The sequence below is a fragment of the Pongo pygmaeus genome, chromosome 8 (assembly GCF_028885625.2).
Source record: "Pongo pygmaeus isolate AG05252 chromosome 8, NHGRI_mPonPyg2-v2.0_pri, whole genome shotgun sequence".
NCBI lineage: Eukaryota > Metazoa > Chordata > Mammalia > Primates > Hominidae > Pongo > Pongo pygmaeus.
The window spans coordinates 62,512,103-62,584,191 of NC_072381.2; the positions used below are offsets into that span (position 1 = coordinate 62,512,103).

The 72,089-nt window shown below is 42.8% G+C and overlaps 1 protein-coding gene and 1 long non-coding RNA gene across 8 annotated transcripts; one reads left to right on the forward strand and one right to left on the reverse strand.

Moving 5' to 3' along the window:
- Window positions 1–18,962: 18,962 nt before the first annotated feature.
- Window positions 18,963–40,001, reverse strand: TMEM254 (transmembrane protein 254). 7 transcript variants are annotated; one of them, XM_063669897.1, is made up of 4 exons: window positions 39,649–40,001; window positions 36,485–36,588; window positions 36,225–36,284; window positions 18,963–20,637 (listed from the first exon to the last, which is right to left on the reverse strand). In XM_063669897.1, exons 1-4 carry the CDS (start codon window positions 39,943–39,945, stop codon window positions 20,220–20,222), a joined length of 879 nt encoding a protein of 292 aa, XP_063525967.1. In that variant the 5' UTR covers window positions 39,946–40,001; the 3' UTR covers window positions 18,963–20,219. The 7 variants fall into 7 exon arrangements, with proteins under 7 accessions (XP_063525967.1, XP_063525969.1, XP_063525968.1 ...); XM_063669899.1 differs by having other exon boundaries at window positions 19,583–20,637; window positions 36,212–36,284; XM_063669898.1 differs by lacking the exon at window positions 39,649–40,001 and adding an exon at window positions 39,251–39,499 and having other exon boundaries at window positions 19,583–20,637.
- Window positions 40,002–61,324: 21,323 nt separating this feature from the next.
- Window positions 61,325–71,719, forward strand: LOC129006328 (uncharacterized). The gene is made up of 3 exons (XR_008491972.2): window positions 61,325–61,972; window positions 64,359–64,549; window positions 68,785–71,719. It is a non-coding gene; the product is annotated as an uncharacterized LOC129006328 (long non-coding RNA).
- Window positions 71,720–72,089: the final 370 nt, after the last annotated feature.

Here is a 72,089-nt window from a genome sequence, read left to right on the forward strand (position 1 = left end):
TGTACTCCAGCCGGGGCAAGAGAGCTAGACACCATCTCAAAAAAAAAAAAAAATCATGTCAGCATGCTCTTTTGCATTCTACAGTAAACACGCCCTTTATTTTAGGACCAATCTCAAGGGGCCCATGAGGTCAGAACTAATTTCATAATACTGCTGAGGTGTATTTATTGTACTTCATTCATTGTTGCTATTTTTAAATGCATCATTAAATAAGCTTTCTTAAAAGTTATGTTTTATAGCAGCTGGGCATGGTGGCTCATGCCTGTAATCCCAGCACTTTGGGAGGCCGAAGTGAGTGGATTACCTGAGGTCAGGAGTTCAAGATCAGCCTGGCCAACATGGTGAAACCCCGTCTCTACTAAAAATACAAAAATTGGGTGGGTGTGGTGGAAGGTGCCTGTAGTTCCAGCTACTCAGGAGGCTGAGGCACGAGAATCACTTGAACGCGGGATGTCTCGGATTCACTGAGCCAAGATCATACCACTGCACTCCAGCCTGGGCGACAGAGCGAGATTCCATCTCAAAAAAAAAAAAAAAAAGTATGTTTTATAGGTATGTGCTGAGAGGAATGAAAAAATATTTTTTAGAAAGTTATGTTTAAATGTTTAACAGTAAATACTAATAGCTATAATCCACAAAGAAAGCTCTTTGGTGTCCTCAATATGTTGGAGGTGTGTAAAGAGGTTTCACCAAACAAACCGACCACAAAAAACTCCCAAACCCCCTGCCCCAAACCAAATCTGGGTACTTTAAGACAAAACTGCTGCTTTAAGACAAAACTACAGTTCTTTATTTTCCTTAAAAAACAGAAGGCCGGGTGCGGTGGCTCATGCCTGTAATCCCAACACTTTGGGAGGCTGAGGCGAGTGGATCACCTGAGGTCAGGAGTTCAAGACCATCCTGGTCAAAACGGCGAAACCCCATCTCTACTAAAAATACAAAAATTAGCCAGGCGTGGTTGCGGGCACTTGTAATCCCAGCTACTTGGGAGGCTGGGGCAGGAGGATCACTTGAACCTGGGAGGTGGAGGTTGCAATGAGCCGAGATCATGCCATTGTACTCCAGCCTGGGCAACCAAGAGTGAAACTCCGTCTCAAAAAATATATATAAATAAATAAGGCCGGGTGTGGTGGCTCACGCCTGTAATCCCAACTCTTAGGGAGGCAGAGGCAGGAGGATAGCTTGAGCCCAGGAGTTTGAGACCTGGCTGGGCAATATAGTGAAACCCTGATCTCCACAAAAAGGAAAAAAAAAAAGACAAAAAAAAAAAAAACCCAGAAGTGTAAAAAAAAAAAAGTATATACACTTAAATTATGCTTCATAATGCATGCTTTAGTCTTTCATTTTTCCTAGAAATTATTTATGTACCCAGCAGATATCCATCAATTAAATGAGTACAAGGTTTTGAGTTACCTAAAGATCTTTGAAATTATTCTAAAGTAGACATACCACGAAAGATAACTTTTTTTTTTTGAGATGGAGTTTGGCTGTGTCGCCCAGGCTGGAGTGCAGAGGTGCCATCTCCACTCACTGCAACCCCCGCCTCCCTGGTTCAAGCGATTCTCCTGTCTCGGCCTCCTGAGTAGGTGGGACTACAGGCCCACACCACCACGCCCAGCTAATTTTTGTACTTTTAGTAAAAACAGGGTCTCACCATATCGGTCATGCTGGTCTCAAACTGCTGACCTCAGGTGATCCACCTGCCTCAGCCTCCAACAGTGCTGGGATTACAGGTGTGAGTCACCTCACCCAGCCAAAAGACAATTTTTGAAATAAAATTCATTAGTGGAATAATTCAATTTTGTTAAACACAGATTGAAATTTACATATTTAAACATTATGTAAAAGCAACGCTAGCTTATTTTATCAGTAAATATGTATAAGTTTCGGAAAATCATATACAAGCAGAATAAAAATGTATGCTTGCATTATACAATAATATGGTGTACATTTCCAGAGTTATTTTATTCATACACTACATAAGAAGATACATATGTGTATGTTAGCATACTTATACACATTTGTCTCCGCTTACATCTTAGAGATCTTTCCTATCAGTATATGAGAGAACTTTCTCATTCTTTTTTTACAGGTGCTGAAAATTCTATTACATGATATGACAATTTTGTAATGAAAAATCTTGTCCATACATTTTTTGCATGAATCAGAATATATCTGTATTCCTGAATCAAAGAGTTTGTGCATTTGTGATTTTGACTGATAATGCCAAATTGCCTTACAGAAGTGACTTTAATATACACTGTCATCCTCAGTGTATAAAATGCCTTTTTCCTCACACAGCTCCAACAAGCATGTCATAAAACTCTTTTTTTTTTTTTTTTTTTGAGACGGAATTTCACTCTTGTCACCCAGGCTAGAGTGCAATGGCAAGATCTCGGCTCACTGCAACCTCTGCCTCCCAGGTTCAAGCGATTCTCCTGCCTCAGCCTCCTGAGTAGCTGGGATTACAGGGGCCCGCCACCATGCCCAGCTAATTTTTGTATTTTTAGTAGAGACGAGGTTTCACCATGCTAGCCAGGCTAGCCTTAAACTTCTGACCTCAGGTGATCCACCAGTCTCAGCCTCCCAAAGTGATGGGATTACAGGAGTGAGCCACCGCGACCGGCCCATAAAACTCTTTTTTTTTTTTGAGTTGGAGTTTCACTCTTGTTGCCCAGGCTGGAGTGCAATGGCGTGCTCTCGGCTCACCGCAACCTCCGCCTTCTGGGTTCAAACGACTCTCCTGCCTCAGCCTTATAAGTAGCTGAGGTTACAGGCATGCGCCACCCCACCTGGGTAATTTGGTAGTTTTAGTAGAGTCAGGGTGTCTCAATGTTGGTCAGGCTGGTCTCAAACTCCCGACCTCAGATGATCCGCCTGCTTCAGCCTCCCAAAGTACTGGGATTACAGGTGTGAGCCACCGCGCCCAGCCATAAAACTCTTAAACGTGTTCCTCAACATGATGGAAAATTGTTCTCTTAGTTCAGTCGTTTTTGCTTTTTGTTTGTTCGTTAGGTTTTGTTGTTGTTGTTGTTGTTGTTATTTTGAGATGGAGACTCACTGTCACCAAGCTGGAGTGCAGTGGCTGTGATCTCGGCTCACTGCAACCTCCACCTCCTGGGTTCAAGCGATTCTCCTGCCTCAGCTTCCCAAGTAGCTGGGACTGCAGGTGTGCACCACCACACCCAGCTAATTTTTGAATTTTTAGTAGAGTCGGGGTTTCACCATGTTGGCCAGGATGTTCTCGATCTCTTGACCTCATGATCTGCCCACCTCAGCCTCCCAAAGTGCTGGGATTACAGGTGTGAGCCATTGTGCCTGGCAATTTTTTTTTTTAATTACAAAAATAAGCCTAGGCTCAGTGGCTGGCCAGGCACAGTGGCTCATGCCTGTAATCCCAGCACTTTGGGAGGCCGAGGTGGGTGGATCACCTGAGTTCAGGAGTTCGGGACCAGCCTGACCAACATGGAGAAACCCTGTCTCTACTAAAAATACAAAATTAGCCAGGCGTTGTGGCAGACGCCTGTAATCCCAGCTACTTGGGAGGCTGAGGCAGGAGAATCGCTTGAACCTGCGAGGTGGAGGTTGCGGTGAGCTGAGATCACACCATTGCACTCCAGCTTGGGCAACAAGAGTGAAACTCCATCTCAAAAAGAAAAAGAAATAAAATAAAATAAAAATAAAATGTCCAGAACTGTTTGTATTTCCTTTTCTGTGACCTAGATGTTTATATCCTTTACTTCTTTTTATTCTTTTTGTGTTAGTGGGCTTCATTATATTGAATAGTCGAAGCTCTTTATGTATTAGGGAAGTTCACCTCTGCCCGTGCTATGAGTTGCACATATTTTTCCCAGTTTCATGATTGTTTTCTCAGTTTGCTTACAATAGTTTTAACACAGAACTTTTCATATTTCTATGTAGTAAGATTTTCCAGTACCTCCATTAGTGTCCCTTTATGACTTTTGTGGAGAACAGAGCTTTGGGCCCCAGCTGAGTGGCAAAGGGCACAGTTCCTCAGTGTGGAGTACCCACTGGAGGTGACCTTGATGCCCACGAGGGGTGGGCGGGAGGGATGAAGTTGATGACAATCTCCAACTACACTTGAGGATGAAGTGAGACATGAGAGTGACGGGATGAGAATGGAGTGGCCCAGAAAACCACTCATTTTTCCTTTCAGCAAACATTGTTTGTGAGGTTGCCACAGTCTTTGCCTGTGTTTTACAAATGTGATTGAGAACAGATGAAAGAGCTGCCCAACGTCACACTGGATTCTAAAGCCTGTTCCTAACTGTGTCATCCTCCAGAATGTGAATGTGCATCTTACTCTGGGGTTGATCCCCACACCAACATGTGATCTGAAAGTACATATTGCCCATAAAAAACAAAAGAGGACAGGTGCAGTGGGTCACGCATGTAATCCTGATGCTTTGAGAGGCTGAGGTGGGTGGATCACTTGAGGTCAGGAGTTCGAGACCAGCCTGGCCAAAATGGTGAAACTCTGTCTCTACCAAAAATACAATAATTGGCCGGGGTGATGGCTCATGCCTGTAATCCCAGCACTTTGGGAGGCCGAGGCGGGCAGATCACGAGGTCAGGAGATCCAGACCATTCTGGCTAACACAGCAAAACCTCGTCTCTACTAAAAATACAGAAAATTAGCCGGGCATGGTGGCGGGCACCTGTTTTCCCAGCTACTCGGGAGGCTGAGGCAAGAGAATGGCGTGAACCCGGGAGGCAGAGCTTGCAGTGAGCCGAGATTGCGCCACTGCACTCCAGCCTGGGCAACAGAGCGAGCCTCCGTCTCAAACAAAAAACAAAAAACAAAAAACAAAAAACAATTATTAGCCTGCCGTGGTGGCATGCACCTGTAGTCCCAGCTACTCTGGAGCCTGAGGTGGGAGAATTGCTTGAACCCGGGAGGCAGAGGTTGCAGTGAGTCAAGATGGCACCACTGCACTCCAACCTTGGCAACAGCATGAGACTGTCTCCAAAAAAAAAAAAAAAAGAGAGAGAGAAGCTTAGTGGGGAGTGGGGTGTGGGGTTGCTTGTTTCTGACTGAGGTATAAATTCATTTGTAATGCAGTGTTGAAATGATTGCTTCTCCTAAAAGCAGATCTTGAGAGAAAAAAAAAAAAGAAGAAGAAAGAAAGAATTGTTGAATTTTCAGTGCTGTTTGATCCTGAGTTCCCAGCAGGCCAGATAAGCAGAGGACTGCAGAGGGAATTCTGGCTGGGTGACAGCTGGGGCAAAGGTTAATATGTAATTAGGGGACTCAATGTTAGTGAGGAAACTTGCCTCAAAGGAGCACAAGTGTGGATACAGGACCAACAAGAGATATAAATATCTTGTTGTGCAGGAGTGAGGTTAGATTAGAATTTTTAGAATATAATAGGCAGAGAGTTTCATTTTGAATAATTGCCGCTGTTGCGAATCTCCAATTTGCTGTAGTTGATACATAGGCCTTGATTAGAAAATATGTATATTCATGCCAGGCATGGTGGCTCATGCCTGTAATCCCAGCACTTTGGGAGGCTGAGGTGGGCGGATCACCTGAAGTCAGGAGTTCGAGACCAGCCTGACCAACATGGAGAAACCCTGTCTCTACTAAAAATACAAAATTAGCCAGGCGTTGTGGCAGACGCCTGTAATCCCAGCTACTTGGGAGGCTGAGGCAGGAGAATCGCTTGAACTCGGGAGGTGGAGGTTGCAGTGAGCTGAGATCACGCCATTGCACTCCAGCCTGGGCAACAAGAGTGAAACTCTGTCTCAAAAACAAAACAAAACAAAGAAAATATGTATATTCAGAACAGAAAACCGAGGGACTGCCATATGCAAGCGATTGCAGTCATGTGATTTAGATAAAAACAAAACAGAACATCAAGCACTGGCCAGGAAGTGAGGACTCCAGGCAACTGTGCCACTTGTTTGTTCTGTGACCTTGGGTAGGTAGCTTGCTGTTTCTGGGTGTTAGTTTCGCCTTCCGTAAAATAAGGCTGCTGGTGAAGGGCTCAGAGCATTTGTAGCCCCAAGCAGCAGAAGGCAGCTTTCTGCTGCAGGCTGTGGGAAAGCGGCTTTGTTGGCAAGCCTGCTGTCTGCATTCCACACTCAATTCCCTGCCTCAGAGGGAGATGGGTAGGAGGCAGGCAGGTCACCTTGCACCCAGATCCCAGGCCAGTGGGAAGACACGCCCACCCCAGAGCCCGGAGTCTGCTGACAGAATTGGGTGGTGATTAGGACTTGGTGGGGGCCACAGCAATCTGATTTCCAATCTCCATCTCTCCCTAGCTGTGAGATCTCTGGTTAGTGCTGCCTCTGATCAGACGATATATCCTCTGTACAATGGGGATAGTATCCACCCCCCACCCCCCCTTGCAATTACTGAAAGGATCAAATAAATGAGACATGTGTAAATGCTTAGAACAGTGCTGGGCACATATTACATACTCAATGCTATTTTTTATTATTGACTTAATTATTCAAATCAAATATTAACCTCCTACCTAATGTACGAATTTTGTCTACAGTGTATCAGACAACTGACTATTCTCACTCTGCTTGAATGCTTCCAGAGACAGGGGACTCACTACTTCTCCCAGGGGACTCACTAATTCTCCCAGATAGTGCTTCTGGAATTTTATGGAATTTTAAAACTGAGAGGAATCTTATAAATCAAGTGTAACTGCCTCACAAGAAAACCCAAGTTTAAGAGGTGAAATGAGGCCAGGCATGGTGGATCATGCCTGTAGTACCAGCACGTTGGGAGGCCGAAGCGGGTGGGTCACCTGAGGTCAGGAGTTCGAGACCAGCCTGGGCAACATGGTGAAACCCCATGTCTACTAGAAATACAAAAGTTAGCCGGGCATGGTGGTGCATGCCTGTAATCCCACCTACCTGGAGGCTGAGGCATGAGAATCACTTGGACTTGGGAGGCAGAGGTTGCAGTGAGCTGAGATAGTGCCATGGCACTCCAGCCTGGGTGATAGAGAGGAGAGACTTTGTCTCAAAATAAAAAAGAGGTAAAATAATTTGTTCAAGGTTTCATGGCTAGTGAAGTGCCACATCTTCTGCCTTCTAATCTTGCTCTCTAAGTCCTTACTCCTTTCCATTTGAGAGTCTTGGCACTGCATCCACAAATCCCCAACCATGAAGAACAATTCCTGGCAAAGCTGTTTGTTTGCTGGGCCTGTTTGGATCCCAGACAATATTAAAGGTTTACTGATGGTTGGGCATGGTGGCTCACGCATGTAATCCCAGCACTTTGAGAGGCGTTCTAGACCAGCCTGGCCAACATGGTGAAATCCCGTCTGTATTAAAAATACAAAAATTAGCTGGGCATGGTGGTGGATGTTGGGGTGATCAGACCCAACACCAGACCCTGGAGGCTATGAAGTCTGGCGGAGTCAAAGAAATGAGAAGAGACAAGTTGAGAGAGAAAGTGGGACCAGGGGGCCAATGCTAGTATGGAGGCTGTGAAGGCCCCGAGCTCTGAGAGCCCATGCGATTCATTGGTGATCAAACAAAGAAACAGGTGGTGAGGATGTGGGGGTTAAAAGGAAGTGGTGTATCAAGCGAATGAACTACAGCTATAACGGTTTAGCATTTTCTTTGAAACATATGGCTACTTGAGATAATGGGAGTGCTAGAAGCAAGGAGCCAGCAAGTCTGGGCACATTCCAAAGGCCACCAGTGGTTTTACCCTGGACACTGGACATGTTCCAAGCCCTGCCTCAACTTCTCTCCCAACACTCAGTTTTTCTCCCAACATGCTCCTCTTTTCTTTTTTGTAAAATCACCATAGCTATTATTGCTTGTTCTTGATGGCAGCTTTCTCTCCAGTGGCAGCTTCCGCATCTGCAGACTAGAAGGAGACAGCACAAGCACATAATTATTAGAATAAAATCTGCAAGTGTAGAGCTTCCAATGGCTTTAGTCTGTTTAAGAGGATCAATTGCAGACAACCCATTGGCTGTCTTGTTCAAAATATCAGTTCCAGGGAGCAGGTTCAAGTGAGCCTGAGAGGCTTCAAAAACCTGCTCTTTTAGTTTTACCGTATAGAGCGTGAGATTTTCATCTCTGCCCTCCAGATGGCATTTAAGAGTAACATAACACAGCTTTGAATCCAAAAGATTCTGTTTTTAAATTAATTGAGCAAGGCAATTGCAGGCTGTGCAGCCCTTAATTGCCAGTTGGTGATCCAGCTTCATTTTTCTTAGTCCTTATTCAAAATGGAGTTGCTCTGGTTTGAATGCTTCTTACATATTTCCCCTTTCCCTTTCACAAGAGGACCCTTAATTCTAAGGGTTGCAGAAGGCTGAAGGCCCGTCTTCTGTAACTTTTTCATGCTAAATAGGGGCAATGATATTCCTGCCTACCTATTAGGGTCTCTTGTATTCAGGGTAGAGAGGAGTTCAGTCAGAAAGCATTGGTCCGTTAAGCATCTATTGTACCTCTGAATCCCAGCAAAAGGTAAAACCCTGGCGCTCCAGCAGTTTCTCAGCTTCCTGTGTGGTTTTCTTCATCTGTCCCCATGTTATGGGGGTTGTCAGCGTGACTCTGGTCAGTCCTCGTTCCATCTTTGCATTCAGATTCAACTGGCTTATGGCTCGTACCGGGGGAACCTGGTCCATGGTTGGGATCCATGGGTCCCTCCAGTCTCCCGTTCCATGGTCATACACATCTTGAGGGCACCCACACAGTTTGTTCATCTCCTGCAAAAACACAAGCATATCCTCACCCCCACGTTAGTAAATTTGCTGAAACAGAAGCAAAGGCCTTTTCTGTTTTTTTATTGCTGAAGCATTTGTAACCCAGCTTCTGCCTCTTTGGTTAATTACCGTGGGGTAAAACTTACCACTGATAATGAGAAGCAGGCTTTTTCTGATTTACAGAAGGCATAGAGAAAGCCAATCAAGGCTTATCCTTCTTGTGCAACAGTATAGCAAAAAAGCAATCCTTAAACTTCAATTTGCACTGTACAAGTGGATCCACTAGATGCTGTGGTTCATGATAGATCTTTAGATTTTTGGTGAGCACCCACACAGGCACCTGATTGTCACCTGGAGAGACATAAGCAAATCCTCTTCCCCATATAATTATCTTTCTTTTTTCCCAGCTCTTTATATGTGCATCCCTCCACCATATATCTTGTCTAGCCTTTTTATTTTCCTTTTGTCCTGTCAGGTGTTGTTCAGCTGAATTTTTGGAAATCATTTAACATTTTAAAATTATCTCTTTGAATTTGAACCTTTTGAGGCTTTTCCATTACTAGAGAGCATTTCCTTTTACACGTTCCTTTTTTGTGTGTCCAAATTGCCCTCAATTAAAGCAAGAGCCTGAGAAATGGGGCATACTCTTTCCTACTTTCAATCCAGACATAGTCTGAGCTAAACGCGTAGCCTTATGTAAGTTACCTCCAATGCCATTGCCAGCCTTAATATATTCAGCTAAATGAACCTTCCCTCTCAGGGGTCTAATAGCAGTTTGACACTCTGCATTAGCATTATCGTATGCAAGAAGCTGTACTGCAACATCCTCAGCTGTTTTATCAGTTATGGCTTTATACACAGCCTCTTGGAGCCAAGCAATAAAATCAATATATGGTTCTTTAGGTCCTTGTTGGACAGAACAGGGAGAAGGATATTTTTCCCCTGTAACGTTTATCCTTTCCCATGCCTGTAAGCACACAGAGCGCAGCTGAACAATGGCAACATCCTCCATTACTGCTTGATTCTCTAATCGACCCCAATTAGGGCAAACTCCCATTAACTGTTCAAAGGAAACAGGCACAGGTGGCTGCACTTGTGTGTTTTCCCTTGCCTGAGTTTGAGCTTCATCAGCCCACCAGGTTTTAAACTGTAAATACTGAGACGGAGTGAGAACAGATTTTGTATCCTAATCATGTGGTAATAACCTATTATCAAGAGCCACATTTTTCCACAAAATTTGCACAAAAGGAGAGTTTGGTCCGTATTGACTAATGGCTTGCTTAAATTCCTTTAATAACTTAAAAGGAAAAGTGGCCCAATTAGCTATATTCTGTCCTCCTTGCTGAGTTATAGTAACTGTAAATTGCCATGCTTCAAGGTCTCCCTCAGCTCTAGCTTTTTGAATAGAATTTTATATAGCACCACCAGTTGCTCCAGGTTTTAATGTTGCAACTACAGGAACAGTAAGTTTTTCAGCTAATTCATTTTCTCTCCCATTAAGGGGAGAGAGAGGAGGTGGCCATTCACTTAATTCAGCAGATGGAGCTGACGGGCTAGTAAAACATACTTTTCTAAGTTTTCCTTTCTTTTCTTTAATCTCCTCCAGTAGCTGTTCCTCACACTCAGAATCTGAAGTTAGTTTTTTACACTCGTCCTCCTCTTCCTCATCTGAATCTGCCTCATCATCTGTTTGAAGTGGCTCAAGAGCTGCCTTTATGAGTGCCCACATTGAACAAATGGAAACTGGAATTTCTGCTCCATCTTTATACGCCTTTTTAAAATCTCTTCCAATTCTCTCCCACTCATCCAACTTCATAGTCCCTTGTTCCGGAAACCATGGGCAAAACTGCTTTTCTGTGCTAAAGAGTGACAACAAATTCTGACTACTAACTTTCATTCCCCCTTTTCATAATAAATGCCTTAAGAAATTCAAAGAAGCAGCATGTTTGCTTTCACTTTGTCCCATTGTTACCCTGGTTCTTCCAAGTGCTCAGCTTTCCCACCGAGCTTCTTTCAGTCATCCTCAGGTGTCCTCTGACGATGGGTCCTCCGCTTTTACACACTCTACCATTCCTTCACCAGGGTCTTCATCGCCCCATGTTGGGCACCAGGAATGTTGGGGCGATCAGACCCAACATCAGGCTGTGGGGGCTATGAAGTCCGGTGGAGTCAAAGGAATGAGAAAAGACAAGTTAAGAGAGAAAGTGGGACTAGGGGGCCAATGCTAGTATGGAGGCTGTGAAGGCCCCAAGCTCTGGGAGCCCACACAATTGGTGAGCAAACAAAGAAACAGGTGGTGAGGATGTAGGGGTTCAAAGGAAGTGGTGTATCAAGCAAACGAGCTACAGCTGTGACGGTTTAGCATTTTCTTTGAAACATATGGCTACTTGAGATAATGGGAGTGCTAGAAGCAAGGAGCCAGCAAGTCTTGACACATTCCAAAGGCCACGAGGGGTTTTACTCTGGACCCCAGACATGTTCCAAGCCCTGCCTCACCTTCTCTCGCAACACTCAACTTTTCTCCCAACAGGTAGGTACCTGCAATCCCAGCTACTTGGGAGGCTGAGCAGGAAAATAGCTTGAACCCAGGAGGTGGAGGTTTCAGTGAGCCAAGATCCTGCCTCTGCACTGCAGCCTGGGTGACAGAGTGAGACTCTGTCTCAAATTAAAAAAAAAAAAAAGTGTACTGACTCATCTGTGGACCCCAGGAAAAGACCCTCTGTTCAGAACTTCTAAATAATGAAGGCCAAGTTCACCCTCTACATTCTGCAATACAATCCTGCCCCTACCCCTGCAATATTATAGGGGTGATTCAGCTCCGCCCTATACCTGAGCACACTTCTTAGGTTACCCAGCCCCCTCTAACCTCACCTGCTTGAAGATGCCTGGTCTCTGGTTCACAGCCCCAGAAGGCCAGTATCCATTTACTGATCTGCTCCACTTTGTACATAACTTGATACTAGAAGTGGTACCCTGTGGGCAGTTATAGCTGATCTTTTTGGGGCCATTTCCCCCATAGTGACCATGGGAGAAGGGCGTGTGTACCTGCTCAGGGGAGGGGCCTGGCCACACCTCCCCCAGAAGCCCTCAGGGCCACTAACATGAACTTGGATTGATGTCTGGTGGCCACGTCAACCCTCCCCACCCAGCCCTATACCCTTGAGCTGCCCCCTCCTCCTCCTTTTATTTTATTTTTGAGGCGTAGTCTTGCTTAGTCGCCCAGACTGGAGTGTAGTGGTGCAATCTTGGCTCACTGCAATGTCCACCTCCCAGGTTCAAGTAGCTGGGATTACAGGCCCTTGCCACAATGCTCAGCTAATTTTTGTATTTTTAGTGGAGATGGGGTTTCACCATGTTGGCCAGGCTGGTCTCAAACTCCTGACCTCAGGTAATCCACTCGCTTTGGGCTTCCAAAGTGCTGAGATTACAGGCGTGAGGCACCACACCCAGCCTCCTCCTCCTTTTAAATTAACTCCTTATGATGAGAAAGGAGGAGAATCATGAGGTAGAAATGTAATAATTTCCACATAAGGAATGAAATGGTAGAGTCCATTTTAAATATGTCTTTCACAGGTGTCTGTTTTCTGTTGCTATGACTGAATACCTGAGACTGGGTACTTCATAAGTAAAAATATATATATTTTTCTTACAATTCTGGAGTCTGGGAAGTCTGAGGTTGAAGGGTCACATCTAGTGAGGGCCTTCTTGACGGTGGGGCCTCTGTAGAGTCCCAAGGCCGTACAGGGCATCACATGGCAAGGAGGCTCAGGAGAGATGGCCAAACAGGCTTTTCTTTTTTCTTTCTTTCTTTTTTTAAATTTTTTTTCTGTACTTCAATGGGGGCAAAAAAATTGGCTTTTATAACAGACTCACTTTTGTGGTAACTAACACATTCCCTTATTAGTCCATTAGTCCATTAATCCATTAATCCATGAATGAATGAATCCATTCATGAAGGACCCTATCACCTCCCAACAGCCCACTTCTCAACACTGATGCATTGGGAACAAAGTTCCCCACACATGAACTTTTCAGGAACACATTCAAACCATAGCAACAGGAAAACCTATTTCACGTGAATATATTAATACTGGGGAGAGATTTTATGCTACAGTCACCTCTGCAATTTACAATAGTTAGGCTGTGAACACATGATACAAATGCAGGCCTTGAAATCTAGGTTTGATTCCTGGTTCCTACCACTCATTAGGTTTTTGTTTTTGTTTTTGTTTTTACACTCACTAGCTCTGACTGTAAACAAGGTACTTAATTCATTTGGCCCCAGTTTTCTTTTCTTTTCTTTTTTTTTTTTTTGAGATGGAGTCTTACTCTGTCACCCAGGCTGGAGTGCCGTGGAGTGATCTTGGCTCACTACAACCTCTACCTCCCAGGTTCAAGCGATTTTCCTGCCTCAGCCTCTCGAGTAGCTGGGGCTGCAGGTGTGTGTCATGATGCCTGGCTAATTTTTGTATTTTTAGTAGAGATGGTCTTGAACTCCTGACCTCAGGTGATCCGCCTGCCTCGGCCTCCCTAAGTGTTGGGATTACAGGTGTGAGCCACCGCACCTGGCTGGCCCCCATTTTCTAACTGGGAAAAATGGGTTAGCAGCACCTACTTCCTAGGGTTTAAAGTGATAATTAAATGAAAGAATGCAAGCAAGGCTCTTAGCATAACACCCAGCACATAGTGAGTTTTTAGTTCATGTTGGATCTTCCTGTTATTAACACAGAAGGAATTCTGTGGGACTCCTTCAGATTGAAAGGATATAATGAGATTTCATAAGGCATCCCTTCCTGGTCAAAGTGTGTTTTGCAGCAGGCATGACAGGACGCCAGAACAACACTAGTGACACACTGAAAATTGAAATTTCATAATGTATTTATTTTCAGTTTCCTAGGAAATACTCTGATATGCAGAACATAAGCCAGCAAGCTCTCTGGCTGTGCAGATGTTAAAGCTTCATAAATGCTGTAACTACTGCCATTCTGCGTACATGTGCAACATATTAGCGCTGCACCTTCAGCCAATGGCAAGAAAACCCCTGGGACAGCAGAGTGTTTACAATGTTTGCACATTGCTATGGATACAGTATCAAAGGTAGACGCCAGTAACATGAACAGGATGTGGGGGTTTAAGGCAGTTAACAATCACAGAAACTACTCTCACTCTTAATACATCATTCTTAGATAATATTTGTAAAATATTTGGGAAGTGAGGCATGCTGTTGAGAACATTACTTTGGATGTTTCACCCAACACCGCTGACAGGCAGCTTGGTGAAATATCAAGGTGTCAGGGACCTAGGTCTGTCACCAAATTAGCTAGCTGGGTGTCATTGGTGGTTGCCTTCCTTCATATGCCCTAGTTCCCTCCATGGCGGGAGTTGGGGGAGGAGATTTCTGCCATCCCTTCCGGCATTCTGATTACAAGTGGAGCTCAAACATGATTTCATCTCTTATCCTGTGTTGTTTAACGCAATTCTAGCTAAGTTGAGCAACATTTAGAGATTTTTGGAGGCATCCAAGATGAGCTACGCTAAGTGGCCAGCCTGGACTTTCTTTTTCTATTGTAACCCATTTTGTTCACACACCATGCAGATCCAGTTGGCTCTCACGCTTTCTTGAAGACAGATTTCTCCCCACTCCAAGAGAGCAACATGGAATGTGGGCAACTTAGCTTTTGTTGGAAAATTGTCAAGAAGTAAAGGAAAAATAATTTTTTCCAAATAGAAACCACTATACATAGATTCTATTTTTATTCTTATGGTAGTTGCATTGAATTCCTCATTTCATGTTTATTTATTCCAGTTGCTTTCTTACATTTATTAGCATCTATATTGCCCTTAATAATGCAGCCAGTACAGGCCAGACATGGTTGTTCATGCCTATAATCCCAGCAGTTTGGGAGGCCGAGGCGGGCAGATTGCTTGAGGTCAGGAGTTCGAGACAAGCCTGGCCAATGTGGTGAAACCCCATCTGTACTAAAAATACAAAAATTAGCCCAGAGTGGTAATATGTGCCTGTAATCCCAGCTACCCAGGAGGCTGAGGCAGGAGAATCGCTGGAACTTGGGAGGCGGAGGCTGTGGTGAGCTGAGATCGTGCCACTGCACTCTAGCCTGGGTGATAGAGCAAGACTCTGTCTCAAAAAAAGAAAAAAAAAAAAATGCAACTAGTTCAGCGTTGCTCTCCTGCCCAGTTAATTTATACCCCCCAGCTGATCCCACCACACACACACATACACACATATATGTGCCACTATGGAGGTTATATGGAACAAATATAGTTTTAAACCAGGGTTGTTTTGAAAACATTACTATCCCTCTTTTTATTTTTCTTTGATGACTCTCTCCTCTCTTCTTCCCTTTTGCCTCCTGCAGCATTACCTGGGTTTTTTTCTTCCTTTCATTTTTTGAGATCTTCTTCCGAAAGTGTTTTTAATGTGGGTCTGTGTGTGGCAAGTGCTCTGAGCCCTTGAATGCGGGTGATTCTTCCCATCACTCTCTCCCATTTGTATGATAATTTGGCTGAATATAAAATTCTACCTTCAAGACCAGGCGCGGTGACTCACGCCTGTAATCCCAGCACTTTGGGAGGCCAAGGCGGGTGGATCACCTGAGGTTGGGAGTTCCAGACCAGCCTGGCCAATATGGTAAAACCCCATCTCTACTAAAAATACAAAAATTAGCTGGGAATGGTGGCAGGTACCTATAATCCCACCTATTCAGGAGGCTGAGGAAGGAGAATCACTTGAACCTAGGAGGTGGAGGTTGCAGTGAGCCAGGATTTCGCCACCGCACTCCAGCCTGGGTGACAGAGCGTGACTCTGTCTCAAAAAAATAAAAAATAAAATAAAATTCTACCCTCAAAATTACTGTCTCCTAATACTTTATAACTACTATGTAGTTACAGTTAACTATTATACTACACTGTCTCCCAGGATCTCATGTGTCATTCCTTTGGAGGTGATCTGCTCTCTCTTTGGAAGCTTTTAGAACTTTCTCCTTGTCTTTATTACTATTATTATTATTTTGAGAGAGGGTCTCACTCTGTGGCCCAGGCTGGAGTGCAGTGGTGTGTGATCACAGCTCACTGCAGCCTTGACCTCCTGGGCTAAACTGATCCTCTTGCCTCAGCCTCCCAAGTAGGTGGGACTACAGGCAAGTGCCACCATGACTAGCTAATTTTTTTTTTTTCAGATGGAGTCTCGCTCTGTCGCCCAGGCTGGAGTGCAGTGGCGCAATCTTGGCTTACTGCAACCTCCCCCTCCCAGGATCAAGCGATTCTCTTGCCTCAGCCTCCCGAGTAGCTGGGACCACAGGCATGCGCCACCATGCCTGACTAATTTTTTGTATGTTTAGTAGAGATGAAGTTTCACCATTTGGCCAGCATGGTCTTGATCTCCTGACCTCATGACCCACCTGCCTCGGCCTCCCAAAGTGCTGGGATCACAGGCATAAGCCACCACTCCCAGCCTTATTTTTTTTGTAGAGATAGATAGTGTCTCAAAATGTTGTTCAGGCTTGTCTTGAACTCCTGGCCTCAAGTGATTCTCCTGCCTTGGCCTCCCAGAGTGTTGGTATTAGAGGTATAAACCACTGTGCACAGTCTCCTCATTATTTTTACTTATTTTTTTTTTTACTTATTATTTTTAAATTTTATAGTTGTACCTAGGAATTGATTTTTCCTTATCTCTCGTTGTCTCTTTATAAGTCCTTTCAAATAAGGTCATTTTTTGGAAATGTAGCTCCATTATTTGTTCAAGTAGTTCCTCCACTTTATTTTTATTTCTTACTCCAGCTGGAACTATTGCTCAGGTGTTTGCACTTTAATGTTTATCATCCACATTTCCAAGCTTTTCTTTTCTATTTCATGTTTTAGTCTTATTGTGAGACTGCCACAATCGTGTGTTCACATATTATTTCTTCAACTATATCCATTCTATTTCATTTGTGCTATTTCCATTTATCAAATTCTTCATTTTAACTATTTTATTTTTCCTACCTAACATTTTCACTTAGTTTTTTTTTTTAGGATGTCTTGTTTTTACTGCATATTACTAACATTTTCTCTTACCTCCTATTTAAGGAGCATTTTTAGATTTTGGGTCCTTCTGCTTCAACATGTGTGATCAGATGATACCTGCTGCTTGTGGAGACTTGTCCTCCCCAGCTGTCCAGTTATTTGGCTGTGGGCTCGTTTTCCCTTGGGAAAACGTCTGATCATACATACTGGGCGGGGCCAAGGACAGCTTCACCTATGTTGGTCCCAGCGATGTAAGGATTGAGAATCCAGGGACCACCAGTCCACTAGTCGCTCCTTTGGCTAGAGTTTTCACTTTTAAACCCTTAGGAGAAAGTAAGATAATCCACAATCCTGGAGATTTGGTTGGAAGCACCGGTGGAGGAACTACCTGAGGGCTGTCTGCGTCTATTTTTGTGAACTCTCTCCCATGCCCCTGCGGAGTTTGTGTTGCTGATATGGGTGGACACTGCTCGGGGCACTATGTTAACTGTCATGCTGAAGGAGTCAGGCTGATGACTGTCTCTCTCAAGGCAGCTTGAGGGAACAAGAGCAGAAGATAAAGGCTGCCCAACCAGTTCTTCATGATACCCAGGCTACAGCCATTAGCCCTCCCCCCCGCAACACCAATGTCAGTAGTCTTCAGTCCCGGAGGCGGGTAGTGAGGTATTCCCTAATTTCCCCGCTTAGTGTTAGGAATTCATGTGTCTCTCTCTTGTCCTTCCACTATTTGTTTAGGGTTGATTTTGAGGATCTTGGCAGGGATTCTCTGCCGTATAGTATTTTTTTTTTTGAGACCGAGTCTTGCTCTGTTGCCCAGGCTGGGGTGCAATGGCGCGATCTCCGCTCACTGCAAGCTCCGCCTCCCGGGTTCAAGCCATTCTCCTGCCCCAGCCTCCCGAGTAGCTGGGACTACAGGCGCCCGCCACCATGCCCGGCTAGTTTTTTTTGTATTTTTAGTAGACACAGTGTTTCACCGTGTTAGCCAGGATGATATCGATCTCCTGACCTTGTGATCCGCCTGCCTCAGCCTCCCAAAGTGCTGGGATTACAGGCGTGAGCCACCGCGCCCTGCCGCCATATAGTATCTTATTTATGTATTTATTTAGAATGAATGAATGAGGTGGGGTGTTACTGTCTTTTTCTTTTCCTCTTTTTTGAGACAGGATCTCACTCTGTGGCCCAGGCTGGAGAGCAGTGGCATGATCACGGCTCACTTAAGCCTCGACCTCCCTGGGCTTAGGTGATCCCCCCACTGCAGCCTCCCCAGCAGCGGGCACCACAGGCATGCGCCGCCACGCCTGGCTAATTTTTTGTGGAGACTGGGTCTGGCCATGTTGCCTCAGGCTTTTCTTGAACTCCTGGGCTCAAGCGATCCTCCTGCCTCACCTTCCTGAAGTGCTGAGATTACAGGTGTGAGTCACGGCGCCTGGCTAGTATCTTCATCTATAGTATTTTGTAGTATCTTCAACTATGAAGTGGGGATAATGGTTACCTCAAAGCAGTTGTGGATTTTGGATATTTTATATCCGTGTCTAGAACAAAATAAATATTTGAAATATATTAAGTTCTTTTTACTTTCAAAAGACCCAATCCCTAATTTTTATTCTCCAGGAGGGAGGAATATGCAGATAGGTCTGTTGGCTAATTCCATCAGCATTTTCAGCCCTGGAACAACGCTCTTTGCCAGATTGTGTTATGACTCCAAATACTGTTTGCATTAACTACTAAGCTCACAGGAACAGTGCCTAGCAGTTTTTCTTATTGACAGTGTTGGTACATACAGAAATCAACCCAAAGACTCAGAAATCAAGGCTGAACCATCTGATTTCTAGTTTTAAATTTTCTCTATTTTGCTACTCAAAGTGGTTTACAGGTCAGCAGCATTAACATCACCAGGGAGCCTGCTAGCATGCAGAATCTCCTACTGGCTCCACACTTAATCAGAACTCCCCTTTTCACAAGATCCTGTGTGATCCATCCGTGTGGTCAAGTTTGAGGAGCACAGTCTGCATCGTGGGCAATCCCACACTTTCCAGGAAAACTACTCGTGCTTTACACGTTACAGTTTACAAAGTTTCCCTTCCTCCCTCCCTCCCTTCCTCCCTCCCTCCCTTCTTCCTTCCTTCTCTTTCTCCTTCCTTCCTTCCCTCCCTCCCTTCTTTCACTCTTTCTTTCTTTTTCCTTCCTTCCTTTTCTTTCTTTCTCTCTCTCTTTCTTTTTCTTTCTTTTATCTTTCCTTTCTTCTCTCTTTCTTTCTCTTCCTCCACCTCTTGGGTTCAAGCGATTCTCCTGCCTTAGCCTCCCGAGTAGCTGGGATTACAAGTGGGCACTACCATACCTGGCTAATTTTTGTATTTTTAGTAGAGACGGGGTTTCACCATGTTGGTCAGGTTGGTCTTGAACTCCTGACCTCAAGTGATCCACCTGCCTCAGCCTCCCAAAGTGCCATACAAATTTTAGGACTTTTTTTTTTAATTTCTGAGAAAAAGTGTTGTTCGAATTATGATGGGGATGGCATTGAATCTGTAGATTGCTTTGGGTGGTATGGATATTTAAACAATATTAAATCTTTCAATACATGAACATGGCATGTCTTTCCATTTATTTGTGTCTTCAGTTCCTTTCGTCAATGTTTTGTAGTTTTCAGTGTAGAGACCTTTCACTTCCTTGGTTGAATGTACTCCTAGGTATTTAACTTCTTTTTAACTACTGTAAATGGGATTGCTCTCTTTCTTTCTGTTTGTGGATGGCTTGTTGTTGGTGTATGAAAATGCTACTGATTTTTGTATTTTGACTTTGTATCTTGCAACTTTATTGAATTTGTCGATAAGTTCTAACAGGTTTTGAGTGGCATTTCAATTCTTTTATTATTATTATACTTTAAGTTCTCGGATACATGTGCAGAATGTGCAGTTTTGTTACATAGGTATACATGTGCAATGGTGGTTTGCTGCACCCATCAACCTGTAACCTACATTAGGTATTTCTCCTAATGTTATCCCTCCCCTAGCCCCCTACTCCCCGACAGGCCCTGGTGTGTGATGTTCCCCTCCCTATGTCCATGTGTTCTCATTGTTCAGCTTCCACTTATAAGTAAGAACACATGGTGTTTGGTTTTCTGTTCTTGTGACAGTTTGCTGAGAATGATGGTTTCCAGCTTCATCCATGTCCCTGCAAAGGATATGAACTTGTCCTTTTTTATGGCTGCATAGTATTCCATGGTGTATATGTGCCATATTTTCTTTATCCAGTCTATTATTGATGGACATTTGGTTTGGTTCCAAGTCTTTGCTATTGTGAATAGTGCCACAGTAAACATACATGTGTATGTGTCTTTATAGGAGAATGATTTATAATCCTTTGGGTATATGCCCAGTAATGGGATTGCTGGGTCAAATGGTACTTCTAGTTCTAGATCCTTCCGGAATCGCCACACTGTCTTCCACAATGGTTGAACTAATTTACACTCCCACCAACAGTGTAAAAGTGTTCCTATTTCTCCACATCCTCTCCAGCATCTGTTGTTTCCTGACTTTTTAATGATCGCCATTCTAACCGGCGTGAGAGGTATCTCATTGTGGTTTTGATTTGCATTTCTCTAATGACCAGTGATGATGAGCATTTTTTCATATGTCTGTTGGCTGCATAAATGTCTTCTTTTGAGAAGTGTCTGTTCATATCCTTTGCCCACTTTTTGATGGAGCTTTTTTTTTTCTTGCAAATTTGTTTAATTTCTTTGTAGATTCTGGATATTAGCCCTTTGTCCAATGGATAGATTGCAAAAATTTTCTCCCATTCTGTAGGTTGCCTGTTCACTCTGATGATAGTTTCTTTTGCTGCACAGAAGCTCTTTAGTTTAATTAGATCCCATTTGTCAATTTTGGCTTTTGTTGATAGACCGCTAGCCAGACTAATAAAGAAGAAAACAGAGAAAAATCAAAAAGACGCAATAAAAAATGATATAGGGGATATCACCTCTGATCCCACAGAAATACAAACTACCATCAGAGAGTACTATAAACACCTCTACACAAATAAACTAGAAAATCTAGAAGAAATGGATAAATTCCAGGACACACACACCCTTCCAAGTCTAAACAGGAAGTCAAATCCCTGAATAAACCAATAGCAAGTTCTGAAATTGAGGCAGTAATTAATAGCCTACCAACCAAAAAAAGCCCAGGACCAGACAGATTTACAGCTGAATTCTACCAGAGGTACAAAGAGGAGCTGGTACCATTCCTTCTGAAACTATTCCAAACAATAGAAAAAGAGGGAATCCTCCCTAACTCATTGTACGAGGACAGCATCATCCTGATACCAAAACCTGGCAGAGACACAACAAAAAAAGAAAATTTCAGGCCAATTTCCTGATGAACATCAATGTGAAAATCCTCAGTAAAATACTGGCAAACTGAATCCAGCAGCACATCAAAAAGCTTATCCACTATGATTAAGTTGGCTTCATACCTGGGATGCAAGGCTGGTTCAACACACACAAATCAATAAACGTAATCCATCACATAAACAGAAGCAATGACAAAAACCACGATTATCTCAATAGATGCAGAAAAGGCCTTTGACAAAATTCAACACCGCTTCATGCTAAAAACTCTCAATAAACTAGGTGTCAATGGAACATATCTCAAAATAATAAGAGTTATTTATGACAAACCCACAACCAATATCATACTGAATGGGAAAAAACTGGAAGCATTCCCTTTGAAAACCAGCACAAGACAAGGATGCCCTCTCTCACCACCCCTATTCAACACAATATTGGAAGTTCTGGCCAGGGCAATCAGGCAAGAGAAAGAAATAAAGCGTATTCAAATAGGAAGAGAGGAAGTCAAATTGTCTGTTTGCAGATGACATGATTGTATAATTTAGAAAAATCCGTCGTCTTAGCCCAAAATCTCCTTAAGCTGATAAGCAACTTCAACAAAGTCTCAGGATACAAAATCAATGTGCAAAAATCACAAGCATTCCTATACACCAATAACAGACAAACAGAGAGCCAAATCATGAGTGAACTCCCACTCACAATTGCTACAAAGAGAATAAAATACCTAGGAATACACCTTACAAGGGATGTGAGGGACTTCTTCAAGGAGAATTACAAACCACCGCTCAAGGAAATAAGAGAGGACACAAACAAATGGAAAAAAAATTCCATGCTCATGGATAGGAAGAATCAATATCATGAAAATGGCCATATTGCCCAAAGTAATTTATATATTAAATGCTGTCCCCATCAAGCTACCACTGATTTTCTTCACAGAATTGGAAAAAACTACTTTAAACTTCATATGGAACCAAAAAAGACCTGCATAGCCAAGAGAATCCTGGGCAAGAATAACAAAGCTGGAGGCATCATGCTACCTGACTTCAAACTCTACTACAAGGCTACAGTAACCAAAACAGCATGGTACTGGTGCCAAAACAGACATATAGACCAATGGAACAGAACAGAGGCCTCAGAAATAACGCCACACATCTACAACCATCTGATCTTTGACAAACCTGACACAAACAAGCAATGGGGAAAAGAGTCCCTATTTAATAAATGTTGTTGGGAAAACTGGCTAGCCATATGCAGAAAACTGAAACTGGACCCCTTCCTTACACCTTATACAAAAATCAACTCAAGATGGATCAAAGACTTAAACATAAGACCTAGGACCATAAAAATCCTAGAAGAAAACCTGGGCAATACCATTCAGGACATAGACATGGGCAAAGGCTTCATGTCTAAAACATCAATTCTTTTAATGATGAAACTGAGGTCCAGAAACAAACTTGTCTAAAATCCTGTGGCTAGAGCCAGGTTAAACCCCATGCTTCAGCCTCAACTAGTAGAGTAATACTTTCTGATTTTTAAGTGTGTCAAACGTATCACTAGTATGCATGGTATTTTAGGTAATAATTATCCTTTCTTCTCGTACGTATTAGAAAAAATATAATGAACAAACCAAGCCCGGGACTTCACAGTTATTCTTGTTTAGGAATTTTTTTTTTAAGTGAATTTCTGGCCACGTGCAGTGGCTCATGCCTGTAACCCCAGCACTTTGGGAGGCTGAGGCCGGCAGATCATTTGAGGCCAGGAGTTTGAGACCAGCGTGGCCAACATGGTGAAAACCCATCTCTACTAAAAATACAAAAATTAGCCGGGTGTGGTGATGGGCACCTGTAATCCCAGTTACTTGGGAGGCTGAGGCAGGAGAATCGCTTGAACCTGGGAGGTGGAGATTGCAGTGAGCCGAGATCATGCCACTCAACTCCAGCCTGGACAATAGAGCGAGACTCAGTTTAAAGAAAAAAAAAGTGAATTGCTTTAAATAATAAATAATAAATTCAGATGGAGTGTAGACATGATTAAAGTTGTGGAGGTGGCCTCTATGTGCTTGAGATTTAGGGAACTGTTCCCTACCTTATATTATAGATGCCATTCCTCTTATTTATAACAATGTTAAGATTTCATCAATTTTAGTAGCGACTCATCCTGTGCAATGTATTAATACAAGGAAAAGGTAAGTAAAAGTTCTTTCATGAATATTTTCCTCAACAGCATTTGTCTTTCTTACTTTTAAAAATTACTTTTCCATTTCCCACACCAATGTAACTGAACAGTATTCATTGTACACCAAAAGCATTTCCCTTAATCCAACATTATGACTTACTACAAATAGAAATGAGGCAATTGGTGTACTTACTCCTTTATAAAACCTTAGAAGCCATCTTAAAATGTTTCACAGAAATTGCAAATACAGTATTTTGAATAGGGTTTTCAAATGTTTACTGGGGATTCAGAGCACAAATCTCCTTTACAAGAAGAGAAATGTGAACATTAAAGACTCTTATTGTCCAGTGTGGATGAAAACAGAAACATAATTCACAATTTGTTGCGGACAAGGAGCCTGGCAGAGAGAACGTTTCCATGGTCTTACAAGCGTATTACCCAGCTACCCTACTAGCATTTTTTTTCACTGTGCTGACAAGAAAGGAAAAATACTTACAACTAGGTTGCTAAACTAAGAGCTTTAATTAATGAGACTCCAGAAAGGGCCCTAGCAAGATAAAAATTTGATTGCACTGTGTTCTCTGACCTCAATTGCAGGTTCTCTGACTTCTCTTTTGTGTTCATAGACCTTCAGTGTAAAGATATAAGGGCTCTCTGAGATGGCAAGTTGTTTTGCTAAGAAGCCTCTTTACACATCTGGAATATAACCTCTTAAACCTAACCCAGGTTTATGTTAACACCATGGCTCATAAACCATGCTTAGACTGCGTGGAACCATAAACATGTTGAATGTAGGAAACACGGTTAGTTTATAAATTGGGCCTGCTATTAAGTTCTGAGGTCATTAGCTTTTTTTGTTTTTGTTTTTTTTTGTCTTTTCTTTTTTATTTTTCCAAACTATACATGCTTTGGAAATCTAAGGGGTGGGTAAGAAAACAGTTCAGTCTGTTTTTTTCCCATGGTTGCTTCCACCAAGATGCCTCTGGCCTTTACTCATCCAAATGCAACATAAAGCTGTTTCTCCCATTTCACCACCGTGACTACCACACAAAGCCAAGATGTCTCCATTTTTAAATTTTTTGCTTCACAGACTTACTACTAAACTCGGGGTAATGGGGGAGGTGGCAACATGAGGCCCAGAATCATGCGTCTCTGTGTGATATTGGGTAAGTTACTTCACCTCGCTGAGATGTTTATGGGTCTATGAAAGGAATGATCTGCATCATTTGCTCACTAGATCCCCCTTTACATCTAAGCCATGATAATACTCCAAATAAGATGATAGGATTTTATACAGGCGTGCCTATGTATTGACCTTTTTTTTTTTTTTGAGTTGGAGTCTTGCACTGTTGCCCAGGCTGGAGTGCAGTGGCACGATCTTGGCTCACTGCAAGCTCCGCCTCTCGGGTTGATGCCATTCTTCTGCCTCAGCTTCTCAAGCAGCTGGGACTATAGGCGCCTGCCACCATGCTCGGCTAATTTTTTGTATTTTTAGTAGGGACGGGGTTTCACCATGTTAGCCAGGATGGTCTCGATCTCCTGACCTCATGATCCGCCCGCCTCGGCCTCCCAAAGTGCTGGGATTACAGGTGTGAGCCACCACACCCGGCCGCATATTGACGTTTTGATCAATCACAGACAGCACATATGACACTGGTTCCATAGGATTAGAACATCACATTTTTACAGTATCTTTTCTATGTTTAGCTATTTTTTTCGTTTTGCTTTTTGAGACGGAGTCTCACTCTGTTGCCCAGGCTGGAGTGAAATGCTGCAATTGCAGCTCACTACAACCTCTGCCTCCTGGGTTCAAGCAATTCTCCTGCCTCCTGCCTCAGCCTCCTGAGTAGCTGGGATTACAGACACCTGCCACCACGCCTGGCTAATTTTTGTATTTTTAGTAGAGATGGGGTTTCACCATGTTGGCCAGGCTGGTCTTGAACTCCTTACCTCAGGTGATCTGCCTGCCTCAGCCTCCATATATATATATATATATATATATATATATATATATATATATATATATATTTTAATCCCATCCTAAAGAAAAGCTAGTACACAAATGCTTACCACTGTGTTACAGTTACCTTCAGTATTCAGTACTAATCTACATGCTGTACAGGTTTGTAGCCTAGGGGCAACAGACTGTACCATATAACCTAGGTGTGTAGTCGGCTCTACCATTTGGTTTGTGAGTACACCCTATGATATCTGCAAAACGATGCACTCACCTAATAGTGCATCAGAATGCATCCCCATTGTTAAGTGATGCATACTGGACTTCATGCATTTAAAAAAATGCCAGAACACTCCTTACTTAGTGCATAGACTTCATCAAATGTTGAATAAAAACAGAAACAAAAAGGAGCCAATCCTACAATGAAAAGGAGACACTCATGTCCACCCTAGTGATTCCTTGTACGCGGAGGAGGTAAGTGGGACATGGACAGTTCTAAAATATAATACGTATATACCCAACAACCAGTGTTTTGCATTTCTTTATCAGTGAAAAACAAACTGATATCTGAAGTGTATAAACAGTTCTCTAGTAGAGTCTATCTGAGAAAAAGTATCAAATGTGCATCAATGTCAAAACTGACAAATACAAGAAAAGCATTCAGCTAGAGATAATTCACAGCATTTTATTCAAGTTAATCCATTTCATTCAATAATCTGCCATATTGTTCCCAGCACCACTATTACTGTTATTATTTCTCTTTGAGGAAGACCAGGTATTAAGAAATCCGGTTTGAATTTCCATGATGCCTAACTCTATGGTCAAAAATCCTTTTCCTTACCAAAAAGCAACTTCTTAATCACCAGAGAAACAGAGGGAAGACTGAGATATATTTACAGAAATTTATCTCCACTAGAGACAATTCATAGTTCATAATCTTTCAGGGTTGTGCTTTACTTGGGGGCTCCGTTTTGGGGAGGGGGTTGTTTCCCATAAATGTTTGCTTAATACAAATAACTTGCCCCACTGTTATTTGTATGAAGGGAAATGAGGGCTAGTGTCCCCAGAAAGCAAGCAGGCAGTCCTCCAGGGAAGAAGCCCTAATGGCTCCTAGTGGTGACAGAGTCATTCTGCCTCCCCAACCTGTGAGCAATAATAAAGTATAACTAAGTGAACAGAAGAGGTAATAACTAGCCAGATAACCCATGGGCTAGAATCTCTAAACAGAAATGCTTGTGTGTTTTGAATAAATCAGAGCTGGAAAGAGACACTTTTGGAGAAGTGATTAAGAATAGAAAGGTATGAAAAAGGTTTCTCACCAAGGAACCCACAAAAAAGGTGGTACCAGTCAAAGGTAGACTTGGGCTTTTCTTTTGGGATGACGGTACCCCAAATGGGTTATGCCATTTTCACATAAAAATTGGAATGATAATGAACAAGTGAAAGTGAAATCAGTTTCCCTCTTTTGTTCAATAAACATGGTTAGAGCACCTGTGTGCAAGATAGTGGGACAGGTGCTGAAGGGAAAGGTAAAGCTGTTTAAGCTGTGGCCCTGAGCTGAAGGAGAAATCTAGCAGTGCCATCAGGCCCTGCACACTGCAGAGCACAGTGTCCCAGAGGCCAGGTGGAGCGAAGGATCACTTCCGGCAGCAGCATCAGGGAAGGCACTCTGCAGTCTCCCCTCCGGGTTCTCAGCGTGCCTCTATGCCTGTGTGACCGCTCAGCCTGCCCCATTCCAGGCACTTGCTCATCTTCCTTATCTTTCTCTGTAGCATGAGAAATGGAAGTTTGAGAGGACAGGATCCTACCTCACAGGTACCTAATAAATGTGTGTGGAATTGACATACAGTGGAAGTGTCACTTTATCTTAGTGCAGCAAGGTGGAAAGAGCTTTGGAAAGCAGAGGAAAGATGGTGGTTGTGAGGGTAAGGTGTTTTCATCAGAAGGCGGGAGCAAGGGTATACAAACCAAAAAGTCAATTTAGTATGTGGCTTAGCTCAGAGCACACGAGGGCACCAACACAGCCAAAGACCGTAAGAAGGTAGCTGAAGTCCTCTGCCAAATAGGATTGAAAAGCTAAAATCTTTCTCTGTTTCTTCTTAAGTAATAACTGGTCTATTCAAGCTCAACCAGAGCATATAAGAGAAAAAACTGACTAACGATGGGGTCTTAAAGAGCTTTGAAGGACAGTTTCCAGAAAGTAGAAAGATCACTGAGTAAATACTGCACCTCCTCTACCCCACAAAAAAAAGGTGAGGATGAATGTAAAAGTGTAGAGCAAGCTTTCAGACAACTTCAAGTTTGTTTTTGGCATTTCCCTTTGTAAGCAATCAAGATGGTGAGAGACGCTATCCCAAAGAAGAAAGTCTGTAGGAACCAGAGTAGCTGAGCCCGACCACTTGTGATGCCTTTATGCCTAAAAAAGAAAAAACAAAATTTAAACACCAGATGTTAATCTTACAGTTTCATGGGAGTTATTGTCTTCTACATATATATTTTTAAAATTATACCTTCCACTATTTTCATTGGGTTTATTTTGCTGCTTTTCTCTGGCTTCTTATCTTGGATGGTTCGTTTATTTTTCATCTTTCTTGTTTTCTAACAAATGTATTTTGGATGGTAAACTATTCCCCGAGAACTAGTCTGGCTACTGTCTAGGGCATAGTATTATAAGACTGTTTCTCATGTGATTCTGATGAGCGGATGGAGTAAAAAGCACTGGTATGGTTTCAGAGCAAATGTTTTGCAAATAGACCAGATATAAATCCTAGTGTGGCTACCTACCAGCTGTGACCTGGGCAAATCACTCAGTATCTCTCAGAATCAGTTTTCTCATCTGAAAAACAGGAACAGCAGTGGCTATCTCACTGAGTCAGTTGAGATGATTTATGGGATAATACACACAATGTGCTCAGGAAGGAGCCTGGCACACAGTCATGATAAACACCTGCTTATATTGTCATTCAAATTCAACTGCCTAACATGAAGTGCAAAAAAAAGATGACCCAATGAAGCGAATGGCTTGCTACAGTCTCATCTGTACATAAATAAGTCTCACTTGGATGACTTTTATTTAAAACAAACTTTAAAAACAATATATGTAAAAACAATATAATTTTCTATAGTAACATTAAAAGAGAAAGATCATATGAATATCTTAATAAATGCAGAAGTGGCATTTGACAAATTTTTTTTTTTTTTTTTGAGACGGAGTCTCGCTCTGTCACCCAGGCTGGAGTGCAGTGGTGCGATCTCGGCTCACTGCAAGCTCCGCCTCCCGGGTTGATGCCATTCTCCTGCCTCGGCCTCCCGAGTAGCTGGGACTACAGGCGCCTGCCACCATGCCTGGCTAATTTTTTGTGTTTTTTTAGTAGAGACGGGGGTTTCACTGTGTTAGCCAGGATGGTCTCGATCTGTTGACTTTGTGATCCACCGCCTCGGCCTCCCAAAGTGCTAGTATTACAGGCGTGAGCCACCATGCCCAGCTGCATTTGACAAATTTCAACATCCGTTCTTTTTCCACCCCCCCAGAGATGGGGTCTCACTCTGTCACCTACAGTGGAGTGTACTGGTATAATTATAGCTCACTGCAGCCTCAAACTCCTGGGCTAAAGCTATCCTCCCACCTTAGCCTCCCAAGTAGCTGGGATCATCACAGGCACGTACCACCATGCCTGGCTAGGTTTTTTTTTTGTTTTTTGTAGAGACAGTGTCTTGCTTTGTTGCCCAGGCTGGTCTTGAACTCCTGGCTTCAACTGATTCTCCCACCTCAGCCTCCCAAAGTGCTGGGATTACAGATGCGAGCCACCTGTGTCCACACCCAACATCCATTTTTAATAAAACTTAACAGCAAAGTTAGAAATACAATGGAACTTCCTAATTTTGACACAGGAGATAACAAAACTCTATAATAAACATGATGCAAAATGTTGAAAGTTCTCCTTTGAGGTCAAGAACAAGGCACACTTCTAGTCAGCACTGCTGGAAGTTCTAGCTAGTAGAATAAGGGAAGAAACAGAAATAAAAGGTATACAGAATTGAAAGAAAGAAATAAAACTGTATTTCTGGACAGTTTTATACCTGAAAAACTGAAAATAATCTATAAACTGTTACAATTAATAAATTTATTTAGCAAGATTGCTGGGTATAAGGTCAATATAAAAAACTGACTATATTCATACAAACTACCATCAGACAATTAGAAAATGAAACAAAGGGAGCCGAGATCACGCCACTGAACTCCAGCCTGGGCGACAAAGCTAGACTCCATCTCAAAAAACAAAAAACAAAAACAACAACAAAAGTTGGCCAGATGTGGTGGCTCAGGCCTGTAATTCCAGCACTTTGGAAGACCGACGCAGGTGGACTGCTTGAGCCCAGGAGTTTGACATCAGCCTTGGCAACATAGTGAGACCCTATCTTTTTTTTTTTTTTTTTTGAGATAGAGTCTCGCTCTGTTGCCCAGGCTGGAGTGCAGTGGCGTGATCTCAGCTCACTGCAAGCTCCGGGGCCTCCTGGGTTCATGCTATTCCCCTACCTCAGCCTCCCGGAGACTCCCCATCTTTTTTTTAAAAAAAGTCATTTATAATAACATCTCAAAGTAGAAGTTGCTGGAAATTAATGTAACAACAATGTGTAAAACCTCTTAAAAATTATATATATATATTAAAGGAGATCTAAATAAATGGAAACAGATCATTTCATCATTTAGAAGACTCAATAACAGAAATATTTGATGCTTTCTTGACCTTAAGGAAAAAAAAAAGAAAAAAAACCATAATGGAAATATGCCAATATTCTCCAAATTATTTCACATGGTCAATCCAATGAAAATCTCAACATCTTTACTTTTTGTTTTTGTAGCACAAGACAATGCATAGAATATGCAAAGGCGTAGGCAAAGGCAATCCTATTGAACAAGATGAGAGGAGATGCTTTGTCAGATAACAATGATTATAAAGCTGCCACTATTAAGACAGTGTTGTGTTAGCCCAAGGATAAACAGGCCAATGGAACAGAATAGAGTGTTCAGAAATAGATCCACACATATAAGTATGTATGATATAAGACAGGGCACATCAGTGGAGACTGAATGTCTCAATAAGTAGCTCTGGGATAACTGGGCATCCAGATGGAAAAGGTAAAGATCTTAAAAAAAAAAAAAAGATCTAAGTAGATTGAAAACTTAAATGTGAAAGAAAAAAATTCTAAAACTGTTAGAAGATACTGTAAAAGAATATAACTTTAATATCAATAAATTAATAAAACTGACTACATTGATAAACTTCTGTTTATCAAAAGGCCCAACAGAATAAAAAGACCGTGAGAAAGGATATTTGCAAGACACCTAAAGGACAAAGTACTCAAGATTAGAAAAAACAAGGAGTGCCTATAAACAGGTAAGAATAGGACAGACAGCCCATTTGAAGAGTATTGGTGAGATTGTGGGGAAATGGGCACTATCATATACTTACGTTAGAAGCATAAATTAGTTCCATACTTTTGAAGGCAATATGGCAATACATATCATTTAATTTAAAGTATTCATTCGTTTTATTTTTAGGCAGAGTCTTGCTCTGTTGCCCAGGCTAGAGTGCAGTGGTATGATTTCAGCTCACTGCAACCTCCGCCTCCCAGATTCAAGCTATTCTCTTACCTCAGCCTCCTGAGTAGCTGGGATTACAGGTGCCCGCTACCATGCCCTGCTAATTTTTTTTTTTTTTTTGTATTTTTAGTGAAGACAGGGTTTCACCATGTTGGCCAGGCTGGTCTCGCACTCCTAACCTCAGGTGATCCACCAGCCTCAGCCTCTCAAAGTGCTGGAATTACAGGTGTGAGCCACCACACCCAGCCAAAAGTATTCATTCTTTAATCTTCAAATTCCAGATCTTGGAATTTTTTTCTAAGGGAACAAATACCAAAGTGGGATAAATGCATGAAATTAATGTTCACTGCCATATTGCTTGTAATAGTAAAAAAGTAGAGACTTAAAAGTCCATCAGAAGAAAGATTTTTTAAATACGTTAAGGCACATCTATGTAACAGAATGCTATGCACTGTTATTAATGGATGGGTAAGTTTATATGTATAGACATAAACAAACAGGGATATGTTAGCCCAGTACAGTGGCACACCTGTAGTCCCAGTTACTTGGGAGGCTGAGGCAGGAGGATCACTTGAGCACAGGTGCTCAAGGCCAGCCTGGGCAATAGCGTGAGACCCATCTCTTAAAAAATAAAATAAAATTTAAAACAGGCATATATAACAATGGAAACCAATTATAAAAGAGATTACATCTATATGTATATATATAATTGGATTATAGGCATCAGCCACCATGCCCAGCAACTTTCAATTTTTTTTTCTTTTTTTGAAATGGAGTCTTGCTCTGTTGCCCAGGCTGGAGTGCAGTAGTGCGATCTCGGCTCACTGCAACCTCCACCTCCTGGGTTCAAGTGATTCTCCTGCCTCAGCCTCCCGAGTAGCTGGGACTACAGGTGCCCACCACCATGCCCGGCTAATTTTTTGTATTTTAGTAGAGACGGGGTTTCACCATATTGGCCAGGCTGGTCTCAAACTCCTTACCTGGTGATCCGCCCGCCTTGGCCTCCCAAAGTGCTGGGATTACAGGCGTGAGACACCACGCCCAGCCAACTTTCAATTTTATTAGCTGAGTTTTTAGCACAACATTATTATTTTTTAAAAACAAACATGTTTGTTTTGAAATAGGCAAAACAACAAAAATATTTTGTTTTGGAAAGTAAATTTATATGATCCTGTAAATGTGTATGATATTTAGTAAAGAAAAATAAAGATGAGTTGCCATCTTGGAAGAGCAGGCTCACTGAAGAGCAGTGCTTGTTTCCTCCTCCTTCAGAAGGGTCACAGTTGGTGGCTAGGTAACCCAGAGAAGGGTTTTCCTGGGATCATCATGACTTGTTCTCATTCACATACCTTTATCCGTATTCTTAGCTCATTTTGCCTATTTAAAAGACAAAAGTCTTTTAAGAAAGTTTTCTTAATTTAATTCACATTTCCCTTAATGATTCCACCAAGACCCAGGCAGATGTAAAAATCTCTTTGTGAGTACACTTTTTCCTGCCTTAGGAAAAAATGTTACCTCTGATACTTGAAAAATTTCACAATTTACCTGTTTTGGTCATTCGAGGCTGCCCTGTCACAGAGTACTTCTACTTGTCAAGAACTTCTTTTCTGTTTCTACATTGTAATAAAATCTACTCTACATACAAATTTTTGCAAAACCTTAAAAACCTTTCTAAGGGCTGCAGAGCCAACTGGGGTATGCAAGCAGCAAGAATCTAATTTCTGAACTAAGAGAATAAGCCATATATTCTGAATGGAAAACTCCAGACTATAAAAAGCTAACAATGAACATGAATACTGGCCTCAAAGAGATACTATTTTATTTATCCCTAAGGAAAAAACATTCTATTTTTCTTGTTAAAGTATTATTATGTAACAAGAACTACAGCACCTTTCAAAGAAGAGTTGAACCTTACTTTGTAATCAAATAAATACAGGTTAAAATGGCTAGATACCCTTTTGAATCTACCAAAATAGCAAAAGGTTTTTTGCCCCCTCACCTCACCAAAAATGGCACTTTCTTTTTCTTGTCTTTTTTTTTTTTTTGAGACAGAGTCTCACTTTGTCACCCAGGCTAAAGTGTAGTGGTGCGATCTCAGCTCACCGCAACCTCTGCCTCCCAGGTCCAAGCGATTCTCCTGCCTCAGCCTCCTGAGTAGCTGGGGTAACAGGCATGTGCCACCACATCCAGCTAATTTTTTTTTTCCATACTTTTAGTAGAGACAGAGTTTCAACCATGTTGGGCAGGCTGGTCTCGAACTCCTGACCTCAGGTGATCCACCTGCCTCAGCCTCCCCAAGTGCTGAGATTACAGGCATGAGCCACCGTACCCAACCATCATCTCATAATTCAAAAGGAATATTTATTCTGATTTGTAGTGACTAATCATACATTCTAACATGTTAGACCATAAAGAAATGATTTCAAGAACATAATAGTAACCTAACCTCTATGCCTGTTCTCCCTCTGCCCTTCAAAAAAATTGTATATTAAATTTGAGGGCCGGGTGCGGTGGCTCATGTCTGTAATCCCAGCACTTTGGGAAACCTAGGTGGGCGGATTACGAGGTCAAGAGATCAAGACCATCCTGGCCAACATGGTGAAACTCTGTCTCTACTAAAAATACAAAAAGTAGGCTTGATGGCGGGCGCCTGTAATCTCAGCTACTTGGGAGGCTGAGGCCGGAGAATCGCTTGAACCAGGGAGGCAGAGGTTGCAGTGAGGTGAGATTGCACCACTGCACTCCAGCTTGGTGACAGAGCGAAATTCCGTCTCAAAAAAAAAAAAAATAAATAAAAATAAAAATAAAAATTTTAGTATTTTGGTTTTCATCAGATACTCCAAATGCCAACAACAAAATAGGTGTCACGCACTCCTACATTCCAAGTTGAGGGGCTGGACCAGACACTTCCAATCCGAGATTCCACTGCGATGCTGCAGAGGCCATTGGAAAGAGGTCCTAGTAGGCGGTGGCATTTCCCACAAGTCAAGCCCAGAGAATGGCCTCAACAGAACCATTTGTAGAGCTTGACATGAGTCTCTGGAATTTGGGGAAGGGTTTCATATCTGATTCCAAAGAGTAAACACTGTTTGGCCTGCTTGCTGGGAGAGAAGGAAGCGCCGCCACACTGAGAACTGCATGCACTTGTAGATTATCCCACTGGAGGGATACGGAAGTTGTTTACTGTGAGCCATACAGATCCTGGAGAAGGCACTGGACATGAGTAGGTTTAAAAGGAACCCTGTACCACAGACCCACCTGAAAGATGGAAGTGATCTCAATAAAAGGGTAATTCTCCCTAGAACACAGACTCTGAGGGTGAAACTGCAAGTGGCATGCTAGAGGGGGTGTCTGAACAAACCATCAAGGAAACTGCAGAAGGGAGATCCCCGGTGATGAGTAGTGTCTCAAAAATCTACCACATCCCCTCTAGAGAGAAAGAGCCAGTACTGGATATGCAATATACACAGTACCTAGCTGCCTGATCACAAGGCAGCAGCTTATTGTTTTTTTAAATTTTTATTTTTTTTGAGACAGGGTCTTGCTCTGTCACCCAGGCTAGAGTGCAGTGGTGTGATCTCGGCTGACTGCAGCCTCTGCCTCCCGGATTCAAGCGATTCTCGTGTCTCAGCCTCCTGAGCAGCTCGGACTGCAGGCACGCACCACCATGCCTGGCTTTTTTAGTATTTTTTGTATTTTTAGTAGAGATGGGGTTTTGTCATGTTGACCAGGATGGTTTCAAACTCCTGGTCTCAAATGATCTGCCCGCCTTGGCCTCCTAAAGTGCTAGGATTACAGGTGTAAGCCACTGCACCCGGCCAGCAGCAGCTATTTAAGGCTGAGCCTTGTTCTCCCTAACTACACCCACTATCCCAAGGGACCACAAGCAGTGATTATTAGTGAATAGAGGAGAAGGTGAAGTGCAAGAGAAGATATCAACTGCACCCTTCTCCCCACTGCAGGCTCCTGAGCCCCAGCTGGATGAAAACAGACATTTTGAATTAGAAGAAAGTTTATAGTTTTAACAAATAGACTGGGCTAGAATGGATAATATCAGATGGTGACTGGAAATCCTATGATCTGTTTGAAATTCCATCCAGAGATACGGTGGAAGGTGGGGAACGATCTACAAAACAAATTTACTTGGAGAGGGGTGAGAAAGAAATAATAAAGTTACTTTCTGCTCCTCTTCATAGAAAGTCTAGCTTGTGGCCAGGCACAGTGGCTCATGCCTATAATCCCAGCACTTTGGGAGGCCAAGACAGGTGGATCACCTGAGAGGTCAGGAGTTCAGGACTAGCATGGCCAACATGGTGAAACCCCGTCTCTAACAGAAATACAAAAATTAGCTGGGCATGGTGGTGGGCTTCTGTAATCCTAGCTACTGGGGAAGCTGAGGCAGGAGAATCGTTTTAACCCAGGACGCAGAGATTGCAGGGAGCCAAGATTGCGCCACTGCACTCCAGCCTGGGTGACAAAGCAAGATTCCCTCTCAAAAAAAAAAAAAAAAAAAAAAGTCTAGCTTATTTGTTTAATAAACAAGAAAACAGAGTAAGATAATTCTATTTAACATACTTAGCAGTCTCTGACATAGTAGTACACAATCAATATTGATTATTTTTATTATTGAAACATAGCAATAGCAATAGAGTATCTTATTTTCCACTTTAAGAATAGAAAAATAATAGAGGTGATAGTATATCTTGACCAGAAATTAATTCAATTAATTATTATCTCGACCAGAAATTAATTGGAAAGAAGCAATTTGGCATTTCCATAACCATGTTTTTCATTGTGCCATACTTTCTGTATATGCTTATATAAGGTACAAATATAATTTTTTCTTGTATTCTCACACAGTATTAACCTACACTAGCATCTGCTGAGTGGGGTCTGGTTTGGGGGCTTTTAACTAGCATTGCATCCTAGAATTATCTGTGGAGCTTTTAAAAAGAGCACATTCCTATCTCTGAGGCAAGACTTACCCAATCAGAATCTCTGGGTCTGGAAACCAGACGTGCGTATTTTGAAAAAGCTCCTCAGGTGGCTCAATTGTAAAACGAGGATTGTGAGTCATCGGCCTAGGTCAGTCACTTAGCTCTTTTGTAAACTAGAAGCCAGGCTCCCAGTCTTTTGGTCTAGTTGGGGCTACCCAGAAAATTTGTTAAAAAATAACAAAAGTCATCTGAATTAGATAACTAAGTAATTGGTTAACCAACATAAACAAAATGAATGCATTCATCAAACATTTACTGGGTACTCCCTCTGCACCAGGCTCAGTATCAGGCATGGGGATTCCACTCTACCCTGAGAATGTTCTCAGCCTACAAGTGTGTGAATTATTTAAATGTGGCTACTCTCAATTTATATTAGCTACTAAGAGAAAGGCAACAAGCACCTACTTCAAAGACTTACTTGCACAATACTATGGCATACAAGGACTCTCCCACATGAATCAGCCAGGCAAGCCAATACCTGAAACCAAAAAAAAAGTTAATCTTTTTTAAGGTGATAGTTATCTGCTGATGAAATCTAACACAGCAATCTCAAAAAGAAAAGTGCCTTAATGTGAACCGACACTACTCTTAGATACCAAAAGGCAGCTGCAGGCCTTCCAGGTTTCCCGTGAGACCAGAGCTCCAGTGTCCACAGTCCACTTGTGTAGCTCTCCTTACCCATTGCACAGGAGGGTGTGATGGTGGTCCACCAAGTACTGAGTGAAGGGGCCCAGGGGCCCAAGGTTCTGATAAGGGATACTCTGAGGCCAGAAGACAACCCACTGAAAGAGAACCAGAGACACAGAATACCTATTAGGTCACTTAAAACCTGTTTTTTGTTTTTGTTTTTGGTTTTAGAGAAAGGCTGTGAAACAATACAAAAATTACTACAGACCGAAGAAACTCTGAACAGTCATTTGGGTCTCCATTCTTGGCTTCTATTTTCTTTCTTTCTTTTTTTTTTTGACAGGGTCTCACTCTGCTGCTGGGGCTGGAGTGCAGTGGCATGATCATGACTCACTGCAGCCTCCACTACCTGGGCTCAATCCATCCTCCCACCTCAGCCTCCCAAGTAGATGGGACTACACATGTGTGCCACCATGCCCAGCTACTTTTAAAAACTGTATGTGGAGATGGGGTCTCACTATGTTGCCCAGGATGGCTTCCAACTCCAGGACTCAAGCAATTCTCCAACCTTGGCCTCCCAAAGTGCTGGGATTACAGGCATGACCCACTGTGCCAGGATGACTTCTATTTTCTAAAAGCAACTCTACTGCGAGACTTATGTTGAGGAAAGTATGTGGTTATCAGACTCAGTGCCCATGGTGGATGACTCTTAGTCTTTTTTCTTCCTTTTCTTCTTTTGTTTTCTTTGTAGAGAAGGGATCTCGCTTTGTCACCCAGGCTTGAGTGTAGTGGCATGATCACAGCTCACTGCACCCTTGACTTCCCGGGCTCATGCGATCCTCCCAACTCAGCTTCCCCAAGTAGCTGGGAATACAGGCATGGCTACCACGACTGACTTATTTATTTATTTATTTATTTATTTATTTTAGATGGAGTTTCACTCTGTCGCTCAGGCTGGAGTGCAGTGGCACAATCTCGGCTCTCTGTAACCTCCGCCTCGCGGGTTCAAACGACTCTCCTGCCTCAGCCTCCAGAGTAGCTGGGACTACAGGTACATGCCACCACGCCCAGCTAATTTTTGTATTTTTAGTACAGACGGAGTTTCACCATGTTGGCCAGGCTGGTCTCCAACTCCTGACATCAGGTGATCCGCCCTTCTCGGCTTCCCAAAGTGCTGGGATTACAGGTGTGAGCCACTACCCATGGCTAATTTTTTGTGTGTGTGTGTGTAGAGATGAGGTTTCGCCATGTTGCCCAGGATGGTCTCGAACTCCTGGGCTCAAGTGATTTGCCTGCCTCAGCCTCCCAAAGTGCTGGGATTACAGGGGTGAACCACCATGCCTGGCTGACTCCTATTAATACATTCCACCAAAACCATTATTTTATAAAAGATATTAGAAAATTTTGAGTTTATGTGCTTTGGCTAGTTTCTTTACTGCAGAAACTGGCTCCAGCCAAAGCTCTGTTTAATTTAGAATTCCTTTCTCGGCTTTCCCTTTTTGTATGGCTAAAACTGAGAATGATCCACAGCATAGAGATGGAAAATAAGTGAGATAAGGTTTGTGACATTTTAATAGCAACTGCTTAATCACATAAATTTTTCGTAATCTTAACTTTCAGCCTCTGTATTGTAACTTCTGTCAGCTAAGACTTTTCTGAGAATAACTGCTAACAGTTTCAAAATGTATTGTCCCATTCAAATCTTTGTCAAGAGCAGTACTACCTCTCTCACGATGTTGTTTCACATCTGAAATTTAAATAATGCACAAATATCACTGCATCCTCCCAAACCAAAGGGAAAGGGGAGCATCTGCCAGCTCCCCAAGATCCCAATTTGAAGTCCCCAAAGCTTTCCTCCAACTATATTCTAACTAGTCACAGACACCAAATTGTAGAACAGAAATGCACCTTTGAAAATTTTCAGTTCAACACCTCCATTGTACATATGAGGAAATCAGGACATAGGTTGTCAGATTTGACACCAACAAACAACACTGTGGACAAGACAAATCTCCAGTCTCCAGGATCTATTGGTATATCCAAATAGTTTCGCCTTCCTTCAAAATTTTACCACCTTATCACTTGACGTCAGGAGTTCGAGGCCAGCCTCACCAATACCTGTGTCTACTAAAAACACAAAAAAATAGCCGGGCGTAGTGTAATCCCAGCTACAGGTAAAGACATGAGAATCGCTTGAACCTGGGAAGCAGAGGTTGCAGTGAGCCGAGATCGCGCCAAGGCACTCCAGCCTGGGTGACAGAGCGAGACTCCGTCTCAAAAAAACACAAAATTACAACCTTAGCCCCCAACCTACTTTTCCACGCATCTTTCTCGTTATCCTTTAAACAGATTATTTCTCAGCCAAACAAACGTCGCTCTTTTTCTAGGTACAGCTTTCTTCTTGCTTCCACACCTATGTCATAACAGTTATAGCCTCTTTATCCTCCCTTACCACTTAAATCCTACCCATCCTTTAGGTTTATCCCCGTTTTCCAAACAATTCCTATTGGCTCAAACATTCTGCTTCGGAAGCCCTATTCTGACTTGGCAGGCCTATGGCAGTCTGTTAACTTGACTTCCCGCTTCGTGAGAGGCTTAGACTCGGATAACCCGTTAGTAACCATGCAGAGGTGAGGACCCAAAGACAGGAACACTAGAAAGCAGAAACTATCGTAAGAGCCCACCGAATTCCCGCTTACATGAGTAACCTAGACAACCGTCAGATGCGCGTGCGCACAGGCCTCGTTCCCACAGCTCCCCTCGCCCTACAAGGGCCCGGCGGGCCAAAACAGAGGCCCGCCCCGCCCCACGCCTCACCGCGAAGTAGCCCAGCCCCAGGACTGTGACCAGAGAGGGCAAGGGTCTTGCTGGACGGAAATAGGCGGTAGCCGCATTGCTAGCCTCCGACTTCACCATCCTCTTGAAAAAGCCAGACACAGAGTTGGCTGGGAGCTCCCCAGCCGTCCCCGCCCCCATATAAGAAAAGCCTGGCTAGCCGGTTTCTCAGGGCCCTGGGCGCCGGCCCAAGACCCTGGCGGACCAGTATGCCTGCTCTCATTCCGGAGTCTGGTCCCCTCCCCTCCGCTCCCAGCGCGCGGGAGTCGGGATTGTGCTTGCACGACTTCCCCCGGCCTCCGGCCTGTGGGCCCAGGTCCTGGGGTGAACCGAGCGCTCGCTCTTTCGTCAGACAGTAGCGCTCCAGCGGCTGCCCTTACTGTGTAGTAGCCAAAGCTGAGGGTGATGACTGTGAACCAGAACAGACTGCCTCGCTGAAAGTAGGCCGCGCCGGCTGCCGTCGCCATGGCTGCAACACCTCCCCGGGAGCGCGCTTCAGGACACCGTCGAGCGCGAGCGCGGAGGCAGGTCCGGGGCGGGCCCGCGCTCCCTCGCCATCCCCGCAGGGAGAAGATGGTGCGGGTTGGGAAGTCCCTGAGAGCGAGTCTCCCTGTCTGGCCCCAGTACAGCGGCCTTGGACTCACACCTGGGCTCAGGTCTGGAGGGCTGGTCATCATCTTGTAGGGGAGACACTCCTCTGTCACTTTTCTGGGTTTAAAATAAAGATGTTAGGGCTGGCGCGGTGGCGTGTCCCTGTAATCTCAGCACGTTGGGAGGCTGAGGCAGAAGGATCTCTTGAACCCAGGAGTTTGAGACCAGCCCGGGTAACATAGCTAGACTCTGTCTCGAATGAATGAATGAATGAATGAATGAGGTGTTGGAATAAATTCCAGCAATTTGGGAGGCCGAGGCGGGCGGATCACTTGAGGTCAGGAGTTTGAGACCAGCGTGGTCAACATGGTGAAACCCCGTCTGTACTAAAAATACAAAAAATTAGCTGGGCGCAGTGGCGCCTGCCTGTAGTCCCAGCCACTCCAGAGGCTGAGACAAGACTCTCTTGAACCTGAGAGGTGGAGGTTGCAGAGGGCCCCAATCACGCCACTGCACTCCAGCCTGGGCAACACAGCAAGACCCTGTCTCAAAAAAAAAAAAAAGGTGTTTTACTAAAAGTCTAATTTTTGAAGTTCTCTGTGCTGTGCACCTTGAGAAATAATGCTGTCCTCATTAGTTAAGATGTTTGGAACTATACAGCACCATGGTTATGAGCAGGGACTGTGAAACAGGCTGCCTGGATTTAAGTCCTGGCTCTGTCTCAGCTATTTGTGTAAGCTTAGATTAATTACTTAGCCCGGCTGTGTCTTAGTTTCTGTGTCTGTAACATGAGGATATGCCAGTTTCGGGAACCTCAGGGTTTTTAGGGTGGGTTAAATGAGTTGATATCTGTAAAGAAAGCACAGCGGTGTCTGGCCCATAGTGCTTTGTAAGTGTGGGTGATTATCAATACTGCTGAGCCTTTAGCATGTGTGCCAGGCCCTGCGCGAACTGTTGTATCATCAATGAGCTGTGGGAGGTATATGCAGCTGAAGTGTCTGATTAAACACTATTTAATCATAGAAATAGAAAATCATAGAAATAGAAAGACTATTTCACCTGGGCCCTACAAATGGGTTACTGGCCAAGTGCAGTGGCTCAAGCCTATAATCCTGGCACTTTTGGAGGCCGAGGTGGGTGGATCACTCAGGAGTTCGAGACCACCCTGGGGAACATGGTGAAACCCGTCTCTACTAAAATACAAAAAAGTAGCTGGGGGTGGTGGCGCGTGTCTGTAGTCCCAACTACTTGGGAGGCTGAGGCACGAGAATTGCTTGAGCCCGGGAGGCGGAGGTTGCAGTGAGCCGAGATCCAATCACTGCACTTCAACTTGGGCTATAGAGTGAGACTCCGTCAAAAAAAAAAAAAAAAAGTTACTATACTATAGCTGGTATTTATTGAACACCTACTATGTTCAAGGCATTGTTCTAAGTACTATACAATAATTAACTCATTTAATTCTTAAAACAATCCTAGGCAGTAAACTATTGTCCTTATTTCAAAGAGGAAGAAACAGCACAGGGTCCTGTCATGCCCAAGTGGGTGAGAAATACCGGAAACCAATTGGCAGCTGAGTGTTCCAGTTCCAGAGAGGGCACTCTGGAACCAGCCAAGGTTCTCTTTCCTCATTTTTTACATGAGTATCTTGGGATATAAAATCTTAAAGAATGAATTTCAGAATATGTGAGGAAATCCATTTCCCAGGTAGACCACAGTGCCCTTGAATATCAAGATTAACGATAACAATTGTAACAATTGGTGTTTTCTTAGTCCTTATCATCCTTGATCACACCACCCTCTTTATTCTTCTCCTCCTTCTGAATAACTCCTTGTTTTCTCAGCTTTCCTTTTATTTCTTCTCTCCTAGAATAAGTTTTGCTTATTATCTTCTTTGTGTTTTCAGTACCTATCAGATTCAATTTTCACCTTCAGATGACTAAAATAATCTCTTCAGCCCTCACCTCTTCCCAGTTGGTCACCTTTACCAAAGATTACTCACACCTCAAAGACATGAAGTCCATTATCATTATCCACAGAATCCATCCTCACCAAGGCGACCCTGTCCATGGTGTTTTTTTTGTTTTTTTTTTTTGAGATGGAGTTTCGCTCTTGTTGCCCAGGCTGGAGTGCAGTGGTGCGATCTTGGCTCACTGCAACCTCTGCCTCCCCAGTTCAAGCGATTCCCCTGTCTCAGCCTCCTGAGTAGCTTGGATTACAGGTGTGCACCACCACGCCTGGCTAATTGTAGAGACGGGGTTTCACCATGTTGGCCAGGCTGGTCTTGAACTCCTGACCTCAGGTGATCTGCCTGCCTCGGCCTCCCAAAGTGTTGGGATTACAGGCATGAGCCACCTCGCCCGGCCTACTCTGTCTGTGTGAACAGCACTTTCCTTCTACCTTGTACCCAGATTCCTTGCTTTGACTTCCCCCATATCATATAAAGATTGCAGACTAATCAGCTGTCAAGAGTTCTACTGATTGGGTAATACAATATCTAATCCTTCTAGATTAAATCATGGCTTCATCTCCACTGTCTCAATGAGTCAGTCACTCCTTCCTACTTCCTGCCACTTCAGCCCACATGCAGTCCCTTTATGGAATCTGTCTGACAAATGATAGGATCATCTTTTTCAAGTACAGTTCTGATCAAGCCTTTACCATACCAAAACTTTTTTTTTTTTTTTTTGAGACGGAGTCTCACGCTATTGCTTAGATTGTAGTGCAATGGCGCAATCTCAGCTCACTGCAACCTTGGCCTTCTGGGTTCAAGTGATTCTCCTGCCACACTCTCTCTAGTAGCTGGGACTACAGTCGCATGCCACCACGCCCAGCTAATTTTTTGTATTTTTAGTAGAGATGGGGTTTCGCCATGTTGACCAGGCTGGTCTCAAACTCCTGACCTCAGGTGATCCACCCGCCTTGGCTTCCCCAAGTGCTGGGATTACAGGTGTGAGCCACCATACCCAGCCTACCCTACCAAAAGTTTTCAAGAACTTCCCCAATTTTAGGCTGCTGTTTTTCAGTATTTCTATTTAGGTATTAAATCTGCAATGAGGGAGATAGTGGAGAAATAATTCATGCTACAATAAATGTTGGAGAGGCAAAATGGCTTCAGTCAACAGACTATAGGGAGCTAGGTTTTAGTTTCATGTCTTCTACAACCCTGCTTGGAGCCCAGCCTGTTGCTTAGTGTCCTATGTCTTCCAACTCCACACTATTTTTTTTTTTTAATAGAGACGGGATTTCACTATGTTGCCCAGGCAGATCTCAAACTCCCAGCCTTAAGTAATCCTTCCACCTCAGCCTCCCAAAGTGCTGGGATTATAGTTAGAGGCTGTACCTGGCCACCAACAGCCCAACACTAAACATCTTACTGTTAGCCCCTCACGCACAGATAAGGAATCCAGAAGACAGTACCAGAAGATCTTTGTTCAGATGTGAGTAGTTTCTGCAAATTCATGAAGAACTTACAGTCAACTGGATGTTCAGAAGGCATTCCTTTGTTCATTACAGTCACTCTTCACACATGGCAGGGGTGACTGAATTCTCTAACGTCCAGGCACCCTACACTGCTGTCCCATCTGAATTGGCAGAGAAATATCTCATCCCTGGACATTTTATCCCTCTCTCTAGGTGGATTAGTGACCTAAATATGAAAAATAATGAAGAAAGTCGGGGAGAATAGTTTTACAACTTTTGAGGGAGGGGAAGGAAACCTTTTAGCAAGTTATTAAAATTAAAAGCCATAGAAGGAAAGATTGAAAATTTAACGGCATCCAGATGAAAAGCTTCATTCATATGAATGACACTGTAAATAAAGTTGGAATACCTGGAAGAAGGAATTCTCCAATATATGTAATTGACAAATGATTAAAGGATATGAATTGGGCATCCTCAAAAGAGAAAACTTGAGACCAAGAAAAGTGAAAGGATGGTTCAATCTTAATGGCCCTATGGGATACGCAAAATAAAGCAAAAATAACATTGTTTTTCCGCATAAGATTGGCCTACTAGATATCAAGACACACTGTAAAGAGCTATAATAATGTAAAACATTTGGCACTTGACATGCAGAAATCAACAAATGGATCAATGAAAAAATAATGCAGACTCCAGACATGGATCTGGTATATACATATCCAAGTGTTTATTTTATAATAAAGGTAACATTTCAAATTAAGGAAGGAATAATGGATTATTCAGTAAATTATTTTGGGGCAATTAGGTATCTATTTCAGAAAAAATATTTTAAATAATACTGTCCACTCGCAAACACAAATACACAAATAATGCAGTATCGACAGATACAGAGGTATTAATAAGTAGTCCTCCTTGGGGAGTTATGATGAGGTGGCTATAGGATGGACAAGTGCTGAGATACAGCAAAAAACTCCCACACCTTCCCAGGATTATAGGATGGGGGAAGGGCAACCTAAACAAATTTACAGAAATTTGAATAGAATATTATGTGTCCCGGGAATTAGGAGAAGTTTTTTGTTGCTAGAAAAAAACAATGTGAAGAAGTTGAGTGAAGGAAGTTGAGGCTGCAAAGACAGGTGGAGTCCTGATCATGAATGGCATTTGGTATCAAACTGAGGGGTTTTTATTTGATCCCTTAGCCAAGGTAAGTCAGTGAAATTCTGTTTTATTTAATTAATGTATTTATTATTTGTAGAGACATGGTCTCCCTATGTTGCCCAGCTGGTCTTGAACTCCTGGGCTCAAGTGATCCTCCTGCCTCAGCCTCCCAAACTGCTGGGACTACAGGTCAGGCTTGGGCCACCATGCTGAGCTAATTATTATTATTATTATTATTTTTAATGGAGATAGGGTCTCGCTATGTAGCCCAGGCTGGTTTTGAACTCCTGAGCTCAAGCTATCCTCCCACCTTGGCCTCCCAAAATGCTGGGATTACAGGCATGAGCAACCATACCTGGTCTGTTTGTTTTAATTAGTGGAGTGAACATATCTTGTGTACATTGGATGGAGGTAAAATTGGAAGCAAGGAAGGAGGAGAAGAAAAATTACTGAAACAGTTTAATGAGAATGCAGAAGGAAAATGCTACGTTTTTTAGGTAGGGAAACCAAGGAATCATTCACTCAAATAGTCAAGAAATATTTCTGAAGACTGGCTGGGTGCGGTGGCTCACGCCTGTAATCCCAGGACTTTGGGAGGCTGAGGCGGGCGGATCATGAGGTCAAGAGATGGAGACCATCCTGGCCAACATGGTGAAACCCTGTCTCTACTAAAAATACAAAAATTAGCTGGGTGTGGTGGCGCATGCCTGTAGTCCCAGCTACTTAGGAGGCTGAGGTGGGAGAATCACTTGAACCCAGGAGGCACAGGTTGCAGTGAGCCAAGATTGCGCCACTGCACTCCAGCCTGGAGACAGAGCAAGACTCCATCTCAAAAATAAAATGAAATGAAATAAATAAAATAAAATTTCTGAAGACCAGTGTAGTGTCAGTTACAGTGCTAGGCTCTGGAAATACGAATGTAAATCAAAAATAATATTCTAAGGCCCCCCCCAACTATCTGAATGGACTTTCTCCTCAGCCAGGGCTCTTTTAAAATGTAACCTGAGAGACTGGTTCAGGCCATGACTGAAAGTGGGAGTCAGACATGCCTCATTATACCTTTCTGGCATTGACATCAACATAGACTGTAAGTCTGATAAGAAATATTTTACAACCTGTTCTCTCTGAAGCCTACTACCTGAAAGCTTCCTCTGCAAATAAGAACTTGAGTCTCCACGATCCTTAACCCAGATATTCCTTTCTCTTGATCCCAGGTCTTTAGATAAACTCAACCAATTGTCAACCAGGGCTGAGTGTGGTGGCTTATGTCTGTAATCCCAGCAGTTTGAGTGGCTGAGGTGGGCAGATCACTTGAAACCAGGAGTTTGAGGCTGGCCTGGCCAACATGGTGAAACCCCATCTCTACCAAAAATGCAAAAATTAGCTAGGCGTGCTGGTGCATGCCTGTAGTCCCAGCTACTTGGAAGGCTGAGGTGTGAGGATCACTTGAATCTGGGAGGGAGAGGTTGCAGTGAGCTGAGGTCATGCCACTGCACTCCAGCCTGGGCGACAGAGTGAGTTCCTGTCTCTAAATAAATAAATAAATAAATAAAAATAAAAAATACAATAACAACTGTCAACCAGGAAATTAAAAATCTACCTAGATTTTTTAAAAAAGAATAATCTTCGGCTGGGCATGCTGGCTCACGCCTGTAATGCCAGCACTTTGGGAGGCCGAGGCAGGCAGATCACGAGGTCAGGAGATCGAGACCATCCTGGCTAATGTGGTGAAACTCCGTCTCTACTAAAAATACCAAAGTTAGCCGGGCATGGTGGTGGGCGCCTGTAGTCCCAGCTACTTGGGAGGCTGAGGCAGGAGAATGGCGTGAACCCAGGAGGTGGAGCTTGCAGTGAGCCGAGATCACACCCCTGCACTCCAGCCTGGGGGACAGAGCAAGACTCTGTCTCAAAAAAAAACAAAAAACAAACAAACAAAAAGAAAACAAATAATCTTCTCTTGTACAATTTTTGATAAATAAGATATGGAATGAGAAACTGAACTGTTGCTTTCGTAGGTAAATGAGAGTCTGAGTTTCCTCAGCTCCAAAGAGAAAGGGCATTTTGCTCCTCGCAGCTGAAAGGCACCCCTGGGTGACCAGGGGCCTTGTGGGAGTGTCTGTGAGTTTCACCCACCCATCATGACATGAAGCGCAGCAGCCCTACAGGGAACCCCCAACAAAATTAGTTTTAAAAAGGCTCATCCAGGAAGCACATATGGGAGCTCCAGGTTTTGAGCCCTCTGAGAGGTGCTAGATCTTCTGAGAGATAAATTGAGACACATAAGAGGGCAACGATGACTCAGTGGTGACACTGTGGAGTCCTGCCTGCAACCAGCACGCTTCCACCCACTCCACAAAAGCCCTAGGCCACAGCTCAGTTCCTCCTTTAAAAAGTATTGAGAAACGAATAATCTAAGTATGAGGAGAAAACAAGGAGAATGACCCCCTTTGGGCACTCCATCAGTATTATGATGGCTCTACTTATTAGAGTTTATGTGAAATTGAAGTATTATGGTGTTTGTGCACATTTACATTAAGGAAAAAGAGCCCTAAGGTTGACCTGCAAACTATAGAGTTCCTAAGTTCTCCTTTTCTTTGTTTTATTTTCTGTCTGACTTACATCTGCTGTTACTTTTCTACTGAGATTAAAAACCACTGATTTTTTTTTTTTGAGATGGAGTCTCACTCCATCATGCAGGCTAGAGTGCAGTGGCACGGTCTCAGCTTACTGCAACCTCCGCCTCCTGGGTTTAAGTGATTCTCTTGCCTCAGCCTCCCGAGTAGCTGGGATTACAGGCATCCGCCACCATGCCTGCCTATTTTTTCTATTTTTAGTAGAGACGGGGTTTTGCCACGTTGGCCAGGCTTGTCTCAAACTCCTGATCTCAGGTGGTCCACCCACCTTGGCCTCCCAAAATGCTGGGATTACAGGCATGAGTCACAGTGCCTGGCCTAAAACCACTTTTTGATCTAAACTTTTTTTTTTCAACCCAGTGCATTTGTATTTATCTCATGACTAAAGTTCAGAAGTAAAAGCTATGGGATTGTTTGTGTGTATGTGTGTATATGTGTGTGTGTATATATTTTAAAGGCTTTTACAATAGATGTATATAATTTTAATTGGTAGTTAAATTCATTTTAACTTCACTCTAGCACACCTGACTTTTCCTCTTGAGATGTAAATTTTGCTAATTGATTTTTCGCTTAAGAGTTGTTTCCTTCAATATGCAAATTTAGTATTATTTAGCTAAAACTGCCTACGGTAATAAAATGGGTTATCAAGAATTTAAAAGTCTAAGGAAAAAAAAAATAGGTCTTATGAATCTGTAAGATGTACTTCTATTGGTATGCCTAATATGTCTATGTATTTATGTGTTGTGTATATAATATTTTACTACTAAAAAGATATAAAAGAGCTTGCATTAATTAAGTGGTTTAAAGAAAAATGAAAGTGCTTAAATCAAATACTTTATCAAAAAAAAAAAGACTAGTCAAATATTTTTCAAGTTCATGTGAGATGGGATAATTCCTTTGACCCCTTTCATGGGTGGGAACTGGAGTGGCTGGTTTCATTCAGCCTGCTGCTATCCACTCCTTGCAAGAGGGATCATGCATGGAAGTGAGTGCAGGAACTGGAGCGAACAAACGCTGGAACTGGCTAGTTGCTCCTCTCTGGCAGGAGCAGGCTCTGTGTGGGCCCTGCAGCAGCATCCAAGTGTATTACAATCAATGCTCTTTCAGCTCTGCTGTCTGGAGATGGCCAAGTGCCAACTAGCTCAGTGGAGGGTCAGGGTGGCAGCAGCTGTCCTTTTGGCACTTGGGTTCTTGTCTGACATCCAGGAAGAATCAGGTCACACAAATGGATTGAAGGGTAGTGTACAAGGAGGATTTTACTGGGTAATGGAAGTGGCTCTCAGCGGGATGGGGAGTTGGAAAGGGGATGGTGTGGGAAGAAGGTGATCTTTCCCTGAAGCCTGGCTGTCTCTGGCTGGGACCCTCTCTGAAGCCGCAGTGTCTGAAGTTTGTTGTGTCTATCCATAGTCTCGAATGTTCAGTTGCTTCTCTGCTTGCCACTCAGCTGCTTGTATTCCCACCACTCAGCTGCTTGTGTTGCTCTGCCAGTTGAAGATGTTTTTTCTTTTCTTTTTTTTTCTTTCCTGTTTTGTTTTTTATTTTTTCTTTAGCAACTGAAGTCTTTTTATGGGCACAGGATAGGGGTGTGGCAGGCCAAAAAGGCAATATTTGGGTGGAAAAACAGGGTCAGCTGTTTTCCCTTAGGGCCATGGTCTAGGCTGAATGGTGGGGTTTAGCCCTGAGCCCAGCCCTTCTGTATCACATGTGACTTAAGTAAAATCTTTAATAAATAAGCTTGCTTTAAAATTGTTGGTGAAATAATACTAGAAATGTCTTAAGAATTGTTAGTATTTTTGTTTGCATTTATTGATCAAGTGGTTTCATGCTTTATTCCTGCAGAATGCTATAAGATTTACCATAAGGGTTGTAAAACTATAAAACCCAGCCCAAAACTGAATGATCTTTGCTTGTATAATTTTTGATAAATAAGACACAAAACATTGTTGGTTTAATGAAAACAGCTAAATCCTGAGTTATTGGTAAAAACACCCTTATATTAAACCTTAAGCTTCGTACTTAAACACCTGAAATTCACAGCTATAAAAATAATTAACAGAGAATCAACTTGAAGTGATGGCTATCACTGTTTTCATAAATAACCTAGGTAAACTATTAGATAAATTAATCAAGTAAATGTGTAGACTAAATGCTTATAAACAAACTTGTCATAAAATTTAGAATCTAAAGTCATATTAAATAATAGATATTAATTGAATATCTGGGTAATTTACAATTTAAAAATTATAGGAAACCTTTTTTTAAATATTCTTATTAAAAGGTAAATATGGTAGATGTGGCGGCTCACATCTGTAATCCCAGCACTTTGAGAGGCTGAGGCAGGTGGATCATGAGTTCAGGAGTTCAAGGCCAGCCCGGCCAAGATGGTGAAACCGTGTCTTTACTAAAAGTACAAAAATTAGCCAGGCGTAGTGGCGGGTGCCTATAATCCCAGCTACTCAAAAGGCTGAGGCAGATAATTGCTTGAACCCAGGAGGTGCAGGTTGCAGTGAGCCGAGATTACGCCACTGCACTACAGCCTGGGTGACACAGCGAGATTCTGTCTCAAAAAAAAAAAAAAAAAAAATTTAAAAAAATTTAAAAAAAGGTAAATACCTTTGTCTAATTCAAAGCTTATTTAAGGTTATGCATAAAACAATGTAAACAGAACTAGGAAATATGAGATGTAAGGAAAGCTACAGATATAAAGAGTTATTTTTGGAAAAGAAAGTAAAAAGGAAAAAAATTTTTATATGAGAATCTTGTATGGTAAATTTTTCCTAAAATAAGATTACTGGTTTTTCAAGAAACAGGGATCTTTAGGACAAAACAAACAGTCTAAGCATGTTGTAAATGGTCTATGTAAGTCATAACAAGGTTAGTAAAAAGGAATTTAATTTTTTTAAAGGGGTTATGTAATTCAGTTGGCTGTGATTAAGAAGAAATTATAATAGTCTTTCTAGAGATGGGTCTTCGATATTAATATCAATGAAAAGAGTTGAACTCTGTAAAATATTTGAAGAGTCTTATTCTGAGCAAAATATGAGTGACCATGGACTGTGACATAGCCCTCAGGAGGTCCTGAGAACATGTGCCCAAGGTGGTTGGAGCGCAGCTTGGTTTTATACATTTTAGAAAGGCATGAGACATCAATCCAATACATTTAAGAAATACATTGGTTTGGTCCAGAAAGATGGAACAACTCAAAGTGGGGGCTTCCAGGTTATAGGTGAATTTAAACATTCTCTGGTTGACAGTCAGTTGAGTTTGTCTAAAGACCTGGTATAGATAGAAAGGGAATGTTCAGGTTAAGATAAAGATACTGGAGACCAAAGTTCTTTTGAAGTCTTATAGTAGCTGCCCTTAGAGACAATAGGTGACAAATGTTTCCTATTCAGATCTTAATCTCTTTAGGATTGGGAGGGTCTGGAAGAAGAAGATCTAGCTATGTTAATAGAGATTCTTTACAGATGCAAATTTTCCACCACAAAGAACAGCTTTGCAGGACCGTTTCAAAATATGGCAAAGAAACACGTTTTAGGGTAAAATATTTTGATTTTCTTCTTTGTCTCTTAATGTTATGCCAGAGTCAAGTTGGAAAATAAATCATGATATATAGGGTTAAATAAAACCTATCTGAGGGCATGACTCCACAGACCCCTTAGATAGGAATTTGGGCATAAAATAATAAAAATAAATTTTTTAGTTTATTATTATTTATCAAAAATTATTGTCTTATTTATCAAAAATTATACAAGCAAAGATCATTCTTTCTTGGGCTGGGTTTTATATAAATAAATAAATGTTTAAATAAATAAAAAATGTTTAAATAAATAAAAAAGTCAGAGCTTAGTACTCATTAACAAAACTACACTAATACAAAACTAAATAATTGGTTAAAACAAGATTTTATTTAAAATATTGACTTACTCTTTAATGCAAGAAGTTTTTAATTCTTAAATTCTATAATCTATCTCTTTGACACTCTTCAGATTGATATCTCAGAAGTTCAGCTCTTTCTCTTTTGAAAAGGTCTTGGATGATTAATCTCTCCTTTGCCTTTTATTTGGCTCCTGTAACTTTTTATTAATTATCTAAAGTAAGGGAGATAATCTTTTTTTTTTTGAAAATAGGCAAATAAATATCTTTGGACCTGCCTTTTTTTATTCTGCATGTGGGAACTAGTAAGATTGCCCGAGCCCACAAAGCAGAGTAGAAGCTAGAGTGCTTGCTAGTCATGACAAATCCTCTACTTCATAGCCCTTTGTGGAGCATTTATTGGGATTGATGGCAAAAGACGGTAAGTACTTCCCAATGACAATGACTGAACTAGAGAATTTCCACCTGGGAGGCATTTATTGCCTTACTAGGGAATGTTAATTGAAGCCACCCCTATGCTAATGGGTTTCATTTGTTTGTTTGTTTGTTTTTGAGAAAGAGTCTCCCTCTGTCACCCAGGCTGCAGTGCAGTGGCACCATCTTGGCTCATTGCAACCTTCACCTCCCAGATTCAAGTGATTCTTGTGCCTTAGCCTCCCGAGTAGCTTGAATTATAGGCATGTGCCACCATGCCTAGCTAATATTTGTATTTTTTTTTTTTTGAGACTGAGTTTCGCTCTTGTCACCCAAGCTAGAGTGCAATGGCATGATCTCCAGTCACTGCAACCTCTGCCTCCTGGGTTTGGAATTACAAGTGCCTGCCATCACGCCTGGCTAATTTTTGATTTTTAGTAGAGATGGGGTTTCACCATGTTGGCCAAGCTGATCTCAAACTCCTGACCTCAGGTAATCCACCCACTTCTGCCTCCCAAAGTGCTGGGATTACAGATGTTAGCCACCACGCCCGACTAATTTTTGTATTTTTAGTAGATACGGGGTTTTGAATTCCTGGCCTCATGTGATCCACACCCTATGCTAATAGAAATAATGGTCCCCAAAATAGTTCCATGCTAAAATAAAAATGGTTTATATAGAATCTTGCTACCTTGGGATATAAGGAGGAGATACTGATAAGCGGGGAGCCCCTTTCTTAGGACTAATTCTGACTCTGTGAGGAGCTGCTAGATTCTACAGTGCCTGATAGACAGTTCTCATGAGCTGCTTGATTTGTGAATGGCATTTCCAAGGTAAACAAACATCCTGTTTGAAAGCTGCTTCTCTGCCTAAAGAAGGGTCAAGAAAATCCTTTTCTTTTTGACTTATTTGGGTGAATATGTTTTTTGTTTGTTTGTTTTTGAGACAGAGTCCTGCTCTGTCACCCAGGCTCTAGTGCAGTGACGCCATCTCGGCTCATTGCAGCCTCCATCCCAGGGGGTCAAGCAATCCTCACACCTCAGCCTCCCGGTAGCTAGGACTATAGGTGCATGCCACCATGCCCAGCTAACTGTTTGTTTTTTTTGAGACGGAGTTTCACTTTTGTTGCCCAGGCTGGAGTGCAATGGCATGATCTCGGCTCCCTGTAACCTCTGCCTCCAGGGTTCAAGCTATTCTCCTGCCTCAGCCTCCTGAGTAGCTGAGATTATAGGCATGCACCACCTCACCCAGCTAATTTTGTATTTTTAATAGAGACAGGGTTTCACCATGTTGGTCAGGCTGGTCTCGACTTCCTGACCTCAGATGATCCACCTGCCTGGGACTCCCACAAGTTCTGGGTTTTCAGGCATGAGCCACTGCACCGGCATAATTTTTATATTTTTTGTAGAGATGGGGTTTTGCCTTGTTGCCCAGGCTGGACTCAAGCGATCCTCCTGCCTTGGCCTCCCAAACTGCTGGGATTACAGGCGTGAGCCACTGCGCCCAGCCGGGAGAAGTATGTTTTTGTAAGCAAATTTACCTTTCCATCTAGGTTCTTCAAACTTTGGATTGTAGTTTTATTACAATACAGTTATTTGGATAAGTTCAGTAAGTCTTTTGAAACAGAACAATTGAAGACACTCGTTATATTACCAAGACTTTAACTAAAGTAGCTTTTTTTTTTTTTGAGATGGAGTCTTGCTCTGTCGCCTGGGCTGGAGTGCAGTGGCACAATCTCAGCTCAGCAGCCACAACCTCTGCCTCCCGGGTTCAAGTCATTCTCCTGCCTCAGCCTCCTGAGTAGCTGAGATTACAGGAGCGTGCCACCACGCCCAAATAATTTTTGTATTTTTAGTAGAGATGGGGTTTTACCATATTGGCCAGGCTGGTCTTGAACTACTGACCTTGTGATCCACCCTCCTTGGCCTCCCAAAGTGCTGGGATTACAGGCATGAACCACCACGCCCAACCAAAGTAGCATATTTTTAAGTAAAGTTCCAGCAAAGCCAACTTAAAAGGAGCCTATATGGCCAATCAATTCTTGCTGCATGTTATGCAAATAATCAGCCTAGTATAATAAGCCTAAAACTTACTTTGCACACAAATTTTGTTGTAGTATAATTTCTCCTTAATAGAAAAAAAGAGGCTAGAGAAATTGTTTCAAAGGAAAAGTGTAACAGTTAATACTAGATTTCAGACCTAGCTTTTGCTTTTTTGAGTTCAGTTTGAATTATTATTTCTTGACTACAATAATCCTCTAGAGATACCAGATGATAATTTTTCTTCATATTTTTAGCTGGTGCCCTAATGGAATAAGTTTCTTTTTCTGTTCTGACACACAAATACTCTTTTGATTGTGAAACTATAAACGTTATTTCTTTCTCCTTGTTTTATTGCCAAGGAAACCAAAATCATGGTATTCTGAAGACCAGAGATGTGAATCTCCCTCATTTGGCATCCCACTGGGCCCCAGTGTGTTTTTCACTGCAAACGCCCTGCTGCTAAAACTATATAACGACCCTTCCTCTAGGCCCAGGGTTGTGCAAGAGTTGGGCACATGAGATTGTAAGAGCCGGTTTTGAGGGCTAAAGTTAGGTCAAGGTCAAACCCTCCAAATCAAGGAGAGGTACAAAGATGCCTAAACAGCTGGTAAAACAAGGAACTTTGCCTTCTAAACGATTATGTGTCACTGTAGCATCCACCCCAAACATAAATAACTTTTTTTTTTTTTGAGATGGAGTCTGGCACTGTCGTCTGGGCTAGAATGCAATGGCGTGATCTCGGCTCAGCCTCCTGAGTAGCTGGGATTACAGGCATGCACCACCTTACCCAGCTAATTTTGTATTTTTAATAGAGGTGGGGTTTCACCATGTTGGTCAGGCTGGTCTCAAACTCCTGACCTCAGATGATCCACCCGCCTTGGCCTCCCAAAGTGCTGGGATTACAGGCATGAGCCACCACACCCGGCCAATAAATTTTTGCTTCCTGTAAAATTAAAGGAAAATATTTACTAACAGGATAAAGATACCTTACAACAAAGCCTCCTGGGTATAATTATCCCAGTTATGAGTTGAGAGCATAAATCCCTCTGTCTCTCATATATATACATATACATATTTAAAATATTTTCTCAGAACATTGCCAATGTTTTATACAGCTAATTGCTGTAAGTCTATAAAACCAAGCTTACAGTAGCTCAACACATAGAAGTTGAAATAAGTCAGTGTTGCAACTTTGCCTTTAGGTTTTTGTTTGTTGGCGTTTTACTTAAAATAATAATTTAAGAGGTAATGAATGCCTGTCCACATCCATTCCTATCTGGCCTAGAACAATTAATTGGCTACAAATCTTTTGACTTTTTTTTTTTTTTTTGAAACGGCGTTTCCCTCTCGTTGCCCAGGCTGGAGTGCAATGGCACAATCTCGGCTCACTGCAACCTCCGCCTCCCGGGTTCAAGTGATTCTCCTGCCTCAGCCTCCTGAATAGTTGGGATTATAGGCATGCACCACCGCGCTAGGCTAGTTTTGTATTTTTAGTAGAGATGGGGTTTCTCCATGTTGGTCAGGCTGGTCTCGAACTCTTGACCTCAGGTGATCCACCTGCCTCATCCTCTGAAAGTGCTGGGATTACAGGTGTGAGCCACCACGCCTGGCCAGTCTTTTGACTCTTAAGGCCCTCAGCCATAGGAAGTCCCACCAAGGGACAGGATGGATGGGGGGCAGGCAGCCATGCCACCCTGGCAATGCTATGGGACAAAATAAAGATTTGATGGCCTTTGATGTTGCCTCTGGTAAATATTGGCCAGAAGGGGGAGAATGTAAACCAAAAATAAAATTCTAAAGCCCTCCAACCATCTGAATGTACTTTCTCCTCAGCCATGGCTCTTTTAAAATTTAACCTGAGAGACTGTTTCAGACCATGATGGGAAGTGGCAGTGAGACATGCCTCTTTATATGTCTCTGACATTAACATCAGCACAGACTTTAAGTCTGATAAAAAACATTTTACAACCTATTCTCTCTGAAACCTACTACCTAAGGCTTCCTCTGTAAATAAGAATGTGGGTCTCCACAATCCTTTGTCTTAACCTAGACATTCCTTTCTGTTGATCCCAGGTTTTTAGATAAACTCAACCAATTGTCAACTAGGAAAATTTTAAATCTACCTATAAGCTGGAAGCACCCCCCCCCGCCACACACACACCCACAGCTTTGAGTTGTCTCACCTTCCTGGACCAAACCAATGTATTTCTTTTTCTGGTTTTTTTTTTTTTTTTTTTTTTGGAGCAGAATCTTGCTCTGTCGCCCAGGCTGGAGTGCAGTGGCACAATCTCGGCTCATTGCAACCTCTGCCTCCCAGGTTCCATTGATTCTTGTGCCTCAGCCTACCTGGTAGCTGGGATCACAGGCACATGCCACCATGCCTGGTGAATTTTTATATTTTTAGTAGAGACAGGGCTTTGCCATGTTGGCCAGGCTGGTCTTAAACTCCTGGCCTCAAGCAACCTGCCCACCTCAGCCTCCCAAAGTGCTGAGATTGCAAGCGTGAGGCACATCGCCTGGCCATATTTCTTAAATATACTTGATGGAATTATCATGTCTCCCTAAAATGTATAAAACTAAGCTGCACCCCGACCATCTTGGGCACAGGTTCTCGGGACATCCTGAGGGCTGTGTCACAGGCCATGTTCACTCATATTTGGCTCAGAATAAATCTGTTCAAATATTTTACAGAGTTTGACTCTTTTCATAGAGTCAACTGCGAACAAGACAAATTATCTCAGGTTGAGCATACTGTAGTTCATATGACAGACAACGGAATAATCAATAAGCATTTACTAGAGGCAGCATAATAATGTTTTAATGCAGGTTTCTATTTAGCACTTATCAGATTCTGTATTCAAAGATTGCAAACAGAAATCTTCTCAGGGCATTGAATTAATGAACGAGGGGGCAGGGATAATCCGCGAGGGTGTTGTGGTAGAAGGGAGGAAACCAGGGTGTGTTTGCCCTTCCTAAAAATCTTCAAATAATGATAATGATGATAATTAGATTTTGTGCAGAAATTTGACCTATATGACATTAATATATATATATATATAAAATATGTATATATATCACTTTTCAAACATATATATCTATGTTTGGAAAGTGCTTATTTTTTTTTAAGAGGGAGTCTTCCTCTGTCACTCAGGCTGGAGTACATTGGCATGATTTTAGCTCGCTGCAACCTCCATCCCCCGGCTCAAAGGATTGTCATGCCTCAGCCTCTGAATAGCTGGGATTATAGGCGTGTGCCACTACACCCGGCTAATTTTTATATTTTTAGTAGAGATGGGGGTTTCACCATGTTGGCCAGGCTGGTCTTGAACTCTGGGCCTCAAGTAATCTGCCTGCCTCAACCTCCCAAAGTGCTGGGATTACAGGCATGAGCCACCAGGCCCGGCCAGCGGTTAGCTTAAAAATGGCACAAAGTAAAAACATAATAAATATTCTATATTGTTACAATTTAGTGAAATAAGTTTTGTGATGTGAAAGAAGCAGACAAGTAGCTGAAATTCAGTTTGAGAAAATATAAATTTATTGAATAGTCAGTTGACATAAAATCATCAACAAAATGTGTTGAAAGCCAATTTGCTGAATCACTGATTTGCTAAATTCACTGGTTGTGTCATGCTTTAATAGTAATGATAAATAGCTTTATCAAACATGTTTACTTTTGGTCATGAAGAAGGCAAATGCTACATTTTGAAGTAGGGAAACCAAAGGACTAAACTTGCTTTTGGACATTAAGTTAAAGGAACTTTTAACATTCATTGTATCCAATGAATTCACTGTATCTAAAAAGTGGAGAAAAATGTCCCCAAAAGCTGGGAATTTCCTGCCCCCAACCCTGAAAAAAAAAAAAAGAACACTTAAGGAAAACAAGATCATTTTACAGAACACTAGAATCTTACACACCTGTTGCTAATGATGTCTTTTTCGTTTTAACCAGATAACCATTAAAATCAAATTGCCATGTTGATAACTTTGTTTTGGTCAAAGTGTTTTTTTTTTTTCCAGAGTCACTTGGAACTCTTCTGTGGCATCTGAAGCAGATGGATGAAGCCAAGAGGGCTGAGAGTATCTTAGCACCTAGAAATGGACAAGGCTGGTTATTAGAACAAAGATTTCGCAGGTGGTGAGTCTCAAAGGCGAAGCTGAATGGTAGTATAATTTTTTTTAACTTTAATTATTAAAAAATATTTTTTGGAGGGGATAGAGTCTTGCTCTGTCACCCAGGCTGGAGTGCAGTGGCACTATCTCAACTCACTGCAACCTCCGACTCCCAGGTTCAAGCGATTCTCATGCCTCAGCCTCCTGAGTAGCTGGGATTACAGGCATGTGCCACCATACCTGGCTAATTTTTGTATTTTTAGTAGAGACGGGGTTTTGCCATGTTGGTCAGACTGGTCTCGAACTCCTGACCTGAAGTGATCCATCTGTCTTGGCCTCCCAAAATTCTGGGATTACAGATGTGAGCCACCACTCCCGGCCTGAATGGGAGTTTAATAGTAGTTAGGTCATGAAACTCCCTGCCAGGCATTCTAATACTTTCTGACTTTTCTTTGCAGGTGATAATTAGGAGTTATGTATATATTTTTGTTTTGTTTTGTTTTGATACAGAGTCTCGCTCTGTCCGCAGGCTGGAGTGCAGTGGCAGGATCTCAGCTCACTGCAAGCTCCGCCTCCCGGGTTCACGTCATTCTCCTGCCTTAGCCTCCCAAATAGCTGGGACTACAGGCACCCGCCACCATGCCCAGCTAATTTTTTGTATTTTTAGCAGAGATGGGGTTTCACCGTGTTAGCCAGGATGGTCTCGATCTCCTGACCTCGTGATCCGCCTGCCTTGGCCTCCCAAAGTGCTGGGATTACAGGCGTGAGCCACCTCACCCAGCCGGGAGTTATGTATTTTTAAAAGTTCACCAGAACGTTGATTTTCAGAGACTGCATTTGTGCTATTCACAGCTGCATTGCAGGTCTCAATACATAGCACTCAGTATAAGCTGGGCCCTTACTGTTTCGAGATATTTTGAAAAAGCATTAAGGACTCAGTGGACATCCACCAAAGCCGAGCTTGATAAAGAATCTGGCCCAGGGCCGGGTGTGGTGGCTCACTCCTGTAATCCCACCATTTTGGGAGGCCGATGCGGTTGGATCACGTGGTCAGGAGTTCGAGACCATCCTGGCTAACAGTGAAACCCTGTCTCTACTAAAAATGCAAAAACAATTAGCCGGGCGTGGTGGTGGGCACCTGTAGTCCCAGCTACTCAGGAAGCTGAGGCAGGAGAATTGCTTGAACCCGGGAGGTGGAGGTTGCAGTGAGCCGAGATCATGCTACTGCACTCCAGCCTGGGCAACAGAACAAGACTCTGTCTCAAAAAAAAAAAAAAAAAAAGGAAAGAATCTCACACCTGTAAGTAACCCTGCACTTTGGGAGGCTGAGGTGGGCGGATCACCTGAGGTCAAGAGTTGGAGACCAGCCTGGCCAACATGGTGAAGCCCTGTCTACTAAAAATACAATTAGCTGGGTGTGGTGGCTTGCGCCTGTAATCCCAGCGCTTGGGAGGCCAATGTGGGTGGATCACTTGAGCTCAGGAGTTCGAGACCAGCCTCAGCAAAGTTGCGTAAACCTAGTCTCTACAAAAAATACAAAAATTAGCTGGGTTTGGTGGCACGTGCCTGTAATCCCAGCTACTCGCGAGACTGAGGCAGGAGAATTGCTTGAACCTGGGAGACGGAGCTTACAGTGTGCCGAGATCCTGCCACTGTACTCCAGCCTGGGTGACAGAGCAAGACTCGGTCTCAAAAAATAAACAATAAATCAACAACCACAAAGTGGGCCCGAATTACTGGGAAGACAAAAAAGCCAAAGAACTCAGCATAGGCCCAATCTAATTTTGGTTTGCTCTACTCTGTCAGTCGTTGATATTCTCCAAGACTTCCAGCTCCCTAAATATTTCTTCAACTACCCCAAAGCATCTGGCACTGCTTGAAAGGACCTGCTGGAGTCCCAGGATGAAAGGAGGTTATGTTAACCATCCTTGCGCGGAAATGAAGAAAACCACGAGTTGTTCCTCCTGCTTTTTCCTGTTTTTTTTTTTGTTACAGAGGCGCGGTCCACCCTGGAATGAAGTGAGAAACCGAAATCATTTGGGGCTGTTTCCTTCGGGCAAGTCAGCCATTACCTTGCCCAATTCAAACTTTATTTTCACCTGCTTTAATTCCTGCTAGTTATTTTCCTCTTCTTAGAGTGTGACCTCAGGTAAATTAGCTAATCTCTCTGTGCTTCAGTAGTCACCTGTATAATAATATATATCTCCGTAAGGCACTGTAAGATTTAGGTAAGATAATGTGAAAACTCTGTTCTTTGGGCCGGCCATATAATGAGTCCTCATAAATTGTAGCAATTAGTTTAAGTAGAACGAAGAATATATGTATCACTCTGAATTAAGATGGATTAATATAAAACAGTTGTCGAGGATGAGCTGCATTTTCCAAACCTGGAGGACAAAAAACCCTCCAAGTGTTATTACCTTATTCCACGCATTTGGGAAAGTGCAATGTCCTAGAGTTGTGAAAAAAGCAGAAAAGCCCACAGTTTCCTTGTCTGTAATATGGAGGTTTTGGTATCTCATAGGGTGGTTTTTAGAATAAGATGGATTAGCAAATGGTTTAATGTTTATAAAACATTAGTTTTATATCTTAGAATGTCCTTATTCAGTGTTAATCTCTGGCCACTCCTGCCTCCAATCTCAGTATTCTGTAAGCAATTATATATCAGGTGATGTGGATCTTCTGTGAGCCTGACAAGGCTTCCGTCCTCACAGAGCGTGCAGTCTATAAATGTGAAAGTGATGGCCACAGGCAGGAGGTTCAAGGTCAGACTGCCTGGGTCAGAGGCTCACTCTGTGGTCTAAACCTTTCTGCCCCCGCCCCGTCTTCAAGTCTAAGTAGGATTAAAATAAGATGCACATTATAAGGGTGTTGTAGGGATTAAATAAGCAAATTGTTTTCACTGGGTGCTCATTGAGTGAATGGGATTTGAAAAGTTAGGTAAAGCCATCAAGAGGTGTGTCTAGGGCAAGGCTGTGCCTAGGGTGGGGCTGTGTCTGGGGCGGAGCTGTGTCTAGGGTGTGTGAGGGAGGGCGTCTCAGGGTTATGTTTGATGATTGCTGCTTCAGAGTTAATCACTTTATCATTCAGAACCTGGACTAGAGATTCATCTTAACTTCCAATGGTGAGTTTCTGTGTTGGAGACCAAAGCATGTTTCTTTTGCAGGAGGCTCCTTACCTAATGCATTAGTGTTTTGTATTAATAGATGTTTGGGCTTTCACTTTTTTTTTTTTTCTTTTGAGACAGGGTGTTACTTAGTTGCCCCAGCTGGAGTTGGGGAATCTTGGCTCACTGCAACCTCTGCCTCCTGGACTCAAAGCTATATTCTCCAGCCTCAGCCTCCCAAGTAGCTGGGACCACAGGCATGCACCACCACACCTATCTAATTTTGGGTTTTTTGTAGAGACAGGGTTTTGCTATGTTGCCCAGGCTGGTCTCAAACTCCTGAACTCAAAGCAATCTGCTCACCTCAGCCTCACAAATTGCTGGGATTACAGGCATGAGCCCCACCATGCTAGGCCTGACTTTCACCTTTTAAAAGTTCAAGCTTATAGGCTGGGAACAGCTGATTTCATCAGAGTAATTGTGTGTGGTTGCTGTATGGTAGAATTTGGTATAGGACTTAACTAGAGGCTCAGGTATTTAAATCTTAACCCATCATAGCATTAAGAGAGACTTTATATTTTAGAGATACATATGGATGTATTTTTGGGTGAATGACATGTCTGAGATTCACTTCAAAATAATGAGGGTGGGGTGTCAAGGAGATAAAATTGGCCAGGTATTGCTATGTATTAAATTTCAGTGATAGGATCATCAGGCTAATTATATGCTTCCGTCTACTTTCCTGTATGGTTAAATGTAAACAGGATGAATACTGAAAACAAAAACGTCCTCAAAGCAAAAGAGCTATACTGGAAGAATTGTAGAAATGGCCCTAGGCATTTTTTTCCCTTTTGTTCACAGATTTGATATTTCATGAAATTCAGAAATAATTTGGAGCTTTTCAAACCTGGGATATGGAAGAAACTGACGCTCCTGTTCTCTGGGAAGGTGGGCTTGCAAAATATGGGGATTCTGGATTTCTTTTTCTAGATGAGCCCTGGTTGAGAGAAGTCTCTGGTTAGTTCCAGCGGTGCCTTGTACCTTAATACGTTGTGTTTAATGAGTAATAACCTAAGTCAAAGGTGCCCCAATAATATACGGTGGGCCCAGAAGTACACTGGGCCCATCACTATGTTTCAGAGGCAAGAATCTGCATCAAAGAGCCCTGGAAGCAATCATGGCTCAGCTGTGACGCCTTTAGAACATGAAGTCCTCCAAGAAGATGCCATAGGAATGGCCTCCATCCCAGGGCCTGGAAAGCAGCCAGAGACAAGGAGAGTGGCCCAGGAGGGCAGTGGCAGTCAGTGCTACACTGTGGCCTGTCAGTCTCAGAGCCAGGATTTAAACACTGGTAGGCAGGCTCCAGAGGCCCTGCTCCTCGCTGTGGGTCAATGGCCATACAAAGCAAGTTGGTTTGGTTGCTGTTTTTACTATAGGAACTGAGTGTTTATTGTAAAAAACTTATGTTTTTTACAAGTGTTACATGTGCACATTTGCTTTTTAGAAATGTTGGGAAGTTTTTATATTGGATCATGGCATTGGGAACAATATGCTACTATGAACATAAGTGTACAAATTGCTGTTCAAGTCCATGCTTTCAATGATTGTGGGTATTTACCCAAAAGTGGAATTGCTGAATCATATAATAATATTTATTTTTTTGAGAAACCACCATAATGTTTTTTCTTTTTTTTTCTTTTTTTCTTTTTTTTTTTAAGACAGAGTCTCACTCTGTCACCCAAGCTGGAGTGCAGTGGCGTGATCTTGGCTCACTGCAACCTCTGCCTCCCAGGTTCAAGTGATTCTCCTGCCTTGGCCTCCTGAATAGCTGGGATTACTGGTGCACACCACCATGCCTGGCTAATTTTGTGTTTTTAGTAGAGATGGGGTTTTGCCATGTTGGCCAGGCTGGTCTCGAACTCCTGACCTTAGGTGATCCATCCACCTCGGCCTCCCAAAGTGCTGGGATTACAAGCATGAGCCACCACACCTGGCCCACCATACTGTTTTTCATGTGGCCACACCATTTTACATTTTCAGTGTTCAGGTGCTTCAATTTCTTCACAGCCTTGATAACACTTACTGGGTTTTTTTTTTTTTTTTTTTGACAGTAGCCATCGTATCCTAATGGGGTGAGATGGAGGGGGTGGGGGCGGTGGTGAGATGATGTGTCACTGTGGATTTGATTTTTTTTTTCATTTCCCTAATGATTATTGATGGTGAACATTTTTAATGTGCTTAATGGCCATTCATATACCTTTTTGTGAGGAATATCTGTTCAAGTCCTTTGCCCATTTTAAAATCAGGTTTTTTTTTCTTTGTTGTTGGGTTGTATTTTTTTTTTTTTTTTTTTTTTGAGACGGAGTCTCACTCTGTTGACCAGGCTGGAGTGCAGTGGTGAGATCTCGTCTCACTGCAACCTCCACCTCCTGGGTTGACGCCATTCTCCTGCCTCAACCTCCTGAGTAGCTGGGACTACAGGTGCCTGCCACCACGCCCGGCTAATTTTTTGTATTTTTTAGTAGAGACGGGGTTTCACCGTGTTAGCCAGGATGGTCTCGATCTCCTGACCTTGTGATCCGCCCACCTTGGCCTCCCAAAGTGCTGGGATTACAGGCATCAGCCACTGCACCTGGCCCCAACTTGATTATTTTGCACGTGGATACCCAGTTTCCCCAGCCCTGTTTGTTGAAAAGAATGTCCTTTCCCCAGTGAATGGTCTTGACACCCTTGTGAATCATTTGACCATGTTTGTGAGGATTTATTTCTGAGCTCTTTAGTCTATCCTACCAGTCTATATGCCTGCCTTTGTGCTAGTACCAAACTATAATTGCAATGGTAACCTCAAGAAAATATCTACAGAATATATTTACACTTGTACATCCACTAGCACCACATTGTTTCATCATAGGTTTGTAGTAAGTTTTGGAATCAGGAGGTGTGAGACCTTAACTCTGTTCTCCTTTTTAAAGATTGTTTTGTCTATTTTGGATACCTTGAGATTCCATATACATTTTAGGATGAAATTTCCTATTCTGCAAAACATGTCTTTGGGATTTTAAAAATAGGAATTGCATTAAAGATGTAGATCACTTTGGGTAGTAGAGCCATCTTAACAATATTAGTTCTTCTAATCCAGGAACATAGGATAGCTTTGTATCTTAATTAAAAAAAAATTTTTTTTTGAGACAGCGTCTCACTCTGTCAGCCAGGCTGGAGTGCAGTGGTGTGATCATGGCTCACTGTAGCCTTGACCTGCTGGGCTTGCTCAGATGATCCTCCCACCTCAGCCTCCCAAGCAGCTAGGTTAATAGGCATGTGCCGCCAAGCCCAGCTAATTTTAAAAAATTTTTATTTTACCTCATTTTTTTTTTTTTTTTTTGACAGGGCCTTGCTCTTATGCTCAGGCTAGAGTGCAGTGGCACAATCATGACTCACTGCAGCCTTGAACTTCTATTTTTTTAGAGATGGAGTCTTGCTATGTTGCCTAAGCTGATCCTTGAACTCCTGGCCTCAAGCAGTCCTCCCATCTTAGCCTCCTGAGTCAATGGGATTACAGGCCTGAGTCACTACACTTGGCTAATCTCATTAGTAACTTTATTATTATGTACAGGTATAAGATTGGGCTCCACTTTTTAAAAATTTTATGAAATAGCCAATGATTGACCTTTTTTCTCCCGCTACTCTGGATATTACTAGTATTCTCCAGTGCTTTTCTCTGTTTGTACGTTTTTCAGGATCTCCCATTGACCAGTCATAATGAAGTAAGAACAAGAAGACGGGGAAGAGGAAGTGTAAAACTGTGGCATAAATTTACCAAGGATAAGCTGAGTGTACTTCAGCAGTCATTTGCACAGAATCCTTATCCTAATTTTACAACCAGGGAAAAACTGGCTGGACAGTCTCTTGTCCTGTGTTTGTAATTGATGTAAGTAAAATATTAAAAGCTTTGCATGGGTATGTCTTTTTATAGATAATATGGAAAATGTAAAGAAGCATGAAAAAGTTTAATAACATTTTATCACACAGCACAAAGTGATTTTTTTAGGCTGGGCGCAGTGGCTCACGCCTGTAATCCCAGCACTTTGGGAGGCTGAGGCGGGCAGATCACTTGAGGCCAGGAGTTCGAGACAAGCCTGGCCAACATGGCAACACCCCGTCTCTACCAAAAATACAAAAATTAGCAAGGCAAGTTGGCACGTGCCTGTAGTCCCAGCTACTTGGGAGGCTGAGGCAGGAGAATCGCTTGAACCTCAGGGCAGAGATTGCACTGGGCCAAGATGGCACCACTGCACTCCAGCCTGGGCAACAGTGAGATTCTTAAAAAAAAAAAAAAAAAAAAAATTGATTTTTTTTTTGGTTGTTGTTCATCTCAATGTGGGTGTGAATATATTATGCATGCATTTTATGGAAAATAGACTACCGTGAGGCAAATTTGGGAGCAGTGTTAAGAAGCTACTGTAGGCTGGCTGCGGTGGCTCATGCCTATAATCCCAGCACCTTGGGAGGCTGCAGTGAGCGGATCACCTGAGGTCAGGAGTTCAAGACCAGCCCGGCCAACATGGTGAAACCCTGTCTCTAACAAAAATATAAAAATTAGCCAGGCATGGTGGCACGTGCCTGTAATCACAGTTACTCAGGAGGCTGAGGTAGGAGAATTTCTTAAACTCAGGAGGTGGAGGTTGCAGTGAGCCAACATCGCACCACTGCACTCCAGCCTGGACGACAGAGCAATACTCTGTTTCAAAAAAAAGAAAAAGCTATTATTGTAATTCTCCAGGATAGAGACAGTGATGGTTTTGACAAGGGTGCTGGCTGTGGAATTAGAGAACTGGGAAGACCTTTAATTTTTAAAGGTAGAGCGGCTTACAGTTTGCTGAGTTATTGGGGATGCAGTGAGCAGCCCAGAGGTAAGGACAGCTCCAAAGTTTTGGCTTGACATGGAAGATTGGAGATGCCTTTAACTAACAGGGGAGCTTGGGAGAAGAGCAGTTTTGTGTTAGACATTTGGAATTTTACTTTGCACACATTAAGTTTGGTGTGCCAATTAAACCTGTAAGAGTTTACTTACTCCCAGGAGTAAGTAAAAAGTTAGGCATGCAAGTCTGAAGTGCAGGAGGAAGAACTTGGCTTGATAGTGTCACGGGACTTGGCACAGAACCCCACAGCATCAGTAGTTGCTTCATAACCATTTATTGCACAAACCAATATTTTTTTTGGTGATTTTCTGATATGATTGTTGTAAATTGTTAAAGCACAACATCTTATTGTATTTGGATTTATATTATTTACACATACAATCTATTCTCTAATCCCCTGACAGATTATATATACACATTTAAGGAGACTTTCATATTTCTCTTCTGTGATTATCCTTTGACTATTGAATATATTGGTTGCTTGACAGAAGGACAAAATTGTGTTAGTGAAAACAAAGAATATAAGCAGCTTTGGAGAATAAAGGAAAAGTATAGGCAAATATTGTGTAATGAAATTTTTATAAAAGTTTCGTGAAGTAGGCCAGGCATGGTGGCTCATCATGTAATCCCAGCACTTTGGGAGGCTGAGGTGAGTGGATCACCTGAGGTTAGGAGTTCGAGACCAGCCTGGCCAACATGGCAAAACCCCATCTCTACAAAAGTATAAAAATTAGCTGGGAGTGGTGGCAGACACCTGTAATCCCAGCTATTCAGGAGGCTGAGGCAGGAGAATCACTTGAACCTTGGAGACAGAGGTTGCAGTGAGCTGAGATGATGCCACCACACTCCAGCCTGGGTGACAGAGGGAGACTCCATCACAAAAAAAAAAAAAAAAAAAGCTTCATGAAGTGAAAACGTTTCAGGGGAAATACAAACCAATGCTTTCCTGCAAATAAGTAGAAAATCCAAATAAAGTAAATAGCCAGGATAGAAACGGAAGGACTGGTCGATTTCTTTTTTTTTTTTTTTTTTTTTTTTTCAAGTGACAGGGTCTCACTCCGTTGCCCAGGCTGGATTGCAGTGGCACAGTCATGGTTGACTGCAGCATCGACTCCCTGGGCTTAAGTGATCCCACCTCAGCCTCCTGAGTGGTTGGGACCACAGGCCATGATGCCTGGTTAATTTTTTTTTTTTTAATGTAGAGATGGGGTTTTGCCATATGGCCTAGCCTGGGCTCAAACTCCTGGGTTCAAGCAGTCCTCCTGCCTCAGCCTCCCAAAATGCTGGGATTACAGCATGAGCCATTGCTCCTGGGCTTGGTCAAACATTTAAATGAACGTTCTTATACTGTTCATTTATTTACATTTCTAACTTTGTGACAGTTGGGTTGCTCATGGTCAAAAGTGCTTTTTAATTATTTTTTATCCTTTCTACTTGTCAGAGGGATAGATTCCTAAAAGGAAGTTCATGCATAACGGCTAATCAAATTACACTGAATTGAACTGACCTGCATGTGTTCAAAGAAAGTGCCCATGATGTGATCAGGAAGCAAGCATGGTTGAGGGGAGGGCCACAGGAGGCTCTGTCATGAGAGAGTGAGCTCTTGTCTTTTGGTTGGGTCCTCATGAGATCTACCTCCTAATGGCTCTATAACATCTGACTTATAGAGGTGCAAGTTGACTTATAAGGTGCAAGTTGACTCTTGCACCTTATCTTTTTGTAAAATATGTATAATTATGTTGTGATGGTGTTGTGAGAATAAAGTGAGTATATCTGGAGGTGCCAGGTTCATTGTGCATGGTCACAATTTTATTTATTTGTTTATTATTTATTTATTTTGAGATGGAGTTTCACTCTGTTGCCCAGGCTGGAGTGCAGTGGCACAATCTCAGATCACTGCAGCTTCTGCCTCCTGTGTTCAAGGGATTCTCCTCCCTCAGCCTCCTGAGTAGCTGAGATTACAGGCATGCGCCATGATGCCCAGCTAGTTTTTGTATTTTTAGTAGAGATGAGGTTTCCCCATGCTGGCTAGGCTGGTCTTGAACTCCTGATGTCAGGTGATCCACCCACCTCAGCCTCCCAAAGTGCTGGGATTACAGGCGTGAGCCACCACACCTGGCCCACAACTTTGTTTTAAGCAGTCATTATAGGTGTGGATCAGACATCTTTCTAGCTTTAAGCGCTATTAACCTAAAGCAATTCTGAACTTGCAGACAGAGGGGTTCCTGGAGGGATCAAATATTAAAAGGCCCCCAGACATCCTTACCTGCATGGTAGGGCTTTAGGTGTGGTACCACAGCAGGGCTTATTAGGATGGAGAGTCTAAAACAGTGTTGATCATTTCTCCCTCCCCTAAACCCCTAGGGATTAGGGTTGGCATGTGTAATTATCCTCTCTTTGTGGAGGCAGGAAAAAAATGAAGACTAGAGGTGTCAAATGGAATGCTTAGAGTCACGTATAAGATGCCTTGCCAAGTTATTACAAACTCTTACTTGTTCTTTTTTTTTTTTTTTTTTTTTTAGATGGAGTCTTGCTCTGTCACCCATGCCAGAGTGCAGTGGCACAATCTCAGCTCACTGCAACCTCCCCCTCCTGGGTTCAAGCAATTCTCCTGCCTCAGCCACCCAAGTAGCTAGGATTGCAGGCACACACCACTATGCCCAGCTAATTTTTGTATTTTTTTAGTAGAGACAGGGTTTCAGCAGTTGGCCAGGCTGGTCTTAAACTCCCAATCTTGTGATCCACCTGCCTCGGCCTCCCAAAGAGCTGGGATTACAGGCATGAGCCACTATGCCCGGCCAACTCTTGCTTGTTCTATGCATAGCCTTTGAATACAGTGAATTTAAGAGTATAATTTAGAGTATATTGAATCATAAATTTATCCTGGTAGGTCAGCATGGGTAAAATAAATATGTTAGGGAAAGGCTGGAAGTCTGTTCTTTCCAAATGCGGAGGATTGCAAACAGGTTGGTAGGAGATTTTGAAAGGTCCAGGTTTGCATGTACAAAAGGGCCACTGCAACTATGAGGCAGTTGAAATTTTGGGATTGTGCACAATTTATAACCTCCATAATGTGCAGCCCCATGAAGGATTGCCTTCATTCTTTGTGTCTTATTCAAGTCAGGAAACAAATCAGTGATCATCCTGAGACTAAACTTAACTGTAAAATTCTACATTGTGGAAATGCATTGTACAATATGTCTTAACCAACAGAATGAGTTAACAAACTGTCCTTTCTCTTTAGAACTGGTTTCAAAATAAAAGCCAGACCACCACTTAGAGAGAGACACAGAATGTTCGCTGCCAGGGAACTGCATGATTCCTCTGCCAAAGGCCACCCATTTACAAGAATCCAGGAAAACCAGGTGGAATCTCCCAATGATGACCCTGAGCAGAACTTCTTGTACCCAGGAAGTTCTACTGGGTGGAGCTGGCCACTCTTCCACGTAGACACAGGGGACTCCCAATTAACACGATGGCTCAAATAACTGTAGCCTTATGGATTGAAAGGAAACTAAGCTGTGATTTGGAGTATCCAGGTGACACAGAAAATGGCCCTTGTCGATGTAGATCAGCATTATTTCCTCATCCTTCTGCATCTCCTCCTCAGTATTCTGAAAGGGACAAGCCTGAGATGGGGGAAAGCAAGCACGCAAGGCCCTCCCCTTTGTGCTGTGTTCATGGTGTGCGGGGAGAGAGGCAGCAGCAGGAGGAACAGAAAGGTTATTTTCTTTACTGACTCTTTCAAGGACATCAGCAGAATGGTTTGGAACGTCATCATGAGCAGCCTCAGCCTCAGAATTACCAGGAGAAGCTGGTCTTCCAGGATCAGGTTCTAATGTATATGAGTCACAGGATTTAGGGAAGCAGGCACTTTCCCTTCAGTCCCAGCAGCATGGGTGATGTTCCCAAGTAATGGACAGTCCCTATGCTCTCAGTTGTGGCACACACCTTGGCAAATAGTGATCAGATCTCCACAAATGCCTCTTGGGTAAGATATGCAGCAACATAGCTGGCTGCAGAGCAACCCAGGTCCCAAATCCAGCAGCTCTGGGATGAGAAGTCTGCAAGTGTTTACTGCTGGGACCAGGAATGTTTCTAGGAAATGGTGCTAGGCTTCAGAGAGCATCATCCACAGGTCATCCCACAACCATCCACACAGAAGCCTGAGGAAAAGGGCTCTGCAGAGCTTGCACATAAAGATGCTGAACTCAGGAAGGCTCTGTGAGCTGCTGGTCTCTTCTGGTAGGGCAGCAGTGTCCTGAGAAGGTGGAGCTAGAGTATGGAGAACAAAACTTAACAAGCACCAAGGCAGGAAGCAAGGCAACCCCCAAATGACAGCAGTTGCCAAATCCAAAGCAATCTACTTCAGAAGACAGAGGCTCTGCATAGTCCCTGTCTCAGACATTGTCTCCTCCTTAGAAGATACCTAACAACAGCACTGTGGGAGGCTGAGGCGGGTGGATCACCAGGTCAGGAGATTGAGACCATCCTGGCTAACACGGTGAAACCACGTCTCTACTAAAAAATACAGAAAAAAATTAGCTGGCCGTGGCGGCGGGCACCTGTAGTCCCAACTATTTGGGAGGCTGAGGCAGGAGAATGGCCTGAACCTGGGAGGCAGAGCTTGCAGTGAGCCGAGATCACGCCACTGCACTCCAGCCTGGGCAACAGAGTGAGACTCTGTCTCAAAAAAAGAGAAAAAAGAAGATACCTAACAAGCAGTACAAGAATATGAAGGACCCCACTGCCCAGACTTTGTATGGAGGGGTGTCTAAGGTGGCTACAGCAAAGCTGTCATCTCCATCCACCAGGACAGCATCTCCAGCCATGGTGTGTGGCCTGCTGGGACAGCAGCCATGTGTCCTTTCACAGACAGCCCACCAAAGCTCTGACTGTGAAGGACATCCCAACATCAGCCTAGCCTGCATACACTTAAGGCATAGAATCACCTGAGGCTTCTCCGTTGAAGATAGGGACACCCGATGGAGTTGCAGCCCCAGCTTTGCACTGTAAAGAGCCCCAGGGGGCTTCTGTGCTGGAGCAGGTGTGCAGACCCCTCCCCACCCCCTTCACTGAGAGCTGCTCCCTGGAACCAGTGTTTTGACTGAGTCACCTCTGGACGTGGGCCCACAAGATCTGAGGGTGCCCAGACGAGCAGTTGAATGCCTTGTGTTGACCTGAGTTTTTGGAAAAAAGCCCCAAACTTTGAAACAATTTTCATAATTTTGAGCTTCAGGATGTGGAATCACTTCTCAAGTATTCTGGAGTTCTGTCCGTCAGAGCGGGTCCTGCCAGTGCTGCCCTGTGCAGTGCTTCAGGCTGCATCCCTCCCACTAGGGGGCGCCTTTCACATAGTGGTGCCCGCCTTCTAGAGGAGCAACGTTTCCTGAACTGCAGGGTTCCCTCAGGTGCTTTGTGTAAAACACATCCACTGCATAGAATTTGTGTTATTTCCATTTCGTTTTCTTGACAATATTTAGTTAATTACAAAATGATGTATGTTATGATAGTTTAAGCAATACAGAGAGTAACCAAGCAAAAGCTTGGTCTTTTATTCTTCCACTCTGAATTTACAATCCTGAAAACTCTAAACTCATATCATATAATCTATATTGTAAAGACTTTGATAATCCTTTCCCTTGCCTTTCCTTTCCCCATTCCCCCTTCCCCTTCCTTCTTCTACATTGTATGATGTTTTTCATGTTTACATTCTAACCAATTGTTTCATGTGATACTAATTTGCAGAATAAAGCATGTTTTGCACATATTTCCAAGTCATATGACATGCAGACATACTTCATTTTGTAAATATCTTCCTTCTCTTACTATAAGATTGAGAATAGGTAAAGAGCAACTCTTCAATGCAGGTGATGAGTGTGATTTGCACTATCACTTTGGACAGCCAATTGGAATATTTATTGAAGTCATAAATGCCCAGCAATTCTGTTACTGGATGTGTCTCATAGACAAACTCTTGGACATTCTTATAGAACACTGAGCCCAAAGAAGACACATCATATAATGTAAGAAGCTAGGACAGCTTAAAAAAAAAAAAAAAAAGCCTAGATCTGTGTAATTGTGTGAGTGTTCTCAGACATACTGTTTGTAAAAAATCGAGTTATTGAGTAGTTTGATAATATGATAATCATGAAAATAAAGGATAAAGCAGCAAGTAATTATTATTCTTCGATATATACCTGCATTCACACATGGAAAAGATACAAAAAAATGAATGGGGTTTACATTCACTAAATTACTAAGAGTTACATTTGGATAAGGAAGAAAAATGTTTTTTTCTTTAACGTTATGAAACATACCTTGTAAAATCAAAGGCACAGCACTTTGATTCAATGAATAAGAGAGACATCACAGATTTGTCCCTCACCAGTGAGGGGTGAGATATTCCAACCCTGCAAGCAGATGTACATGTTGGAACTATCTTCAAGAAAACAGAACCAGGGCTGGGCGCGGTGGCTCATGCCTGTAATCCTAGCACTTTGGGAGGCCGAGGTGGGTGGATCATGAAGCCAGGAGTTCGAGAACAGC

Coding starts and splice junctions, on each gene's coding strand:
- TMEM254 (XM_063669897.1), bottom strand. CDS start 39,945: ATGATGACCAGCCCTCCAGACCTGAGCCCAGGTGTGAGTCCAAGGCCG. Junction 36,589..39,648: donor TCAGCTTTGGCTACTACACA/GTAAGGGCAGCC, acceptor GTTCTCTTTCAG/TGGGTTGTCTTCTGGCCTCA. Junction 36,285..36,484: donor CACACCCTCCTGTGCAATGG/GTAAGGAGAGCT, acceptor TTTTGGTTTCAG/GTATTGGCTTGCCTGGCTGA.